The following is a 61845-nucleotide window of genomic DNA, read 5'->3' as shown; positions in this document are numbered from 1 at the left end:
AGGCAACAATGCTTGATAAGAAATGTACTCATTACCTTGCTCATGTAACTGTAACCCCTCTGTACAGTATTTTCATAATAAAAACTTATTTTAAAAAAACACTCTTTTTGCTGACTTTGATAAGACAACCTATGTAGCACATGATAAAAACCATTTTGCCATTCACTATCTACTTTGCTCAACATATAGATGAAAAACTCAGAGCTGTCTATCTAAAATAAAAAAGTTTAATTGCCTAAAAACGTAATATGATGTTCAAAATAGAGTTCCATAATGTTAGCCCATGAAAAATGCTCTGATAGTTTTCTATTTATTTAGCACAGTGTTAAGATAGTATCAAGTATGGAAATTCTTTCCATTCTCAACAGTCCACCTGGCTATTACATTGACCAAAATAATCAGCTTAATCATGGACCCTTAGAACCATCTAGGCAGTGCCATTTAATATTTCCATGTGGAACAGTAGGAAAAAAGATAACTGTATGATTATTATAAACCTATTATGAAGCCCGGCACTGGTGGCTCACACCTGTAATGTTACCTTATTCAGGAAACTGAGATCTAAGGATAGTGATTTGAAGCCAGCTCAGGCAGAAAAGTTTGTGAGACCCTTATCTCCAATTATCCACCAAAAAACTGGAATTGGAGCTGTGGCTTATATTGTAGAGTGCTACCCTTGAGCAAAAGCTCTCAGGAATGTGCCCTGGCCCTGAATTTCAACCCAGGACCAGTACTCACACACACACAAAAAACCCTACTTTCAGTACTCAAATCTACTTTATTTTCCAGACTGCCTTAAATGAAGTGAAATGTGAATATAACAACATTTATTTTTCTCCATTTATCCAATTACTTAACATATCACAAGTATGTACAAACACCTTATGAGACGTGGGTATAAAATATTTTGTACTACTGTATTGTTAAAGCACAATGATTCATATGTCTTGACATTTCAATTTGAATTTCCAGAGCTATCCAAATGAGTATCTATTTCCATTCCTACATTCCTACATGAAGAGTGGCCTTCAGCTTCTGGCTGTTCCAGGGATATTGACACTACAATGTCCTCTTTCTACATCAATCAACATCATAAAGTTTCCTTATTAAAAAATCTGAACAGTTTAGCATTCTTCCTTGAATTGTTCTAATGTTTTTCCAGGCCTTTTAACTATATCACAGAAGTTTTCCATGAATCTATCCCAACCAAATTCCTAAGATTTGTGTTTAGTGTTTGTACTGTATTGCTTCCCAAAGTCTACAAGAGTGATTTACTCTTGGGCTGAGAAGCACAAATGTCTTCTGGGGATTTATATGCATATATAAATCTTGCACATAAGAGAGTTAATATGGAATATATATGTATGTATGTATGTGTATATATGGTATATATGAGTATATAAATATGTACATATATATACATATATACATCCACTTAGCTTTGCCAATAATTATTAACTTTATCGGTAATTGCTAAATTTACTGATACATGTATGTATGTATATGCTCTACTAATAAATAGAAATATATACATATATGTAGGTTAGTGTATTTAGTATACATTATAGACTATTGTATTAGTATATATTCTACTAACAATTGACTTCTTTTTTATTTTTTTTATTGTGAACATACTGTACAGAGGGGTTTCAATTACATGTGCAAGATAATGAGTACATTTCTTATCAAGCATTGCAGCCTCCTCCTTTGTTTACCTTTCACATCCCTTCCCAGCCTCCCCCCGCCCCCCACTCAATCCTCCCCCCCCACCAAAGTTGTAAAGTTCATTTTCAACATGACAACTTGTACTTCTCATTGTTGCAACAGGTCCACCTGTATCCTTAAACGACTTGTTTTTCCCCTTCTCCTCCACAAATTATACCGACATCAAATATAGTGAAAGCAGGGGTTATACTGTGGGGGAGGGACGTACAAAGCAACAAAGAGATAATCTTATAAATGCGTTAGAAACAAATGCATGAAAGAAAAAAACATTTACATACATATCTAAGGGTTCATTTTCCTAACATCACATTATCTGACCTTTTCTGCTTGACTCATACATATACTAGATATACAAATAAGAGATTTAGAGTTTTTACGGGCTAAATATCATTTACAAATCAGAGAACCTGGTTCTCCTACAATCAAGAAGACATTGCTTTTTTTCTTTTATTTAGGGATTTTGAGTGGTTTGGCTTAATCTTGGTTTATTATATTTGTTTGTTTTTGTTATTTTGTTAGTGCTTGTTCATTTTGTTGTTTGTGTCTGTTGTCTCTGACATGATATCAAACTACATACCTCTGTCTGGTCTCAAATTTTTGATCCTCCTACCTTAGCCTTCTGAGCTCTAGATGATAGGACCCATTACATCCAGCCAGAATGTTGTCTGAGCATACAGCCAGACTTTGATGTCTTCCATGAGAGGGAGATGCTGCCAAACTTCTTCAACTGGTTGATCAGCAGCTTAGCTTTGCTATGGTTGGATATGTGATTCATGAATGCCAAAGGCCTCTGGCATGGCTCCATTGGCATACAAATGCCTTGCTCAGCAAACAAAGGATAATCCTACAACCCCGTCAGGGGCTGGCAAAGCATCTCAGTCATCTTTACTTCATCAGTTCCTAGCATACAACCTGTCACACACAAGTTTATGGCATTGTGACAGTGATAACAATGACAATGTTAGGAATGTTTTAAACCATTCTGCACGGTTATGTATTACTCTTCCACTATCCTAACAAGTTAAAACTTTCTTTTCTTTAATTCTGTTACTTCTCAATCTCTTACATGTAGATTATTTGTGAACATAGTTGGCCCTGTTGAGAGCATAAATGGTATATTTAAGTATAAATTTAGAGTATGATTTATAAGTCATTTAGAGTATAAATTGTAAGCTATCCCTTCTGATTTTTCAACCCCTCATAATCTAAGTCACAGCATAAATCTCACCTGGAAGGATTATAATAGTTCCAGTACAAGTTTCCTAGCTTCTACTTTTGTATATCTCCAAAGTTCCTTGTAACAAACAGAATGATTTATTTAAACACAAATCTTATTAATGTCATTGGCTCGTTAGTATGCATCAATGACATCCAATACTCTTCTAATGAAATCCAGCCCCTCTTTATGGTGATCATACTTCTGCATGATGTAGACTATAATATTAAAAGATTGAGAAAGGAATAAACCACTTAGGTACCAGGAAAAAAATAGTTCTGAGAAAAATAACGATAACTCAGGAATATCTGTCTCATCAAATTAAGACAAGCTGATAAATTTAAATATCTTAATAAGTTTGATTTATTAACGTGTAATATTTTGTATCTAACAAATGTCCATTCTTGGGGCTGGGAAGGTGGCTCAGTGGTAGAGCGCTTGCTTTGCATGCCTGAGGCCCTGGGTTCGATTCCCTGAGCACCACATAAACAAAAAGAAAAAAGCCAGAAGTGGCGCTGTGGCTCAAGTGGTAAAGTGCTGAGGGCCAGTGTCCAGGTCCAGAGTTCAGGCCCTATCACCAGACCCCTCCCAAAAAAAAGTCCATTCTTTTAAAGCACCATAGGATTTTTTTTTAAGTAAATGATATATGTCCTAGCAGAGGATCACAATAGTTCAATAGCTATGTACATATAACCATATAAAATGATCTTAATCAAAATGAAGTCCAAGATATGGAAACAAGAGGTGTTTTTGTTTTTGTTTATTTTTTAATGTACTGTGTGAAGTTATTTCTTTTTTCCTTCTTTTTTTTCTTTTTTTTTGTTTTGTTTATCCCCTGTGTCACTGTTTTTTTTTTTTTTTGGTACCCTGTATTTTGTATATATGGTTATCTGCTTTGGGGAAGGGAAGAGGAATAACAAAATGGTGAGACAAAGGACAAAGAGTGAACCAATGCAATGGCAATACTCACAAGGCACTATGTTGGAAATGAACTTTACAACTTGGGGGAGAGGAGAGTTGGGGGGTGAAGAGGGAAAGTGGGAGAAAACAAGGGAAAGGGAGAGGTAAAAATAATGTTTGACAAGAAATGTACTCATTACCTTACTTATGTAACTGTAACCCCTCTGACATCACCCTTACAATAAAATTAACTTTTTAAAAAACAAAAAAGTAAATGATATAATAAACTACAAAAGAAATAATAGTAGATTCACAAGAGTAAATATTGTAAACAATCTTCACTGAGCATACAAAAATAAAACCAGATCATAATAATATTCATCCTGGACATCCCACCGTCTATCTACCCACTTCCATCCTTAATCACCCTCTTCTAAATAATTTGGGAAATCAATGCCTAAAGTTGTATAATTTTAAAATGAAAGGCGATGATATTGTGAAAAGCAAGATAAAGTCAAGAGATATGCAATTTAAATGCTTAACCGAAAAGTAAGAAATGCCACACTTTGATTTGCTTAGTATTTTTCCAAAGGAGTTAATAAGATTCACTAAGTATAGAAATAAAAACAGAAAAACAATAAACAATAAAATCCTAAAAATATATTCTAGGACCAATAATACACACAAATTCAACTCTGAAGAAGAGGAAAAAGAAAAAGAAAATATAAAATGAATGATTCGGGTTAAAGAATGTTCTCTTAAAGAATATTCAGTTTCCTTTATTGGGCGCCTGCTACTCACCAAGCACTGCACTGACTTCTTTCTAAAACGCTGCCAGGTATTTACTTCCTCACTAATGACTACCTCACTCCATTTTATGAACAAGGAAACCAAGACAGGCAAAGTTACTTTGTCAACTTTCACCCAGCTAGCAAACGGCAAGCCAGTATTGGAATAGTCTATAAAGTAACCATAAAACTCATTTCTTAACCAGGAATGATCTATTATTGACAAAACATTATTTTCAAGAGGAAATCAAAAAAAGTTTTATGTTTACTCCACTAAATTGGAACTGACATCTGACAAAATTTAGTATCTATTTCTAAATTTAAAAAAGTACTCAGCTTCTTTACTTGACTGATTTAAGTGCTTCTCAAACGCCAGCAGCAAACATCTTGCTGAATGGTGAACACATGAGCAGGGTTTTTTTCTCTCTTGTATTAAGGAAAGAGCTGTCCTCAGGTATGTTTCAAAAATGTAAATTTTCCCCAAGAGCAAATAAATTGAATACCTAAATAAATTAATCAGAGTTCATTTGTGCTAGGGGATTTCTCTGAGTCTTTAGTATGCTAACATGTCTGTTCTCTGACTATCCTGGGGAAAAGTTACAGCCTCTCTCTCTACTGAATCCTTTGTCCTCTCTGGGAACAAGTGTTCACAGTTAAGTCTGGATAAGCTCACACCATAGTACAAAAGGCATCTGCACTACAGTTACTAACAAATAAGGGTTCCCACTAAATATCTACAAGTCAGCATTGTATTGCATTTATAGTCAATGCAATAAAAGTTAATATAAATATTGGAAAAGAAGAAATAATAATGTTTATAACCCTATAAACAAAATAAGTATATTGCTAAATAATATAAATAACACATTATTTATAAATGATATCCTTGTCTACATGGAAAACCTGAACTTAAAATAATCAATTAAACATCACAATAGCTTAGGTAGATTGTGAGATATAGAAGAGAATATATAAATTGGCATCTACCCTCAATGAGCTCATGGTTTCTTCAGACAGATTTATGTAGAGTGAATAAAGATGAGAGGAATGAAATCAATGAAAATATATAAATTATTTAATATTTCTTCTCATTTCATGATTTCAGGAAATGTACATTTCCTTTGTTACTGAATTCCCTATTATTATAAAGAATTGTATGAATCTAATGCCACTGAGTAATACATGAAGAAATAACTTGCCTCATAATTAGCTGCATGTTCTCCTACAAGATGTATTTGACTCAGGATTACAAGAAAAATATTGTCACCTAATATGGCTCAAAGAGCTTTATAATTATACCACAATTACTCATATCCATTTCAGAAAACTAAATTTGATTGTCCCTCTTGAATATAACTTCTGATTATTGCTATTACAAAATTCCTTTGGTATTTTCTTTTCTTAATAAACTGTACCAACTGTCAAAAAATATACACATAATCATGTTCATTTCACACTTTCAGATTAACATTAACAAGGTCATAAAAGATTAGTAAATCTTTTATGCATGCATCCACCTATTTATGGTGGTCTTAAAAACTATGAGACCATATAAGAAAGTATTTTCAAGGTGATAAAAGAAATATAGTTTACAAAACAGTGTGTGCTGTGTGATCTCTGCTTTGCACAAACAATTATTAGCTCTTTGTCACTAAACAAATACTTAGGATAAATCAACATGAGAAAAGTAAAGGTTATTTAAGATGTAGTCAACGTTTTCTTGGCGCCATTGCCTTGGATCCATAGTAAGAAGTGCAGACATAGTGGAAGCACATGACAATCCTGAGCACAACACTCAGCTCTCCACAGCCAGGAAACAAAAAGCAAGAGAGAGAAAGAGACTGACATTCTAACATCCATGCCTCCATGACCTATCTTTCTAACACTATGCCCTACCTCCTAAAGATCTCACCATCTCCTAATGTCACCAAGACTTCAAATTATGGGTGTTTGGAAGGCATTCAAAATCCAAATTTTAACATATATGCATACATATAGATGATGTACATATATGTATGTATATATTCCCTTTGTTGGTTACTTTTGAGCAAACTACAGCTTGATCATGTATATCAAAATATTATCAGTGTTTCTCCCTGCTTAGAAAGATGATGAGTGATTTGTACTTTTTTCTTAATCTTTTTTTTCTTTGTAAATCTACAACATTGGAGACAAGATTAAATAAATGGAACTGTAACTTACCTCATTCAGTCACAAATCCTACTTTTATCAATCACATTGAATAGTGAGTTTCCTAGTATGCTCTTCCATTCTGTACTGAGACGTTGCTGTGAAATGGTGTTAAGACCACCAGCAAGAGTTCCCGGTTGTTTGAAATTTTGTCCTCACACTTGGCTAGAATCTAATATCCTTACTACTTTCATTAAGTCAACATAAAAGATAAGTTCATTCCAAAATAAATAATAATTCTTCAAAAGTCTTCAAGATATTCCAGTCTGTTCTCTGCATTTTTCCCTTCATTTTCTCTCTGGCCTGTACATAATTTCATTGTGTGGTATAGATTTGTACTGGTTCCCTGAGTATGCAGAAAACTCGCTCATTTGTAGAAAGTGGTAGACACAGTTCTAACCACAGACTAGTTTCAAACTGAAAGAAATACAATAATAAAATCAAAAGGTAGATTATCAATTACAGTGTAGTATTCTTGCTCACAGAGGAAGCCTGTAGAGGCCCCCACGCTGAGCTTAGCTACATCCAGCTTGGAGCAATATGTGCAATGCAAAGGACCTGTTCTTTCTCTAATCAGCTTTCACACACAGACTTCACCCCACTAGCACTTCTTTGTCAGAATTAGAGTAATGATTTGACCATTGTCCTTGCATTATCTTAGAAAAAAAGCTCATCTCTTGTGTCATACGTCAGGTTAAACATAGAGATGGTACATGAGCTGCTGAAGGTTTTTTCTGAATGTTAATCCTGCTGCTAGAGCTCCAGGAAGCAAGCCACATGAACTGGTGAAATCACATTACTGACCTATAGACCACGTGGACTGACCAATAGGCAAAATAAATGAAATAACCATAGATTTCTGTAAAATTAATTTCAGTCTTTAAAGAATGTGATTACTATAAGTAGATTGCTTATCATCATGAGCAACCTTTCTCAAGAATATAATGTGATGTTACATGTTGCTTAGGATCCATGTCTCTGAGTTGTATAACAACTCAATTACCTAAATTCATTCGGAGACTGAGCCAGTATAATAATACTTGATCCAATAATGTGTCCAAGAAAGTATCTGTCCAATGCCATATATCTGGAGTGTAAGGGAAATAAACTTGTTTTTAATAACATTAAGTTGTGTGTGAGAAAATTGATGTAATCACCTGTGAATATTGACAGAATAAAAACATCATATCCATTTCAGCAGTTCATTATCATACTAGATATAGAATAATATTTGATATGGAAGATAGGATCTAAGTAGTGCTTTAAAGGAGTTGCACTTACAAAAAAAACACTGGTTCATCTATTTAATTATCAAACATTGTATTTTAGACACCAGCAGTGGAGAGACAGGTCTATAAAACACACATCCGTTGTTTCAAAGCCTTCATAGTCTAGTAGAGACATCTAAGAACAGTGACTATTTCATGTACATTAATGGACTGTGTATGTGCTTCAGAAATTTTTCTCTTTTTTTCATTTTTTTGTTGTGAAAATACCATACAGAGGAGTTACAATTACATGGGCAAGGTAATGAGTACATTTCTTATCAAGCATTGTAGCCTCCTCCTTTGTTTCCCCTTCCCATCCCTTCCCATCTCCCACCACTCTTGCATCCCCCACCTCCCCACCCTCCGCCAAAGTTGTAAAGTTTGTTTTTTCGACATACTGTCTTGTACATCTCATTGTTACAATGGGTCAACCTGTATCCCTATTTAAACAATTTGTTTTTCCCTTCCCCTCCACAAAGTATATCAACATCAAATACAGTGAAAACAGGGGTTATACCGCTGGGAGGAACATACAAAGCAACAAAGAAATCATCTTATAACTATGTTAGAAACAATTGCAAGAAAGAAAAAACATTTGAATCCTTATCTTGGGGTTCATTTAACCTAACATCAACTTATCTGACCATTTCTGCTTGTCTCAGACGTATACTAGTTATTGCAAATAAGGGAACTCATGGGACCTATATTTTGTTGGGCCTGGCTTACTCCACTTAATATAATTTTTCCAAGTCTTTTCATTTCCTAACAAATGGGGCAATGTCATTCTTCTGATGGAGGCATAAAATTCCATTGTGTATATATACCACATTTTCTTGATCCATTCATCTACTGAAGGGCATCTGGGTTGGTTCCAGCTATGGTAAATAAGCTGCAATAAGCACAGTTATGCTAGTAGCTTTAGTATCGTCTTGTTTGTGATCATTTGGATAAATGCCCAAAAGTGGGATTGCTGGGTCATAAGGGTATAGAATTGAAAACCCAGAAATGAATCCGCAGACCTATAGCCATCTAATCTTCCATATGGGAGCTAAAAAATAGAATTGAAGAAAGACAGCCTCTTCAGTAAATGGTGCTGGCAAAACTGGTTAATCACTTGTAGAAAAATAAAGCTAGATCCTTATATATCACCCTGCACCAGAATCAACTCCATGGATCAAAGACCTCAGAGTCAAAGCAGACACTCTGAAAACATTACAGGATGGAATAGGAGAAACCCTAGGTTTCCTTGGCACAGGCCAAATCACAACAAATCAAGGAAAAGTTGGACAAATGGGATTGCATGGAGCTGCAGAGCTTCTGCATGGAAAAGACATATCTAGCAAGATCAATAGAAAGCCCACGGATTGGAAAAAGATCTTCACTACCCATACAACAGACAAGGGTCTCATATCTAAAATATTCCTGGAACTCAAAAAATTAAATCCCCCAACAACAAATCCTCAAAAAACAACTGCCCAATAAATAAGTGGGCTAACGATTTAAAGAGAAACTTCTCTGAAGAGGAAAGAAAGATGACCAATAGACACATGAAGAAATGCTCAACCTCTCTAGCCATAAAAGAAATACAAATCAAAACAACATTGACAAAGACAGCATGGTACTGGCACAAAAACAGACACGAAGACCAATAGAATAGAATAGAAGATCCAGAAATAAATCCACAGGCCTACAACCAGCTAATATTCGACCAAGGAGCCAAAGACATACAATGGAAGAAACACAGCCTCTTCAACCACTGGTGCTGGGAAAACTGGGCGGCCACATGCAGAAAACTAAAAGTGAACTCCAGCCTATCACCATGCACCAACATCAACTCAAAATGGATTAAAGACCTTAACATCAAACCTGAATCTCTGAAACTACTGCAGGACAGAGTAGGAGAGACACTTGAACTCATAGGCACAGGAAGGAACTTCCTGAACAGAGTCCCAGGGTCACAACAAATTGGAGAGAGACTCGACAAATGGGACTACCTTAAAATAAAAAGCTTCTGCACAGCTAAATCTATTGCAACCAAGCTAGAAAGACAACCAACTAATTGGGAAAAAATATTTACCAGCAATATATCAGACAAAGGGTTAACATCCAGTATATACAGGCAACTCAAGAAACTAATCCCTCCCAAACCTAACAAACCAATTACTAAATGGGCAAGAGAATTAAAGAGGGACTTCTTAGATGAAGAAATAAAAAAATGGCAAAGAAACACATGAGGAAATGTTCATCATCCCTGGTGGTGAAGGAAATGCAAATAAAGACAACCCTAAGATACCACCTTACCCCAGTCAGAATGTCCCACATCCACAAATCAGCCAACGACAAATGCTGGAGGGGATGTGGAGAAAAAGGAACCCTATTACACTGCTGGTGGGAATGTACACTTATACAACCACTTTGGAAAGCAGTCTGTAGGGTCCTAAGAAAGCTAAAGATTGACCTCCCTTATGACCCAGTCATACCACTTCTAGGCATCTACCCTGAACAATAGGAACCAATATCCAAGGACACGTGCACCTCCATGTTTATTGCAACACTGTTCACAATAGCTAGGATATGGAGACAACCTAGATGCCCCACCACAGATGAATGGATCCAAAAATTGTGGTATCTATACACAATGGAATATTGTGCAGCCAATAGAAATGACAAAATAATGGCATTTGCAGGGAAATGGATGGAGCTAGAAGGAATTGTGTTGAGCGAGGTAAGCCAAGAGCAAAGAGACAAACAGTACATGGTCTCCCTGATAAGTGGATGTTAAATCCAAAATGTTAAGTGATATGACAAAACTAACAGGACTTAAGAAACAAAGAACTTCCACTCATCTGGTCGAACCACTACTAAATATACCCTTGCTGTTGATCACATGTATAGTGTATATGTGTACACCATTATATGTTATAGACTGTGATAGACAATTTGCTCCAGGAAAGTTAGAATGAACTTGTGACTTTAAATGAGCACCATTATTCCACAATACTGTGAAATTTGGGAAGTTATGTAATCATTTAATCACAAATAAAAAAAAAGAGAACCTTGGGGAAGGTAGGGAGGGAAGGGATAGTAGGGGGAAAACAATGGAGGTGGTAACAATGCTCAATAGGAAGTGTACTCACTACCTTACTCATGTAACTATAACCCTCTGTATAGTATCTTTACAATAAAAATTTGAAAAAATAAATAAATTTAAAAAAAACATTGAGATACCATTTCACCCCAGTTAGAATGGCTATAATCAAGAACTCCAATAACAACAGATGCTGGAGGGGATGTGGACAGAAGGGAACCTTCCTGCATTGTTGGTTGGAGTGTAAACTTGTTTAACGACTTTGGAAAGTCAAAAGACTGTACATAGAAATTTTTCTTTTACAGTACTTCATCAATTCAAGAGGAACCTACCAAAAATAAACCTAAATATAAAAGGAAACTTTACAATGATAATAAATTGATACTAATGAAGACAGAATGATTTAGAAAAACTAGTAACAAAAAAAGAAGCTCAATTTTAAAAACAGTTGAGTAACACTGAAGTTCAGCCATGTCAGAGTTAAGGAAATCCATTTATCCTTAAGAAAACAATGCAGAGTACACAAGAATATTGCCCATTGCAGAACAAGTTCAATACCTCACCACCTGAGAAAAAATTCTGAACAAAGATTTTCTAAAGATTCTTTATCAAAGAATGATAATACAACTCATAAACCAGGATGAAATAGGGGCTGGGAAGGTGGCTCAGTGGTAGAGTGCTTGCCTTGCATGCATGAGGCCCCGGGTTCTATTCCTCAGCACCACATAAACAGAAAAGGCCGGATATGGCATTATGTCTCAAGTGGTAGAGTGCTAGCCTTGAGCTGAAGAGCTGAAGGACAGCGCTCAGAACCAGAGACCAGGCCCCACAACCGACCAAAACACAAACAAAAAAAAATAGCATGGAAACTGACAGAGTTTCTCTAGATGCACAAGTACTAGATAGGGCAGATTACACTATCTATTTTGATATATGACTTGGATGGGCTACTAAACTTCTTGGTGTCTGTTTTCACTGGTTATAAATTAAAACAAGATCAGTAGTGGACTCTATATCACATCATTATTGTGAAGCTTCAATTAATCCATTTAAAGCACTCAGCACCTGGCATTACCTGTTTAGGTAAGTATATCCTGTTATTACTCACTTTATGGAGAATTCATACTTTTATTTTTCAAGTATTTACTGAGTACACTAAGATTATACTCAGCTTGAGCCATCACTGAGCATACATTAGGAGGACAAAGTTGACATAATCCTAATCTACAAAAGGCTTACAACTGGCAAGGGAGACAGAGAGAGAAATAATAGGCAATCACTATATAAATATTTAAAAACACCATATTTAATTCCCATAAAAATAATACAAACTAATCATTCTTTAACCAAATGGTACCTTAGTTGGCTTCTATTTACTAACACATTTTTCAGTTATCTGAATTAATGAACTGCTTACGATAATTATTTCAATCTTAAACTCCTCTACCTTTTCATGTTATTTTTAAGAGCATATATTAACTGCATAAAGAAGATTCCTTGCTATACATGTTTATACTGAATTCACCTCCTTTCTTGCTCTTTCTTGCCCCCTACTTTGTAAACCAATTTTAATGGGTTTCATTATTCCATTTTCATATACATATAAAATGCTTCAACAATCATGACCCACCACCTTCTTTTTTCACTTTTCCTCTTCTCACTGACTTCTCTCCCCCAAACAGCCCTGTTTTATATGCACGTATAAACTGAGTAGTCATTATTAGTCATTAGAGTAGAGTATCCACAACCAACTAGTCTAAAAGTGAATGCCTTCATAAACTTGGTATGAAGTTAGAACAAAACAAGAATTTAATCTCTTTTCTGGCAGCTGAACTTGTTATAAGAAAATTCAGAAAGTGTATTTAGCTATGTTCTTCCAAAAGCTAACATCAAGAAAGACAAATGACATGTTCTCCTACAGAGTAACTGAAATATAGAAAGAGCCTGATGGTACTGTAGACCTGGTTCTAAATCTAACTGCAAAAATATCATGTCCTTGGATACACTGAGATGTCCCTGCAATCTCTTTCTGCCTTAATTCAATTGAATTCTATCACCTGAACCAAAAAAGTCTTAGGATTTTTTTTTCTAACAACTCTCTAAAATCTAATTCCATTTTTCTCCAACAAAAAGGCAATACATGCAACTATATTTAAACAATTCAAGACATTTTCATTATTCCTCTCCCCCAACATCATACTGGATAGCCACAGGTAAACTTTGATGAGATGTTTTGAGGGTTTCACAGGCTGATTTAAAGAGATCTGTGGAAAGGCTGCAAAGAACAAGGGTAGCTACAGCACACTAGCTACCAAAAGAGAAGCTAAGGATGATCCAAAGAGGAAGGAGGAAATGGTGAGGAAATGCTGACATTTGCCTGATCATCAAGTCCAACAGGCAACCAAAATTCCATTATTGAGGTATGATCAAAGAAAAGAATGAAACCAGAAGATGGTAAGGAAAGAAGAGCAAGCGAAAGATGAGAAAGACCAAAAGGTAGAGAAGAGGAGATGAACTCTTCAATTCTCTTCAACCTTTCAGAGGTTGAAGAGGTTGAACTGTGAGTGAAGAATGGAGAGAGGCCAATTTCTGAACATCAGAACTCAACTGTAATTATAGTCCTGCTGTGGACATTTAAAAACAAGTAAACAACATGCCTGTTAAATTATTGGGTTTCCAAATTATAGTAATTCACTAGAAAAAGAAAATTTGATCTTCCTTGAAATTGCCATAAGTTGTATTTTCTTTAGTAAAAGAAAACAAGTGATCAATCATCAGCCATCATCAAAAAAAAAAAAGCTTCTTTGGAAAGAGCTAACTTAGGAACACATTGGCTGTGGTGACTATTGCAAAATATTCTTCAAGTATCTGTGGTGGTTCTACCAAATCCAAAACACGTTTTGTGTTTTATCCAAAGTTTTACGACGTACTATTTTAATTTAATGATTTTTCAAATTATGCATTTATATTTATATGAAATTTTGTTCATGTGTTTCTGATTTTTATACACAAATAATTAAAATTTTTGTTTTTATGACACACTTGATGGCCATAGAGACATTTTATAAACTATCACAAAGTACATTAATAATCTTTTAAATCCTTTTCCTAGAAACAAGAGATTATTTTTCCCTCTTGAACTCATTTAAGGCTCCTCTTTATTTCTCATCCTTATGCCATAAAAGAGGAAATGAGGGTGACTATAGTCATAATAGTCCGTGTACATATATGAAAACAGAACCAGGTAACTTGAGGGAATGAGTGGGTTTGAGAAAGATGATAGAGAATGATAGAATGGGTACAATAAATTGTACTCATAAACTGACATGATGAATTGAAATCCTTTTGTAGAACTACTTTAGGGTAATAAAAAAGTTAAAAGTTAAGTAAAATACATTAACATAAAAGTAATTAAAGTATAAATGCTAGCAAATTTTTATTTTGTTTTCATTTACAAATATAAGGCAGTGCCGTATATTTAGAATGTGAAAGTAGAAAACTGGGGAGATTAGTTGACTTATTACTCTTCCTTTCTTTACCCTTTTATGTCCTTTTCCTACATGTTTTTATTAACTATATCTGATATTATATTTTAAGGAAAAATGTAGTATAAGGAATTTAAGGTCCTATACAAAGAAGCAACTTTGGCAGAAGGTCTTAAGCATGGGCACAGGTGAGTGGTAAGCAAAGAAGTGATGGCAGCATTGTATTAATACTGGCACTGCCTAAACCAGAAGACTGATGGAGAGAAACTGTCTGATGGCTCACTCTCAAAAACAGGATGTTAATCCATTCTCTCCTCACCTGTCACACACATAAACATACTCTCTCTCTCTCCTTCTCTTTCACACACACACATACACATTTTTAAAAATTTGTTTTTAAAGTTTAGCATGATACTAACATGAGAGTTAAACACCCTAAGCATTGTTTCCTTCTGAATCACTGGAAGAATTATGCAGATTATCTTTGCTCAGTTTTAGAATTTCTTTCCTCTGGGTAGTATAAACACCAATAATAATTTTTTTCATTGAGAAGATTTAAGAAAATAGGATTGTTTCTATTCTGATGTGTATTTGTTGGCCCTTTAATATTCTGCTCCTCTGATAAAAATGCTTCCTATCACAACTTCACAAGAGTTTGACTCCTTTGCATTCTGCCATTTAGCCTATACATTCATTCTTAATCTCTTTATAATTTCTCCTCATATTTGTGCACAACCCTGTAATTAAAAGTACAATTAATACAGATTGGGGCAAAAACTCATAGCCTTGATGGATGCCGATGGCTCACACCCCTAATGAGGATTGAGGTTCAAAGCCAGCCTGGGCAGAAAAGCCTATGAGATTCTTATCTACAGTAAACCAGCAAAAGCAGAGATATGGCTGAAATGTAAGCGAGCCAGCATTGAGCAAAAAAAGTATGGAAACAACACTCCAGCCCTGAGTTTCAGTGCCAGTAATGGCACAAAATTTTTTAAATAAAAAAATACAAACCTGACATATTTATTAATACTATTCTATCACATTTCCACATGGGTAACATGCCATTGAGTCTCATCAACAGATTAGATAAAGGACTCCACCTGTGAAGCCTTAGAGGAATTAAATGATCAAGAAAGGATCATAAAAGTGTCCCACTTTGCCTTACTCCAAAGTGTGTGACATCAGTTTTCCTTGAATGTAGCTTTTATATATGACTTTGGAGAATATCTTGTCAGAGGGAAATAGCTGGCTGCAGCATTTGGCTTGGAAAGAGGAAATTAAGCAATGTGTACAGCATTGTACCTCAAGAATAGAAGTAATACATAAATGCAGTTCCTCTCAGTAACTAAATTGTTCTCAAAATACATTTTAACAATCATATACTTTTACTTAGAATGTCTGGTCTCTCCTGTCACCTATGTAGTGAGTAATTACCTATCACAGTCCCTCAGTGAGTGTGAGATGAAGGGCTTTGGAGCACTTCTGTCTACTTACTGTGTGACAGTGGCTGGATTGCTTTAACCTTGCCCAAACTTACAAGTTCATTGTAAGAATTCAATGTGCCAGATACTATTTCTCTTCCTAACCCTCACGACAATCCTGTAATGATTCAATCTATAACATTATAATAATTTAGCAGATACCTTACAACTGAAGGAATGATTGAAGCAAATTGTCTACCTGAGTACTTGGCACTAATAATCTAATGAATCTGTTTTTTGAGGCCTACACTATACAAGTATACTAATCTCTGCATATGCAAAACAAGAGTAAAGATGTATGCAATTGTTTTGCTCCCAATCACAGTATTGCTCTTGGTCTTAACAAATTTACAGTATCATCCATTTTCATCCAGATTTTGGATCACTGAGAGTAAGTAGAAAAGTGTATATCCCTGTCTACTGCTTGATACTAGCCTTTTCTTCCATGGCATAAATCAAAACCAGCAAGCCTTACTATAAAGACTAAAGACAGATCAACTACATTATTTTAATATATATTTTAATATATATTTTATTGTAAAGATACTGTACAGAGGAGTTACAGTTACATGAGTAAGGTAATGAGTATATTTCCTATAGAGCATTGTTACCCTTTCCTTTGTTTTTCCCTTACCATCCCTTTTCTCCCCACCTCCCCAACTCCTCCCTCCTACCACTCTGAACTGTGAAGTTCATTTTCAACATAGTGTCTTGTACATCTCATTGTTACAATGAGTCAACCTGTATCCTTATTTCAGCTTTTTGTTATTTCCCTTCCCCTCCCCAAATTAGAAAAATGTATATACTAGATGCAGGGGTTATACCGTGGGGGGGGGGGGACATACAAAGCAACAAAGAAATCATCTTATAAATATGTTAGAAACAATTGCATGAAAGAAAAAAACATTTGAATACTTACCTTGGGATTCATTTCCCTAACATCAACTTATCCTTCCTTTTCTGCTAGATTCAGACATATACTAGTTATTGCAAATAAGGGAAACTATGGGACCTATGTTTCTTTGGGCCTGGCTTACTTCACTTAATATAATTTTTTCCAAGTCTTTTCATTTCCTAACAAATGGGGCAATGTCATTCTTTCTGATGGAGGTATAGAATTCCATTGTGTATATATACCACATTTTCTTGAACCATTCATCTAGTGAGGGGCATCTGGGTTGGTTCCATATCTTAGGTATGGTAAATAATGCTGCAATAAATATAGTTGTGCTGGTATAATTTGTGGAAGGGAAGGGAAAAAAACAAATTGTTTAACTAGGGATACAGGTGGACCCATTGCAACAATGAGATGTACAAGTCGTTATGTCGAAAAACGAACTTTACAACTTTGGTAGCGGGGGAGGATTGGGTGGAGGGGGAATGGGAAGGGATGGGAAGGGAAAACAAAGGAGGAGGCAACAAGGCTTGATAAGAAATGTACTCATTATCTTGCCCATGTAATTGTAACCCCTCTGTAATGTATTTTCACAATAAAAAATAAAATAAAAATAAAAGATGCAGGGCACTGGAATCAAATAGATTCTGTGTGTGTGTGTGTGTGTGTGTGATCAGTTGAAAAGAGAGTCATATCCTTAAGAAATGTCATCTCCCATTGTTGGGTAAATTAAGTTGGCAGCTGAGGAAAGAGAGCAGCATGTGGTATTCAAGCAACAGAAAGATTTATTTGCAGGCTGTCTCTGGTCAAGCTGGAAGCCCACACAGCAGGAACAGAAAGGAAAGGATGGAACCACAGCCAGGCCTGACTTATCAAGGCCAGGGGCAGAGGAAGGTGTGGGCATACCGGATGCGGTGTGATCTCCAGGGAGAGGAGATGGCTGCTTCCAAGTGTGTCGGTTACCTAGGTGACACAGGTACTTGGCATGTGGGCTTAACCAAGAAGAAGGAGGAGTCTGCTCTGCCTTCCAGGGTGGACCTTATACCCATGAAGATGGGTGGGCTTGTCTTTCTTTAAGTCCTTCTTTTCTTCTTCCTATTTCAATAATGAGTTTATTATTCATTTCATTTAAGGCATTAAAGAAAGACAAATAACTGTCTACATTCCTTCCTCTCTTTTTCAAAGCCCAAATGAGATGCCCCTAACAGTCTGGTAGGTTAGAAATTGGAGAAAATACCCACAGAGGAAACAAAAGAATTCTCCTTGGCCAGCCAACAAACTGGAGCTTTCTTGCAAGAAAGGAACTGGTAAAAAAGTTAATGAAATGCCTTGTGTTGTTTAATTACTATTGTTCCTTTTGTTATCCTTTCATGCAACACTGAATTCTTAGTCACTAACTCACAACATAAACAAATGTGTCTCAGACAGCCCTGTAGAATCCCCGTGCTGGGACAGCCAGGCCACAATTCTTCCCATGCCTTCCTGGAGGTTCTGAACTTAAGTCTTGAGTGTGAACTTCTGACCTAACAAGGCCTAACAAGGTTTCTTTTTCATGTTCCTGCAGATTTTTTTAAGGGTGGCCCTGTATCATAACACTTACATGTTAGGTGAAATGATTATACTACAATATTGGTATTTTCAGTTTCAGCTTCTATTTGTCACCTTTTTTGTATGGCTAGGTGCCTTGCACCCCATTCCTGTGCCTGTGACCCCTTTCTTGTGACCCCTACATCCCACACACTTTTACATACTTTAATCTTTATAAGATGTTTTTTATTTGTGCAGAGCAGTGTTAACTTCTAATTCATGTTTGTAATAGGAGTCCTCCAACTTTGTACTTTAAAACACCGAGATTTCAGTGGTATTAATACCATTTTAAAAGTGGACCTCGTGGACAGTGAGTAAGTTTCTGCCTAAGGCATTATAATTTTCTACTATACACTCACACTGAATATACACACAGAACCATGCTAGATCCTACAATCTCACAATTGGAGATTTAAACCAAATACTTGCAGTAATGGCCACGTATTTTTAAAACAGAAAAAACAGAAACTGTAATTTACTTACGAATGTAGTTTCACATGGTGTTATCATACTTATTTTTTCCTACGTATGTGACAAACCTTTCATATCATCATCAGTTCTATATCCTAGCTATTTTTAAAGTTAAAATTGGTGTCTCATTATTTCAGTGCTGGATAATGATCTTTTGATATGTGTTGTTTAAGGATGTGCTGCTAAAGGAGCAGCAGGTACCCAGAATATAGTGACTGGCAGGTTGATGGCAGGCAATACTACGTGCATCATCTAAGTGACACATAATGAAGTACGGGTATTTTCATTTACAAGGTACAAAATCCCACAGTGTGAAAATAAAAATAAAATAATCAGTAGAGAATTTTCCTGTACAAATCAAACCCATTATTGATGAAAAATATAAGTCTCAAAGATTATGTAAATTCAGGCCACACCAAATAAGAATCTATGCCTGATAACTACACAAACCTATTTATACTTTTAAGTAAACTCAGAAAGTTCTGCTGTTCCAGCTGTGGCTCAAAGCTATAGTCAGGGCTGGTCAGTTCACAGAGAAAGGCTGTCATATTCAATATTAACTTGTTTTCTCCTCATAATTTGCAGCTCATCAACCCCTCTCTCTGGAAAACATATTCATTTTAAGTGTTATCTACTCCATTTGCTTTCTTTTAATCTTCTTTTTTTTTTGGCTCAAGTGGTAGAGCACTAGCTTTGAGCAAGAAAGCTTAGGGATAGCACCCAGGCCATGCATTCAAGCCCCAGGACACACACACACACACACACACACACACACACACACGATAGTAATCTGCTTTTTTCCAACATAGCTTATGCTAAGTTCTTATGCTAAGAAAAATTTCATATTCTAGTTGTATAATATTTTCCTGTGTAGAGGTATTTGTTTCAGAATCTGGTTGTAAAGTATCTTCTGCATAAATGTATCTTTTTTGTTGTAAAAATATCATACAGAGGGGTTCCAATTACATGGGCAAGGTAAGGAGTACATTGCTTATCAAGCATTGCTGCCTCCTCCTTTGTTTCCCCTTCCCATCCCCCATCCTCGGCCCCCCCACCCGATCCTTCCCCCTACCTCACCAAAGTTGTAGTTTGTTTTCGACATAACGACTTGTACATCTCATTGTTGCAATGGGTCCACCTGTATCCCTATTTAAGCGATTTGTTTTTTTCCCTTCCCCTCCACAAATTATACCAACATAAATTTATCTTTTTAAAAATCTTTTTTCATCCAGGTGCTGGTGACTCACACCTGTAACCCTAGCTACTCTGGAGGCTGAGATCTGAGGATTATCGTTTGAAATTAGCTCAGGCAAGAAAGTCCACCAGACTTATTAATCACAAAAAAAGCCACATGTGGAGCTGTGGCTCAAGTGACAGAGCATTGGCAAAGACTTAGGGACATTATTCAAGCCTCAGGTTCAAGCCCCAGGACTGGCACTCTTCTAAAAGCAAATCTATTTTCTTGTTAATTGGTATGAAGTGGACAGCTTTCATCTGCATCTCTGATTGTTTCCTTTGGCTAATTCTTTACAAGTGAAATCTCTGAGACAAAACCAAAAGGTTTTGATAGCACTGATAAATTGCTCTCCAGAAAGATGGAGCCAATGTCTTCTGTCCTCTTCTGTCCTTGCCGAGCCCTTTGCCAACATGATTGTCACATTTCAGAAAATTCAATTACTTGGTTCTTTTGCAAAATAATCAATTATATTTAATTGGGTACCCTATGGAAGTAGGGACTGCATTTAGTAAAAGTCACATCCTTTGAGCACCAGATCTTCGTCTTTTGGTTTTTCAGAGAACAGTATTGCCCTAAGGGCCGATTATCTACTTGTCTCAAACAGAATAATGTGAACAGTGCCATCTTTTACGCAGTTGTCGGGCTAAAGTAAAATGCCCACAAAATAAAGCAATCTATATTTCTGTGGAAGTCTATCAGAGCTCCACACCAGTCATCTCAAGTGTGTAACTCATTTCTTTTTTGTCAAAATCAGCTCATTCACCGGCTGTTTTTAATTAGCTATGGTTGTTGGCATTTGCATTTTGCTCACCCTCTAACCCATTTCAGAAACATAAATTTCCAAAACAATTATCTATTAGACTGGAAGTCTCATGATTTTGCAAAGCCTGAGGGTAAATTTGGATTGTGGTTGTTTTGGAAAATTTGAAAATTCACTTAGCCCTGTCACAGGATCAGATAGTCAAATAAACATAGGTGCCATTTTTGACAGGATAGTTTATAGAAAACTGTACATTTTTTGGTTATTCTATTGGGGTTTGATTTTATTTAATACTGCCATAGAAAACATGTAACAACATAGCTTCTATTCATCTTAACTTAGAGTGAGGTAGAAAGACACAATTGGGTTAGCTAACTGAATATACAAATGTCCCACTTATGCTTCAACTTTCAATTTTTCAACTTTACAGGTCTATGGCATATAGTGAAAGTTATCTGCGTTCAATAGAAATTGTACTTCAAATTTAACTGTTTCAAAACTGTGCTTTTTTTTCTTTCTTACGTTGCCAACTTATACAATTTCCGCCCCAAGCAATCCTATTTTTTAATTTAACATATGTTATAGTAAGGATATATTGTAATATTGAAGACATTGTAAATGCAAGACAGAGAGGATCCTATATCATTATTACTGTGTAGTCTATAGATTTTAATTTTTTTCTTTGACGTAATGACAATCTCAACCTAATTTTGCATAAAAATACATTTTTGCGTTTAAATATCCTTGCCTTTTACACACAGGTTTATTTGGAATGAGGAAAATAGAGTTGGAATTTTGCATTAACCCAGAATAACATGTTACGTGAATGTTTTTCAAGTACTATAATTTGCTCAAAACTATGTCTCTCCAGTAGTTTGGCCCGTTCATATAAGGAGAGAAGAAGCAAAATTGTACTCTTTTTTTTTTTGGGGGGGGGTCTGGTCGTGGGGCCTGAACTCTGGGCCCGGGCGCTGTCCCTCAGCTCTTCAGCTCAAGGCTAGTGCTCTACCACTTGAGCCACAGCGCCACTTCCGGCTTTTTTTTCTTTTTGTTTATGTGGTGCTGGGGAATCGAACCCAGGGCCTCATGCATGCAAGGCAAGCGCTCTACCACTGAGCCACCTTCCCAGCCCCTGTACATTTTTTTAATCACACCAAAAACTAAGCAGTACTATTAAAGCCGGAAACAAACTTCACAGTCTAAGAGACTACTCAGTCCACAGCTTAGTTCCTTTAATAGTTTGTTTTTCTAAAAACAAAACCATTTCCATTTCAAATAGACTTTTGTTATTATTTGACACACAGGGATTTTTGTTTGTTTTTCCTTTCTTTTTTGTTTAGCCTGGACATTTTGATTCTCTTGAGAAGGTATGTCTATTTATTTGGGCCAGTACAAATAATTTTTAGTAGTAGAGAAAGGAAGTTTTTATTTTATCAACAGAGTTCAATATATTGACCAAGAACTCTATCTCTGCACACTGTACCAAACAAGTCCTGCAGATGCTCTGCCTACCAAGATCAAGTGAAGCTTCAAGAATAAAAGACCTGCAGAACAGTGAAGTACAGTCAGAGATGTGTGTCCTCTTTCTACTGCTGCCACTTGGTGCCTTTGTGATGTTCAGTGAGTCTTCGACCTTCACGTCCCAGCTTTCTCCTCTGTGAAATAAACGGTAGCCATACTTAACCAGAATTACTGCAGAGATCATGAGCTATTATGTTTCCAAAGCACTCTGCAGAATTTAGAATATTATCAGTGTGGTATTATATAAGCCATTTCATTATCCTTGTTATTTTACCTTTTTTTACATTCCTGAAAATAGATATAGAAAAAAAATGAAAATGATTGCTTTCAAAATTAAGCAAACTGAGGCCAGGCACCTGTAATCCTATCTACTCAGGAGGCTGAGATCTGAGGATCACAATTCAAAGTCAGCCTAGGCAGAAAAGTCCATGAGACTCTTATCTCCAATTAACCACCAGAAAACCAGAAATGGCGCTATGGCTCGAGTGATAGAGCACTTTCCTTCAGCTGAAGAGCTCAGGGTCAGTGCCGAGTCCCAGAGTTCCAGCCCCACAACCAACAAAAATAAATAAATAAATAAACAAACTGAAAATATGTATATTTTCTTATTTTTCTTTCCTTGATTACTCATGACCTTACTAGTTTTATAAGTTATAGCATGTCATTTAATTGTATATAAAATATAAATTTAACATTTTCTTATGAGTATATTTGTTTACATTTAGGAAAACACTTTAATCGGAGTACAGGTGGTTCATGCCTGGAATCCTAACTACTCAGGAGGCTGAGATCTAAGGATCACTGTTCAAAGCCAGATTGCACAGGAAAGTCCATGAGATTCTCATCTTCAGTTAACCATCAAAAAGCCAAAAGTGGATCTGTGACTCAAGTGACAGGAACTAGACTTGTGGAAATAATCAGGAACAATGTGCAGGGTCTCAGTTCATACTCTAGGACCAACACACACACACACACACACACACACACACACACTTTAGTGAGGCCTAGGAGCTCACACCCACAATCTTAGAATCTTACTTATTTAGGCAAACAGAGTTCACGATACCTCATCTTAACCAATAAAAATTTAACTATGATGGTGCAAATGTGTCATAACAGCTGCATAGAAAATGTAGATAAGAGGACTGTGGTCTTGGCTGGTCTAGGCAAAAAGGAACAACCTTTTGAAAATAAATGCACAAAAAACTGGGATATAGCTCAAGTGGTAAAGCACCTGCCTAAGAAGCACATACCTGAGCACAAAAAACAATTTAAACAATGATAAAATCAAATGTTCATTTAGAGGGATTCAGAATAGCTTTGAAAAGTATTTTAAGCTTGAAGTCTAGTTATGCCTTGGAAACAAAATTATCAATGACAAAATTATTTTAAAGAGATTTTAAATGATACTTTTTTCCATCTTAAAAACTGACTTAGAAGAATGAAGGAAGGGGTGATACTGATCAAGACACACTGTGGAATGGCAACTCCTATGTACAACTAATAAAGATAATTTTTAACTAATTTATTTAATAAAAATCATTACGTACCTCTACTACTAACTACCTAATTTAAGCCATGTGTCGGCAATGAGTACGTGGAAACCACTCATAACTTCCTCACAGAGCTTGGGATTTTCACATCATTCAACGCGTACTACTCACTGTACTAAAAAACTTGACAAGCAATTCATAGGGTTTATCTCTTTTTTTTTTACAAAAATACTTGATCTTTTAATTGTTTGTGAGATTTCAGCATAGATAACATATAGTTTATGACATTAAGCTTACAGATCAAATCTGAGGTTTTACTGCATAGCCAAAGAAAATTACTTTTTACAAAACACATGATAAAATCTTCATCTCTTAATGAGGCAAGAGGAATGCAGATATACATAAGTCTCCATTCAAAGGGACAAGATTACATATGATTTCCACTTGTGAAATGACTCCATTAATTTAATTTCTTTTTTATTTTTATTTTTTATTGTGAAAATACTGTACAGAGGGGTTACAATTACATGGGCAAGATAATGAGTACATTTCTTATCAAGCATTGTTGCCTCCTCCTTTGTTTCTCCTTCGCATCCCTTCCATCCTTCCCCTGCCCCCTCACCCAATTCTCCCCCCACCCCGGCACCAAAGTTGTAAAGTTAGTTTTCAACATAACAACTTGTACATCTCATTGTTGCAATGGGTCCACCTGTATCTCATAGGGTTTATCTTTTCAAAGGACACATCTGTTTTAAATGTATGAACAGAACATTGAGATCCTATTTACAACTGTTTTCCTCGGGTTTTTCTTGCTTGATATCTAAATCTATAAGAAGTGTTGAATTTGTCCATTTGATAAAGTCCATTAGTTATGGCTATATAGTAACAAAATTAGTTACTTTTGAGATTAATTTTCAGAAAAGCTGATTATTTGGAACCATATAAAGCATCCCTTAGATAGTTTTGAATATTAAGTGGCATATCTGCATAATTCAAAGCATGATAATTATTAGCCTTATCACTCACAACTAATAATTCAATAATTCAAAGCATGATAGTTAATAGCCTTAGTACTCACAACTATGGCATCCACATTTTAGGCAATACAGTGTCAGCAATTCACCTTTTCTAGTACCTTCTTATACAGAATTAGTTCCCAATACCAGAAAAACTTAAAGATGCCACAGAAAGATAGGGAGAAAAATCTCAGATGCAGATTTGCTGTATGGAGAAAATCCAAACACACAAAAAGATCACTCTGTAAAACCTGCCCTCCTCCCTAATAGCTTAAAAGGGCTTTAGAAAGCAAACTAAAATTTGGTGACATATGAATATGTCTCTATGTGACGTACTTTACTAAAAATAGGGTTATGGGTGCTACCTATCTTATTAATACACGTCATCCTCTAGACTGGCAAAGTATTTCATCAAGGGAAGTGCTTTAAAGTGATGTATAATAATTATGCATATTTACAGGGAATAATGTAATACTTTCATCTGTGTATATTGTCTAATGATAAAACTAGCACAATGAGAACATTCATCTCTTCAAACATTCATTTATCTTTGCTTTATGATGAGAATGTTCAAAATTCTTCCACCTCTTTTGAGATATAGGATTCATTCCTGCTAAGTGCAATCACAGTATCATACTTTCTGACTTTAAAATGTAATAAAAATCTACCACATAGATCATTAGCCTTGAGCACAAAGAGGCTCAGGGACAGTGCCCAAGCCTTGAGTTCAAGCTCCAGGACAAGAAAGAAAGGAAGGAAGGAAGGAAGGAAGGAAGGAAGGAAGGAAGGAAGGAAGGAAGGAGAGAGAGAGGAAAAAAAGAAAGAAAGAGAGAGACAGAGAAGGAAGGAAGGAAGGAATGAACGAACAAATGAAGGAAGGAAGGTACCATAACCAAGAAAAAAGTATGGCATAAAAACAGACACAAGCATCACTGAAACAGAATAGAGACCCAGAACTAAAACCATATTTACAGTGAAATGATGATCAAAAAAATACACCAATAACAAATTGGTGCATTCACGAAATGTTCTTGGAAAATGTGGTATATATATATATATATATATATATATATATATAGTATATATATATATATTATATGTGTGTATTATATCATACACACACGCACACATACACATACAATGGAGTTTTATGCCTCCATCAGAAAGAATGACATCGCCCATTTGTTAGAAAATGGAAAGACTTGGGAAAACTTATATTAAATGAAGTAACCCAGGGCCAAAGAAACATAGGTCCTATGGTTTCCCTTATTTGCAATAACTAGTATATGTCTAGGACAAGCAGAAAAGGTCAAAAGCTATCTATATATATGACCATATAAGATGATGTTAAGCGAAATGAATCCCAAGATAGGGACACAAGTGGTTTTTTCTTTCTTGCTATTGTTTTTAACGTATTTATAGTGTACTATGTGATTTTTTTGTTTCTTCTGCATGTTCTTCCCCCACAGTATAACCCCTGTTTTCACTGTATTTGATTCCGGTGCCCTGCATCTTGTATATACATGTTTATAATTTGGGGAAGGGAAGGGAAATAAAATGATGAAACAAGGATACAGATTGACATCTCATGTACAAGATGTACAAGACCCCTTATTGCAAACGGACTTCACAACTTTAGGTGGGGGGGGAGGAGTTGGTAAGGTGGGGAGGGAAGGGATGGTAGTGGAAAAACAACGGAGGTAACAATACTCGATAGGAAATGTACTCATTACCTTACTCATGTAACTGTAGCTCCTCTGTACAGTATTTTTACAATAATATATATATAAAGAAATGTTCTTGGTAAAGTTGGATATATACATGCAGAAGAATGAAAGTAAATTCCTGTCTTGCATCAAATACAAAAATTAATTCAAAATGACTAAAAGACACACACCCCAAACTACAAAACTACTATCAGAAAATGTGAAAGTTTATGATCATGTGTAAGAAACAGTTTATATATTAGATGGGGCAGGATTTTTTGATGTGGCTTAATAGCACAGTTAACAAAAGCAAAAAATAAAAAAGTAAACATTTTCCACAAAGAGAAGGAAATTATCAACACAGTCAAAAGACAGCTGCAGAATGGGAAGAACATTTTCAGATTAAATACAAGTCCTAAAAAGGAGACATCTAAGTGGTCAGCAGGTATATAAGAAAATGACACTGATCAAAATGTACCGTACCCATAAACACATATTGAATTAAACCCCTTTGAGCAACTACTTAAATATAATTTTAAAAATAATTTCAAAGGACGTGCACATTAAAACTACAATATCACCTCACTCCTGTTAGAATGATTTTTATCAAAAGGACAAAAAATAATGTGTTTGCAATGAGATGGAAAAAGAGAATCCTTAAACACAATAGAAACAAAACTTTACAAGGGAAAATGAGTTCAAAGAGTTTGTTCCCAGGAGGAACTCCAAGAGAAATGGCAAGGAAACTGAGTAGATACTCTTGGTAAGTAAAAGTATATTCTCTCGGCAGAACAGGCATTTCCATGATGTACAGAAACTAACACGACCTTCGTGTGTGTGTGTGTGTGTGTGTGTGTGTGTGTGTGTGTGTGATTAGGAAGAAAATGAAGCTTAAAAAATGAATACAACTTAATAGCCACTCTATGATTTTCTTAAATTGCCCAATGCTCTTTAAAAAGCAACGAATCACTGACACATTTAGGATTTCTTTGCAATTTCTTCTTGCTTTTTGAATTAACCAGTTTCTTAATATATTCACAGATGGTGTCCATTCTGCAAAATCCCTTACCTAAATGCCAAACCAATTCTATCATTCATGAGTTCAATGCTTGGGAAACATAGTGGGATGGGAGGAATACCTCCAGAGTTCCTTTGCCTAGTCATTCTGATCCACCACACAAGCAAAGCTGACTGAGCCAAACACATATCAGTACAAATAAAACACTGCAAGAGACTTGGCAGGTTTTTTATGGTGTGTCTAAATATTTTCCACTAGGCAATGCCAGTGCCGCCACTGCTTAGCTACTCTTAGTTGCAATCAAAACTCCAACATCTGGAAAGAATAATTGTAATTTTAAACATGTTAGTCCTTAGAGGGCTCAAGAAAATAGAGAGAATAAGAAGCCCCTAAGGATGTCTAAGTCACTTAGAAAATTAAGTTGTAAAAAGTATTTTCTTTTCTCTACATTTGTCATTGAGAGGAAGAGCAAAACTTGAATATGCACAGAACTGCCTTTTATTGATGTATACCATAACTTACAAATTCTATAGATTTTTACTGGCACTGTGGCTTTAAGCAAGACAGGTCTCCCAGTGAACTATTAAGTGTTATTTGCAGTGTAATGCCACTGGTGCCTGTTGAACCCTCAAAAGCCCTGCTTTAAGATGCTAGTGACATCCGTACTGGGAAATAATGTAAAGCAAAGGAAAGACTCAGGCTCGGGGATTTACACTGGCCTGAATTGTTCCTCTGCCACTACGTAGTATGGTTACCTTGGGCAAGTTATTTCCTATATTCTCTCAGGTTCAACAGAGGGCTACTGAGGAGAATTCTGTCATTTTGAGATTATTAAATGGAACACTATACAATCTAGCCCAGCAGCTGAGACAGAATAGGAGCTACTAAGTATTGGCTTGAATAAAATCAAGTTAAAAATCTCAGGTTATCAGTCCCATAAAACTCCTTAGAAAAATAACGAGGAAGGCTGTTGGATATAACAGTCAAGATTAGTTTCATTAAGGATAATAGCAGTAGCCCTAGCTGAGGCAAGAAGTTCTCACCCAGAGGAAATTCATACTAAGGTAGGTCAATGACACCCAAAATTCATCATGGCCGGGGAGTGATGACTTTGAGTTCTGAAAAGATAAATGACTTTGAGTTCTGAAAAGATAAAAGCTCATCTTGTCCTCAGGTAACCTTGTGTGCGCTCAAAATCTCATGCCCAAAGGAAGATCATTTTCCCAGTGTTGAGAATGAGACCACCAACCCTGCTGCCAGAGCACTGGCAGAAATGGAGACACTGACACACAGGTCAAGGCAAGCGAAACAGGGCAGCAGCAACATTAGAAACCACAGTCCACATTCAGGAGCCCGCAGGACCTACGGACTAGAGCCAGAGAAACCAGTAATAATACCAGATAGGGCTCACTGCAGAATCCATTACTACAACTACCATGCTCTGGGCTCTGCAGAGGAATCCGATTTCATCCACTCAGTATTTATTCTACCTAGTGTAGAAGCCACAGCTTGATCCCTACTTCGAATCTAACTACAATTATGGGTAGGAAAATAATTTAGTAATTAGAGAAGTAGATACAAATGGGCAGAGAGGAGAATGGTAAAGTAATCCCAATCCCACACAAATTATTTTGAAACAAAAACCATGCAGATTTGAGCTTCCAATTTGGTGATAAGGAATCCTTCCCAAGAATTCTTCACAAGACAGTTTTAGGTTCGTGATGAAATCTTGTGCATAGGAACAGTGATTTGCTCTTGAGTCTTCATGGAGCAGGCAATATGCAAGTGGGTAGGAGTTTGACAAAAGGACAGTATGGAAGTAAAATACATCCACAGGAAGGGATAAGCCCTTCCTAAGAGAGGAAGCCATAGAGGATTGAAAGCACTGGATATCCGGGGGATCAAGTACTCTCCTTTGTCTATAACCTATGACACATAAGGAGTAGAAATTGGAAAATCAATCCAAAGTCAGAGTTCAAAGCTGAACTAAGGAATCTGGTCTTTTTTGTTGTTGTTGTTGTTAAGCAATGAGAACACTACTCCAGGTTTTTAAGCAAGAAAAGTGACATAATCTGATTCCTGTCTCACAGAGTTCAACTCAAAAGCAGCAAGCAAAACAAATTGTAGATTATTACAAAGGCATTGTATTTAATGCCAAATATGTGTCATTTGAGTGCTTTGTTTCAGGAAGCCAAGAATAATGCTGTTCACCATTGTACCTTATTGAAATCAGAACTTTGAACAGAGTGTCTGGCCGATGGCAAATCATCCTAAATCAATTCATTTTTATTGAAATGTATTGTTGAAGCATTTTGTATAGATGTACTTTAAGTTTATTAGTCCTTAGTGCTGCAATACCTGGCACTATTCTCACATACTCGTAGTCATCTTTGTATTCCAAAAGCCCAACTCATTCTCTCCATATAGTAGAAACTCAACAAACCCTTGTGAATTGGCCTGCACAAGAGCATTCACAAGAGAATGTGGAGTACTATTGATCTTTAGCAAAATGACAATGATGACAATGTCTGGATTATTCCTGATACATTTCATGGTTAGCATGAGTTTACAAAATAGGCAAGTCCACTCCTGGAAAGTAAAATAGTCTTCCTACAAAAGACAAATGCATTTTTTTACTGGCACATACATTGTAAAGTACAAAAATATGATCACTCAGCTAGCCAAACAATAATATCCAGAGCAGAAGCTCATAATTAAATATATTTCCAGGGATTACTCCTGTTTGGGTAAAGTTCTGTTGTCCATGGAGTTGTTTGATCCTGCAGAGCTGTTGGAGCCACTCTAGTTTTATTACTGAAGGCTCTTTCCTTATGCCCAGTACTATCGCTGGCTCAATAACCGCGGAGCCTAATCAACACAATACAGTGAAGCTGGGAGGCTTCCAAGCTCAAGAAAAAGAACTAGTGTTTGACATCGACATGACAGACTATGATGATGTTAGGAGATTCTGCAGTTCTGCAGATATATGTTCTAAGTGCTTGGCCCTCATGATAATGGCTATATGCATCATCAACTGAGCTGAAGGAGGACTTTGGATTTAAGCATCGTCTTTGAGTATATTCTGGAAGGAGAAGTGTTTATTGTTGGGTGTGTGATGAATCAGTTAGGAAATTATCCTCTGCAGTACGTTCTGGGATAGTTGAGTATTTGAGTGTGGTAAAGGGGAGACAAGATGTTAAAAAGAAAGTTCATCTAAGTGAAAAAATTCACCCTTTTGTCAGAAAATCTATAAATATAATTAAAAAATATTTTGAAGAATATGCCTTGGAGGATCAAAATATTCTTGAAAACAAAGAAAGCTGGTTTTTTTTGAAAAAAAAAAAAAACAATTCATGATGAACTTCAAAGAGAGTTCCAGAGGTCTCACAGTTCACTTCAGCGCTGGGAGCAGTTAAAGAAAATAGGTAGCAATTGTGGACTCTGGCTGGAGTGGGAAATTATGCTCCAATATTGTTTTCCACGGCTGGATATCAATGTTAGCAAAGGAATCAATCATTTACTGGAGTCCTTTTAGTGTTCATCCTAAAACAGGTCACATTTCTGTGCCTGTTGATTTACAGAAAGTAGATCAGTTTGAGCCATTTACTGTTCCAACTATAAGCTCTATCTGCCGTGAATTGGATATCATTTCCACTAATGAAAAGGAAAAAGCAGAAGGTGAAACTGAGTCTGGTACCAAACATAGAACCAGAAACCATAAGAAAACCAGTCTAGCACTGTATGTCAAAGTATTTGAACAATTTCTTGAAAACCTGGATAAATCCCGGAAAGGAGAACTTCTCAAGAAGAGTGATTTACAAAGAGATTTCTGAAGACAGCTCCCTTCAGACCAATGTGGACATCTTCTACCTTCAACCAAGGATCAGATATTTCAGGAGCCATTTAATAAATGTGTCAGAGCCATCCATGGGTCTTAAAGGCTGAAAGTAGAATTCTCTTTTCTTGAGAAATAATTTGTGCTCACAGGATTTTTTTTTCAGAATACTAGAGGGTGATAAAGTTCCTAAAAGTAAAAATAAAGAATAAGTAAGTTTCAGGTAATTTTGTAAAATTAGTTTTATACAAAGATGATTCTAAAACTTCTGGGGTAAATACTCAGTTCTACCAGTTGCCAAGGTAAGTGAGCAGTAATATGTCCAAAACTTCCATTTTAGCTCTCAACTACTTCAATTGTAGATAGGTCTTTTTTTCCCTCAGAGCAATTGGATTAGCTTTCATCAAGTAGCAGATTAGGAAAACTAACCAGTTTCACCAATATAAAACCTATTGTAGGGCTGGGAATGTGGCATAGTAGAGTGCTTACCTAGCATTCATGAAGCCCTGGGTTCAATTCCTCAGTACCACATAAACAGAAAAATTCAGAAGTGGCTCTGTGGCTCAAGTGATAGAGTGCTACTTGAGCTGAGAGACAGCACCAAGGCCCAGAGTTCAAGCCCAACCACCAACAAAAAAAAAAAAAAAAAACACCACCACCAACAACTTGGGACTTTCTACAGAGCTGTATAAATTTTTTAAGTTTGGTTTTTTCTCTTTGTTTAGGGGGTAATGGATTGTAAAGGGTCAAGATTTATCTTGGTTAGTTTTATAATCTAAACAAAACTACTCTACTTGACATGCTATCTTCTGGGAATTGAGAAGCAAGCTGTCAGGGTAGTGCTCTTTATGATGCCATGAAAATTTCCCTGTTTTGCCTTTAATATTTTCTCCATTGTCACCATCTTTTTTGTCTTTTGTTTTATATTAAACATATTACAAGGCAGTAACAGACTGAAATGTTTTATTCTTCCTCTCCTTTAAAAAAAATTAAAATCTATTTTGCAAAATTCCTCATTATTTGAAAAAATAAATAACTATACTTCCAGTGGCTAATAAACAGTTTTAATTTCTAAATAATAATAAAAATTAAATTTAGGGAGGGAAAGAAATTAAGAAATTAAAAAAATCATAAGTTATATGATAACCAGAAGATAGCCAATAATGTAGCTCTATTCTCTCTTCCATACCAGAAATCATTATGCGCCCTCTCATTTTATTGTAATCTGATTTGGGAGATTTGCTATCTACAATTTTTGAGAAATTACTAGAGTTGGAGCCATCTTTCTAGCTTATTCCACACAAAGTTACTAAGTGTTCTTAGTAATGCATTTTTGCCTGTTTTACAATGGGTAAATGGCTCAGAATTTAACCAAACTCAGAGTAGGCCCTGAACCATATTCTAGTTCAAATGAAAGGGAATTGAGTATAGATGGGACTGCTGCAGATATAATCACTTCTTTAGACACATGGCAGGCCACATAACAAGCACACTAGTAGAGCACACTAGTAAAGCAGTGGAAATAATTGTAAAGGTCTTCTTCACCCTCTATATTCAATCATCAGTGTAGCACTCCAAAATTCACAAACTACTATGGAGTGGTAACCTCTCCTTTTGCAATAACACTTAAATCAAAAACTTTGAAAGGGAAAGTAAAAACAATTTTCCTCTTTGGATGTGTCTGTGCCAGTATTAGGGTTTGAACTCAGGGTTTCAGTACTGTCCCTTACCTTTTATTCCCCAACCCTAGTGCTTTACCACTTGAACCATAGCATTACTACTGGATTTTTGGTGGTTCATTTGAGATAAAAAAAAGTCTCTCAGCCTTTCCTGTCTGGGTTGACTCTGAACTTGGATGCTCAGATCTAAGCTACTCAGCTAGAATTGCAGGCATGAGCTACTGACACCCAGTCTATCTTTTAATATTTATGTTTATTTTAAAGTATATATACACATTTTAAATATTTGTATAATCAGACCTGTAGAATTTCACGTTTTCTACCAGCATTTATTTTTTAAAAGAAACTTTACTCTTTCAGCTCATTTTAGGAAAGGAAACAATGCAATGTGAAATCTTGTTTTCTTTGACTTGAAGAAAGTAATGAATAGAGGCCAACATGACCTACTGCAGGATCAGGTTCAAATAGTAAAGTCCAAAGTATGAGATAGAATAACAACCATCTTCCCAAATCAGTCAGTTAGCTGAAAAGAATCACTTGGAACCAGCAAAAGATGCAAAAATGCATGGCTAGTATTTTCCAAATCTAAGAATCTCACCACTGCTTTTTTTTTCTGGGAAATTTTGCCCTCTTAAAAGACCACAAACCACTTCTGGGCCTTCATAATAGTAGGGAACTTATGCCAGCAAAGCTTTGAAATTCACAGTATATAAATTCAAGATAATAATCACAGTGTGGCAACCACATATTACCATCAACATGCTTACTCAATTGATTACCAAGAAACAAAGGGATTCTAGAGACAAGGCCATTCCATTCTTTCTATCTAAAATAATCATCCTACCTTCTCTTGTCACCTCTACCTGTCAAAATCACTCTAAGCCCAGGTCATTTTTCACTCTTCTGTGTACTCCATCAAGTACAATGTCTTCTTCTGAAAGTTGTTAGTGTATGTTCCACCTATGTGGCTGAGAGATCTTTGTTTTTACTTTTTATTTTGTATATTTTGTAATTGGTTCATACATCTTCACCCACAGCACAACCCTCACTAATTTCAGCAAAGATATTGTACATGTGTGAATATATGAATAAATGAGCTTTAATACACACACACACACACACACACACACACATACACACACACACACACTTTGGGCTAATTCTATAGAATCTCAACTAGAGAATCAAAAGTTACTGAATGACAAAGCAATTTCCTGTATTAGAATCCTCTGAGTAATTTTCCATTACCATTGTCAATATTAAGTCACCATTAATCATAAAGATATTTAGGATCTGATTTATCTTGCTGTAGTAAGTTACCTTATTGTAGTCCTAACTCTTATTATTGAAGTGGACACTAACTTTGTTGTGGTGAATGACTATAGCAGGTAAAACTTTTGTGTAGATGAGCTAAATAACAGACAGATGGAAATGAGTCACTTAAAGTTCTTGAAATGAAGGTTCATATCTTTTAGCCTCTCATCTTCTTTCCATCTTGCTAGATATTAGAAATTATTTAGAAAAATCAAAGCCAGAGGTCATTGTCCGCCCTCCTACTTCTCTCTCAGTCCATGTTCTGCTCACGTTTCATTCAGCTTTCTGCATCTTAGAGAAAAAAAAATTTATTTTCTAACTCTACTCAAAGTCTTTCTTCCCTATTTGTTGAAGTCACCAGAGCTTTAATTCTCTCAAACATTTCCTAAAAAGTGATTTTCTACCTTATGACTTTTGACCTCATTCAGTTGATCTGATTATTTATTCTTCATTAAACAAATATTAGTGTTGTATCTATTACATGTTCAGTACCAAAGATAAAAAAGTTTCTATCTTAGTTAACCTAATAGTATCAGGAAGAACACACAATTAAACAAGCTGAGATCATGAGAAATTGATATTCATTTATATTTATATAATACTCTTTATTTCTGTGGACTCACTGACAAAACTGATGTTTATCTTCCTTTTATAAGAGCCAACTCTGGGATCCTGAGTTCAAAGTGCTTTATCTCCTTGTCTAAGGAGCTTACTTTAGGTTTATGTGTTTTAAAGTGTAAGCCAAGTGAGAAGCCATGCCAGGTAAAGTAAGGGAGTGATAAATAGAAGTTGTTGCTTCCCAGAGAAGAAGAGTTATTCAAACCCAAAGTGTGGAGGGTTGAAATGGAGAGGAAGAAGGTATAAGAAAGGAAAATAAGAACCACTTCAAGCCCAATGCCCCAGATATAGCAGGATATTATGGGGATGGGTGTAAGGACTCTTTTTCAATATGTATTTTTATTGTAAAGATACTGTTCAGAGGGATTACAGTTGCATGAGTAATGTAATGAGTACATTTCCTATCTAGCATTGTTACCCCCCTCTTTGTTTTTCCCCTACCTCCCCTTCCCTCCAACTTCCCCAGCTTCTCCCCCCCTCCCTGAAGTTGTAAAGTTCATTTTCAACGTAGTGTCTTGTACATCTCATTGTTACAATGGGTCAACCTGTATAAGCTGAAAAGTTCAAAAGCTATGTACATATGACTATATAAGATGATGCTAAGTGAAATGAACCCCAAGATAGGGATGCATGAGGTTTTATCTTTCTTGCTGTTATATTAATGTACTAATAATGTACTATATGATTTTTTTGTTTCTTGCGTATGTTCTTCCCCATGCTATATATAACCCCTGTCCTCACTGTATTTGATTGTCGTGTCCTGCAACTTGTATGTACAATTTTCTAATTTGGGGAGGGGAAGGAGGTAAGGATTCTAAGATCTGGCACTATGTCATCTCCATTTCAAGAAAGCAGATGATCCAGCAGCTTCTTTGCCTTTGAAAAATAACTATGTCTTCAGCAGTGACCATCACAAAGTCCTGACCATTCTTCCATCAGTTTCTGCTACCCCTTAACTGTTTACCATACAGGCATATTGAAGTTTATAAAGTGCCTTTGTGAAGCTGTTGAAATGGTCATGTAGCTTCTGTGCATCTTTTTGTTGATGTGGTATCACATTTGTTGATCAGCATGTGTTTTGAACTAAAGAATTAACTTAAGAAGAAACCATCATTCCTCGTCTAAAACTGAAAAAAAAAATCAGACTTAAGGCTCTCTGGTAGATTGCTCAGCTAAAATTGAGAAGTAGAGTGTTAGTGTTTTTCCCTCCAATTTTCCTCCAATACTTATTCATCTGAATAGGTAATTGTAAGAGGGGTTTGAACCCTGGCTTGGCATTCAAAGCTTAAATCCTGTTATTCTGACAGCCCACAGAAATATTCCAAAACAACACAGAACCTTCTTTATTTTAACTGGATACTTCATTTGGAAATAAAATCTATCACTTTTCCTCATTTTTTTTGGTCAGTCATGGGGCTTGAACTCTGGGCCTGGGAATTGTCCCTGAGCTCTTCAGCTTAAGGTGAACACTCTACCACCTGAGCCACAGCACCACTTCCAGTTTTCTGATGGTTAATCAGAGCTAAGAGTCTCACAGACTTTCCTGCCCAGGCTGGCTTTGAACCATGATCCTCAGATCTCAGCCTCCTGAGTAGCTAGGATTACAGGTGTGAGCCACCAGGACCCAGCTTCATGTTTTATTTTTATTAGTATAAATAGTTGAACAAAGGAGTTTCATGGTGATATTTATGTATGTGGACGTAATGTACTTTGATCAAATCACTCCCTCTATATTTTCTTTCTCAACCTTCTTTCAATGGATTTCATTTGTTCCATTTTCAGGTATACATTAAAAGCACTTCTGTAATATTCAGCATCATCACCCTCTCTTTCTATCCTCCCTCCAACAATTCCCCTAGGAATTCTGCCATTATCTTATCTAGACGACCAAATCCTCTAGTATTACCTCCACAACGTTTCCTGCCCAATAGCAATATGCCTACCAAAAGAGCTTATTTTTTAGCATGCCCTCATAATAAAAAATACTGTATGCATCCTCCCTTTGTTGTTGGCAAATTCTCTGATACTTCAGCTAGAAATTATAAAGCAAGCAGATCCATGTGATGAAATGTCTCTTAGAACTATTTGTCAAAAAACAAGACCTCCATAAATAAATGGCTACAAAGCACCTTCCTATTATAGTATTGCATAAGTACTGACTGACAAAAACACAAAATCATGCCAAAGTGCAATAAACAGGGCATTGTGGATTATGTAAACAGAAACAGGAACAGGTGCAGGGAGCCACACTTTTCTATATCCTTCCCAAACTTTAAGAGGACTGGAGAAAGCAATTGAAGGGAGGAAAGGTTCGTTATGGTTCAGAGTTTCAGACATATCAGTGCATGCTGATTGGCTCCACTGATCTGGGCCCAGGGTAGGATGGAGTCTCATGCCAGGGAGCCTGGGGTGAAGCAAAGCTGCTCAGCTCATAGCAGATAGATGGCAGAGTAGGAGGGGTGACAGGATACCTCTTTCTAGGGCTCACCCCCAGGTCCTGTTTTCCCAACTACACCTCACTTCATACTTTTCACCACATCCCAATAGAATTGTATGATGATACAATGAACCCATCAAAGGGTTGGTCCATTGATTAGGACACAGGCTTCCCAAACAGCCCACCTCAAAACCCTGGCCTTCAGTGCCATGAGCCTTTTGGGGACTGACACATCTCATTCAAAGCAAAACAGACTATTAATAAGTTAAAGATCATTTTTAACCAATCCTCTTCCAGGACTGTCTGAACAAGGTTTTCTTTGGTTCTAGCAAAACAAACCCTACAAGAAGTGAGCTGAGAAAGGCCTACATTTTACTGGCTACATAGGAGAGCCTCCATCGGGAGGTAACATAGCCCCATCCAAGAAACAATATGTAGAAAGACAATCAAGATACACTGTGTGGCCCAGATGTGTAAAATGTTCCAAAGCTCTTCACATCTGCTCAACCATTTCGATTCTTCATAAGAGCGTAAGAGAGCAAGAATTTGAATGTTTTTCAGTTCTCCTAAGAGAAAGCAAAGGAAAAGGAAATTTAACAAAAGAATTCTTTTCCTTTTTTATGAGGCCTCACTGCCAGCCAAAAAAAAAAAAGCCAGGCCACAGACAGATAAGTCATGTGTCTCTGAATGTGACTGTTTCATTGAAAGAAGGACACTGAACTGTCCAAGTCTGGGAGTAAATCTGTAAAGCCAATTATGCTCCATTACTCTTCCTAAATACATTTTTTCACTCAAGGACAAATGGCTTAAACAATGCTCATGGGCCAGACTCTGTGTCAATTGCTAGAATAAAACTCCATCTATTGAGGTGGCACATATGTTATCATCACCATTTTCTGAAAAGAAGATGAAGGGTCAACACAGCTTGGTCCTCAGCCTGAAGTACATAAGAAGAGAGTCCCAGATCCCACCTGCCTCCTCACTAGGCATGTTCTACACACACTGCGTGCCTTGCAGCTCCCTTTATCTCCTGTGCCAGGTCCCTGGAGCACAATGAAAACTGAACTTTCCCTCTCCACCACTGGAGGACTTTTGGGTGAAGGAGGCAATGTCCTGAGCTACCTCACAAAAAAGAATTTTCAAATGACCTCTCCAGCAAAATACAGCAGTTCTGAGCTTGAATGACTCAAATATTCCAGCAACACAAAGAAGCACAACTTCACAGCTGAATTCTTCTGATTCTTATCCACATATCTATGGTGCTTTCTGCCCTGTGAGACTTTAGTTTGCCTCTTCCACATTCTCCAACACCACAATCCCACAATCCCATAATCTCATAATCTCCATAAGCCTACACCATTGTCACACAGGAGCTGACATTCCCCAGTCTTTACATAAAACATGCTTCCCTCCAATTTGTTTCTCTCACAGCATTTAATACAACGTGTAATTACATCTTTATCTATGGGTTTATTTAACATCTGTCTGCTTCATTAAAAGAAAGCTCTAAGCAACTAAGATCCACAATCCTTTTTCTCACCTCCTGACATACAACTACAGTACAGTAGGCACTCAATAAATATTTTTTAATTACTATGTGCAGAAGCGTATTGACTCTTATTCTGAAGGTATAACCAAATATCTGTATCAACCAGCTATTTAACATTGCAACTTATCCCTAAAGGTTAAAGTTACAATTTTGTCTATTTCTATTTTTTTATTTCACAATTATAAGTGTTTTTAACATAATTTATAACTGACATTTCTTTCTTACTTTTTATTGTTTGTGGGGATTTTTTTGCGTGTGGTTTTCTTCTTTTTTTTTTTTCTTTGCCAGTCCTGGGGCTTGAACTCAGGGTCTGGGCATGGCCCCTGAGCTTCTTTTGCTCAAGGATAGCACTCTACCACCTGAGCCATAGCACCATATCTGGCTTTTCCTGTTTATGTGGTACTGAGGAATCAAACCCAGGGCTTCATGCATACAGGGCAAGCACTCCACCATTCAGCTACATTCCCAGCCCTACTGTTTGTGTTTTTTGAGACAGATTCTTCCTATGGGGTCAAGGTTAGCTTCAGTGAGTCAAAGCTTGACTCCCTGAGAAACCCAGGCTGGCATAAGGCAATTTAGTCATTTACTGTATTATCATTTAGAGTCTGTTATCATCACTAATGTAAACTTCATGCAAGCAAGATTGTTAAAGGCCCAGACCTATGGCTAGCTCATAATAAGTGCTCAATAAATATTTGTTAAATAAATGAATGAGTTGATAACTTGTATTAGCATGAGTTTTCAGGAACTGGCTCTACTAAAGTACATTAAAAGTACATTAAAATGTTTCCTGGAGAGTTAAAATATCCACCATTTAAACACATGTTTTCTTAATTCCAATTTTAATTTCTAAAAGGATCTCAACTATTAAACTACCAAAGGAAAAATTTTATAGAATCCTGAGTGCCTCAAAACCTAATGTTTTTATTATTGCTAAAAATGCTTATCGCTCTTACAATCTGAGTTAGCTTCCAGACTTTTTTTCTAACTAAACGGCTTATATATGGCTATTCATTAATTAAATAGGCAGAATTTGGGGTTTTTTTGTTTTGAGACAAAGGATTTCTTTGTAGCACAATCTTGGCCTTACATTCTATATCTTTTTGCCTCTGCCTCCTGATGCTTGGATTACATGCATGGGCTACCATCCCTGGCTTATTAGTACCTCTGTATTTATCAGAGTTTTAGATGTCTCCATGTCAGTTTCCAACCAATGGTACTAAAAGTTCAGAGAATTCAAAGTAAAGAGTACACTAACACTTTGACAGGGTATCAGTACTGGACTTTGAGGCCAATCTTTCTCTAAATTTCCCCTTATGATATACATTTTCAGTGTACATCTCAGGTATTTGAAACTATATACAATGATATTTCTTTCTCACAAGGTTTTTCTTAAGAGTTAAATTTGGAGTTTTTCAGGTCTTCTTAAACATCATTATTCTTAAAAAATTAGCAGAATTATTTAAATTAGGGTTTTTTCTTTCATGAGTAAGTCTGCTTAACTAATGCATCAATTATACCTGAAGCTGAATTACCTAGATTTTTTTAGTTACCTAGCTTTTTACAAACTATTTTGCCTCTGTGATTAATAGGTGAAAATTTTGTGATAAGGAATATCAAAACTGCAAATTTCTAGAGTTTTATAACCTACTGTAGTACACAGTAGCTCATCGATTAGACTGTAGTATGTAAAGGCATTTGTTCACCTTGAATGTTAACATTCAACCAATATAAATAGGGCTAGGGATGTAGCTCCATGGTAGAGTGCTTGCATATGATGCACAAGGCCCTGGATTCCATCGTAAGATAATATATTTTAATAGCATTATTACAACTTGCATTGATATTAGCTATAATAAGCTCTTCCTTGCTTGGATTGCTGTTACTTCAGTTATCTAGAACACTATCATATTACACTATTCTCACATATTCCTGTTCACATTAATATACTTTCATGAATTATAATTCATATGCAATAAAGCTCATCATTTTCAAGGGTATAATTCTGTGGTTTTCCATGTACTCATAGAGTTTTGTAACAACTGACACTAATTACAGGACATTTACATTATCCAAGAACAAATGACATCTCATTCTCCTGGCAAGAACTCTTTCCTAAATAAAATGCATTTTTATTTTCCCAAATGTTTTCTTAAGTTAGATAAAACATATATATTCCCTACCAAGACTGTGTCTTTGTCTCATAGTTGATCTTTAATATACTTGCTTCAAAATCTTCCAATAAGTTCAACCAAGCTTCTGGAATCTCTGGTCAAATAAAGACTGCCAAAGCATATTTTAGAAAATAAATATAGAGAAATGTTCTATCTTCCCCAATTTACTACCAATTGTTACTAATTTCGACTTATTATATCCAAATAAATTATCCTCTGATAGTCATCCAGTAAATTAAATCTCATTGAATCCCTATCATGTGTTAACTGTCAGAGTAACCAAAGTAGAAAAGTCAATATGGACAGAACATGTCATATAGCAAATGTTAAATTAACATTAGAGAATAAAGGAAATAACAATTAACATAAAACTCTGGTATAATCTAACTATTATCTAAATCTTTACAATCCAAGTGGTCTGTTGCTTATTGACTCAGTTCTTACCATGGAACTGTAGGATAATAATATAGTTTTTAAATTACAGTATAAATAGAATAATCTTAGGCCCAAAGATGTCTACATGTAATAGAACACAATGTGAATATTAAATAAAGTGATGAACACCATTGCTGATGCTTTAATATTGCTTTCTAAGGACAAAAGTTATGATTTTTGACACTACTGAAATATATATCTTACTTTTTTCCCTATCACCCATCCTCTATATTAGTATAAAATTACATGTAGAATCCCATTAAGTAGGACGCAAAAATATAATTTCTTCAACTAGCAACCTTCATTGAATACTACAGAGACCTGTGTTTATCATCTCTTCTTTGGGGCAACCATTCCTATCCATTCCATGAAAATTGTGTTCTGTCTATATTTCCAGTAGAACTAGCCTCATCCCAGGCCCAGACATAGATACAAACTTCCTATGTGGACTTGCCTTGTCTTGAAATTTTCCACCATCTTGAGTAATTGGGTGGGCTAAGAATTCCTTGATCTTTTGATGTGTTCCAGATTTCTAAAAAAGTTACTCTAAGGCACTCCTACTAGATCATGGACAGGCCAATGGCAATAAAATTGTGTACATCTGTCAAAAGAGGTTTCTATTTAATGAGAACTCCAAACTGCTTCACTATCATGGAATCCAAATACTTCAGGGAAATCAGAATGGGAAGTTGAGCCAAACTGCTCCAATGCTTGAGAGAGCAAAGGGCATGTTCAATTGACTCACCTCTTACCACTTGATAAGCATACACAAACAACTAGACTTCACACAGCTAAGCAAGAGACAACAGAGAGGTCATTTCTGTCTTAGAAATAGGGCCACATTAATAAGTTGCATCATAAAACACAATACAGTAGCAGGTCTAGAGCTCTGAGATGTTTTAGCATTTCAGAGAGCTTGTTTATCTTAGTTTCAGTCAACCCTACCACTTTCAGCAAAAGAAATCAATGTTGGTAAATAGGAGTATCTGTCCTCAACTTCTTTTATTCAGTGAATAGTTTATTTGGTATACTCCCCATATAATGGGAAGAATTTTTTTTTACTATTTTTCTCATTGCATTTCAATTTAAGTATATTTCAGAACTACAATTAAGTCTGTTTCATTCCTCACCACCAGTGAATTCCCAGAAATATGTCTTTGAGCACAGGAACACCTCGGAGTAACCCCCAAATCTTCTCTGAAAAATTATACCTTAAATTGCGTAGTGAGAGATTTCATCATGACCTTCTCTTATACATTTATTGTATATTTTGATTATATTCATTCTTCTCTGTTCTCTCTCTAACCAACCCCCTATTTTTCCTCTCTCGTTCCTTTTCCTTTTCCACCTCCCTAGTAATATTTTTATAGGGATAGGCAGTGGTTTTCTGAATAGGACTCCAATAACTCAGGAAATGAGAGCAAGATTCAACAACAAATGAGATTAAACCAAATTAAAAAGATTCTACATATAAAAAGAAACAATTACCAGTGACAAGAGACAGCCTATAGAACAGAAGGAAATCTTTGCTAACCATTCATCAGACAAGGGATTTGTATACAGTATATGTAAAGAGCTTAAGACATTAAACACCAAAAGATCAAATAATCCTACCAATATATGAGGAGATGAACTTTACCTTATTACAAGAAGGAGCACAAATGGACAATAAACACATGAAGATAATATGTTAAACATCCTTAGTCATCTTGGAAGTTCAAATCAAAACAAAATTAGATTTCAAATTATCTTGTCAGAATGGCTATCATTAAGAAAGCAAACAACAAATGCTGACAAGAATATGGTTTTAAAAAAATTCGAGTAGTTATGGTACAATGTAAATTATGTTAGCATTACCAAATCATTTTTATGTTATGGAGGTGGCAAAATAAATTAAAAATAGAACTACCATATGATCTTACCATACCACTCCAGGTGTATGTCTTGAAGAATTAAAGTCAGAATACAATAGAGACACCTGCACTATTGACCATACCTAAGTTATTGGATTAACCTAGCTTCCCAACAACCTATGAATGAATAAAGAAATTGCAGTATTTATGCATAATGGAATACTATTTGGCCAGAAAGAAAAATGAAATTAGGACACTTGCAGAAAAATGAATGGAACTTGAAATCATCATGTTAAGTGAAATAAGCTGAACTCAGAATGCCAAATGTTGCGTATTTTTTCTCACATCTGCAAGCTATATCTGAAAACATACAAAAACTCATGAAAATAAAAGGGGAACTCTTGTGGGAGGGAAACAAACAGGAGGAAGGAGAAAGACAAAAGAGGGTGATGGGTTGAATATTATTGAAGTAAAATGAGGACATGTATGGAAAGTCACACTGAAAACCTTTACTGTGTGCAATTAAAAACTAAAAAGAGTGGAGGAGATGGGGAAAAACCAGTTGTTTAAGGATACAGGTGGACCTGTTGCAACAATGAGAAGTACAAGTTGTCATGTCCAAAACTAGCTTTACAACGTCGGTGCGGGGGGGGGGGGGGGGGGGGGAAGGGGGGAGAAAGAGAAGGATTGGGATTGGGGGGAGGCTGGGAAGGGATGTGAAGGGTAAACAAAGCAATGCTTGGTAAGAAATGTACGCATTATCCTGCCCATGTAATTGTAACCCCTCTGTACAGTATGTTCACAAATAAAATAAAATTAAATTTAAAAAAAAACTAAAAAGAAATAAATTAAAAAGTGGTCATTCCAAAAGCTGTAATTGACCTCTGTTTGGGAAGAGAAACATTTCAAGAAATAAGGCCACACTAACATTGTGAAGTTGGCCACTTAGGTGTTTAGCATATTTGCTGAGTCAGAGGGAATATAGGAAACAACCATAACCCTCTAAACCAGGAGGAGGATGGACATACACGTTGACATTATGCCAAGCCAAGTGCAAACATTATCAGAAATAACAGGTGGTATGGAAGAAAGTCGATTGACCATGTCTAGAATATCAATTCTTTCTCTTCTCTCTCTTCTCTCTCTCTGTTCCCCCCTCTCTCCTCTCTCTCCCCTCTCTCTCTCTCTCTCTCCCATTTCCTCTTCCTCCTGCTCACTTCTCCTCATCCCTTCCCTCCCTCTCCCCTCCCCCTTACCCTGCCCAGTAATCAGATTTGACTTGAGGAATACTCCCAGTCATTTTTCAGATAGATCTTGTATCTTTGCTCAGGCTGGCCTCAGATTGTGATTCTCTTTCCTGCACTAGCATACTCAGCTTGGTTTTTAAAACGAGCACTCTCTAATATTTTGTTCAAGTTAGCTTCAAACTACTGTCCTCCTGATCACTGCTTTCTGAGTAGCTAGAATTACACCTTTGAACCACCATGCCCAGACCAGTCCTGGAACATAAGAGTCCTTACAGGCTTTCCCACTGCAGACAGGGGGACAAGTTCTTGTTTTCTATGAGCTTCATGCCTGCCAACTTGTGGCTGGAGTAATGCTAAACAGCCTTAAACTTCCCTTATAGACCTTAAATGCTCTGGTTTTCTGGCCCAAGTGTGGGCATAAGCATGAGTTTATGTGTGACTTCAGAAATGATTTATGAAGTAAAACACTACCTTACAGGATTGACCACTATATTGTGCTGGCAATGTTTATTCATCATTCAGCGACTTTGTATTCTCCACATAAAATCTATTAAGACATCATTGCTGGCACAGCTCTCAGTTTTGCATATATTTTCAACCCCCCCAAAATAAAGACGGTGACAATAAGCTAGAATTTCTATCACGTTTTTAAGAATATATGTCCTATGATTCTGCCATCATTCTTCAAGAAACCTACCTTCATGAAATAGCAGCATGGCTTCACAAATATACATGAACAAAAACGTGTGATGTACTGTATATGGAGACATAAAATTCCGACTGGATCTGAGTTCAATCTAAAAATTTAGGGCATGGAGCTCTGCCAGTGATATCAGAAATGCTTTCTTTCCTCTCTCCGCAGCCACCTTATGACTCCTCACAGACAACTGTGGATGTTTATGTGATCTCACCACATAGAATATAAGAACAAAATTGCATTGTGAAGAAAGGCTAGTTTACTAAGTAAAAGAAAAATAATGCAAAGGCAGTATCAGCTTCCAACTTAAACACTGCTGGATAACCCCTGTTTTCACTGTATTTGATGTTAGTATAATTTGGGGAGGGGAAGGGAAAAAAAAGTTGTTTAAATAGGGATACAGGTAGACCCATTACAACAATGAGATGTACAAGTCCTTATGTCGAAAAAACGAACTTTACAACTTTGGTATGAGGGGGGGCGGGAAGATGGGAAGGGATGGTAAAGGGAACAAAGGAGGAGGTAACAATGCTTGATAAGAAATGTACTCATTATCTTGCTCATGTAATTGTAACCCCTCTATACAGTATTTTCACAATAAAAAATAATAAAAAAAGAAAAATGAACTTTACAGCTTTGGCGGGGGAGGAGGGTAGTCATGGAGATGGAAGAGCAGGGATGGTAGGGGAAAACAAAGGAGGAGGTAACAATGCTTGATAAGAAATGTACTTATTACCTTGCTCATGTAATTATAACCTCTTTGTATGGTATTTTCACAATAAAAAATTTATTAAATAATTTTTTAAAAACTGCTACAAAGCCACAAGAATAAAAAAAAACTAGTATTGCCAGCATAAGAATATACACATAGATCAATTAAACAAATTGTACAGCCAGACATAAGTGCTTGACAAGATCATTCAATAAGAAAAGAATGATCAACTAGATGCAAAAGAATGAAGTTGCACTTTATAAACAAAAAATAGCCCAAACTGAATCAAAGATCTAAATTATGCAACTTGTAGTCAGGAAAAGGAGGGTAAACTAGGGGAAAATGAAGGAATAAGTGACAATGTCCAAAAAGAACTGTACTCATTACCTGGCTTGTGAAATGGTAACTCCTCAGTACAACAATTTAAAAATACAATCATATTTTTAAAAATTAAAATAAGCCAGTGCTGGAGGCTTATACTAGTTACTCAGGAGGCTGTGATCTGAGGACTGCAGTTCAAAGTCAGTCTTGGCAGGAAAGTCTGTGAGACTCTTATCTCCAATTAACCACTATCTTATTACTGTGCTGACTAAACACAGTCTTACTCTATGAGCATATCTTATTGTCATAAAGTATATTTACTGCCCAGGACCTGTGGTTCACATATATAATCTTAGCAACACAAGAGGTTGAAATCTCAAGACCATGGTTTGAAGCCAGCCCTGTCAGGAGAGTTCATGAAACTCTAATCTCCAATAAATCATCAAAAACCTAGAAGTAGAGCTGGGGTCAAAGTGGTAGAGCACTAGCTTTGAGCAAAAAAGCTCAGGGACAGCACCCAGGCTCTGAGTTCAAGGCTCAAGACCAAAAATTAAAATAAAATAAATATTCCTTTCAACCGATCACTCAAGAAGTTCAGGGTATGAGCAGCTCTATGCTCAGAACCCAGCTCAGAAACATTCCATGTAATGTGCCATATCCTTTACCTGATCCCAATAAAGATGAGAACTTCTTGATTTAAAAAAAAAAAAGTTAAGGGCTGGGAAGGTGGCTCAGTGGTAGAGCACTTGCCTTGCATGCATGAGGCCCTGGGTTCAATTCCTCAACACCACATAAGCAGAAAAAGCCAGAAGTGTGCTGTGGCTCAAGTGGTAGAGTGCTAGCCTTGAGCTGAAGAACTAAGGGACAGCACCCAGGCCCAGGGGTTCAGGCCCCATGACCAGAAAAAAAAACAGTTAAAACTTTAAACTGAATCTAAATCTTCATTTAAAAATTAAATGAAGCCAGGTTATGCTATAAGCTACTCAGGAGGATAAGATCTGAGGATCAAGCCTCAGATAAGAAAATTCTTGACCGAAAAGTCTGTGAGACTCTTATCTCCAATTAACCACACAAAAAAAACTGGAAGTGGAGCTGTTGTTCAAATAGTAGTGTCAGCCTTGACTGAAAAAACTAAGGAACAGTGCCCAGGCCCAGAGTTTAAGCACAAAAAAAAAGTTTAATTAGTTAATCATTAAAATATGGGAGCAGAAATTCACTACTTTGAATTTGGCAATAATTTCCTAGATATGATATCAAAAGTACAAAGAAAGAAGCAATAGGAACATTAAACTTCAGCAAAATTGAAACTTTTGTTTATAAAAGGGTACCCTCAAGAGAGTGAAAAAAACTTACAGAATGTGACAAGTTTTATGTAAATCATTTTTATGTAGTAAGGGCCCACTACTTGGGATATTTTTAACGAACTCTAATGTATCAACCACAAACAAAATATAACCCAATTTTTAAAAAGGATAAAGTACTTGGAGGCACATTTTCCCAAAGAGCCATAAAAATAGCCAACAAGCACAGTGAAAGATGATCAATATCATTAGTCATTAGGAAAATTCAATCAAAACCATACAAGATACCATTTCACATGCATTAGGATAGATGCAACCACATAACTAGAAAATAACAAACGTTGGGAAAAAAAGAAGAAATTGGAACCCTCATACATCTATTGGCTTTTCCATCTTCTATGGAGAGAAATTTATGGTTCCTCAATAAGTTAAACATGGAATTACTATATGACCCAGCAATTCAATCATGTGTTTGTGTGTGTGTGTGTGTGTTTGTGTGTATTTCCATAGGAATTGAAAATGAAAATATGCACATGAATATTCACAATGACAAAAGGTGAAAATAATCTAAATGTCCATTAATAATCTAAATGTCAATTAATAAATACATTAAAAGGTGATTATACATATACAATATATACAGAATAGACAGAACCACAAGCAGCAGAGCTTATGGTTTTCAAGGGCTAAGAGAACGGGGCTGACTCCTGCTCAGTGAATATGATAAAATAACATACCAGTAATGGTTTCACAACATTGTGAACTGTATGCTTTAAAATGGCTACATGATAAATTGCATGTATTTTTATCACAGTATAAAAGTAAAGCTAAATATTTGTCAGCAATTTCTTGCTGGTCATAGAAAATACATTGCATGTCTCCTCTTCCCATCACTATCATGAAATACTTAAAACCATTAAATTATAAAGAGAAGTTTGTTTGGGCTCATAATTCTCTCTGTCTTGACAGAGAGGTCAAGATAGAGGCAAGTTCAGCACATCATATTGAAGTCACAGTTTTTGGACCTTACTCAGGAAACATCAATATATTAACTATAGGAGGAAAATAGTCCATTTGCTAGACTTAGACACCTCCCATCAAGGGCAAAAGAGGAGACAACTGAACGACTTCTGGAAGCATGTAACAGATAGTAAGTTCTACACATTTTGGGAGACTTTTCCTGGCCTGGTTATTCAAAGAATCGATGCAATCACTGAAGAATTAAAGAAATATGATACATTAATTCAGGAATACTTTACTAGTTAGAGAGAAATTTACAAATAGAAAATGGGAGGGGGATATGTTTGCATTTCCCATGATATCCTTTGTGATGGACCAAGTCATATTCCCCTAAATTTATATGTTGAAATCTTAATATATTATTTTAGAAATTCCCTAACATGTACCAAGGATGGAGACTCTGGGGGCCATATAGGTTAGTATGACCTCAAAAGGGTGGGACTGTTATGATGAGATAATAAAATACAAAATATACATGCTGGGCATGGTGGTATACACCTGCAATCCCAGCACTCTAGAGGTAAAGACTGGAATAATTTATATTCAAGGCCAAGTTCAAGGCCAGAAAGACTTGTCTCAAACACACCAAACCAAACAAGTTATTTTAAAAGATACCAAAAGACGGGTGACAGTTACTCATGTCTATAATCTTAGCTACTCTGAGCCTGAGATCTGAAGATCAAAGGCTCAGAGCCAGCCCAACAGACAAATCTTCAAGACTCTTATCTCCAATTAACCATCAAAAAGTCAGAAGAGGAGGCATGGCTCATGTGGTAGAGCACCAACCCTGACCAAGAACTTGAGGCCCTGAGTTCAAGCCACAGTACTACCCACCCTCCAAAAAAGACACCAAAATATCTCTCTTCTGTCTCAGTCTTCTTCCTACCATCTATCTACATGGTAAAAAAAAAAAAAAAAAAAGGACCCTCATAAGAATCCAAATCTGCTGGCACCCCAATCTTTGACTTAATGAACTATGAAGAAGTTTCTGACACCTGGTTTGTGGTATTTTGTGGTGACAACCTAAATTGACTCAGACATCCAACGCTTTTCCAAAGCACAATCTTAGCTTTCCGTTCCTTTCACCACAAACACATGTTGGCTCCACCGATTGTGTTCACAACCAGAAGCCTGGACCCACTTCCTTCTCCTAACTACCCTAAGATGCCTTTGCCTACTGTTCTTTCTTACCTTTTGGGTCCTGATTTCTATTTCTCATAATAGTAACAACTTACTCAATAATGACATCGCTTCAAAGGATATCATTATCATAACCTATTTCTAAGGACATGTTTTTACCAGGAACCATCACATTGACTTTCTCCAGGAAGACTCCCTAAGGATCACTATTTGGGGAACTGTGACAACTTATCTGGGAAAATATGCTTGAATAAAACTACCTGTGGATTTCTTAATTATAATGATACTCCCAGATAAAGCATTTATTCTTAGGCTCACACAGAGTCTGACTGCTTATTTGCTTTACTCATGTATCTAACTTTTTTTGGGGGGGGGTCCAGTTGTGGGGCCTGAACTCTGGGCCTGGGCGCTGTCCCTCAGCTCTTCAGCTCAAGGCTAGCGCTCTACCACTTGAGCCACAGCACCACTTCCGGTTTTTTTCTTTTTTGCTTATGTGGTGCTGAGGAATCAAACCCAGGGCCTCAGGCATGCGAGGCAAGCACTCTACCACTGAGCCACCTTCCCAGCCCTGTATCTAACATTTTTAAATATTATCTATACCATAATAAAAGTAATGCCATTGTTGTAATTAAAGAGAGCCTTCAATGTTTTTGACCCTTCTAGGCCCACAAACATTGAAGCTCCATAGCATAAGTGATGCCATAAGCAACATGAACCTCAGGTAAGAGGATTAAACAAGAAAATAAAATGAGTTGGAGCTGAATAGAATATGGTTCTGACGCACGCAAACACACAAAAATATGAATTAAGGTTCTTAAACCCTGTGGGAACTAAAAGCAATGCAGAAGTTTGAGGAAGGACAGAAACTAGGAGAAGCATGAGCACCTAATACCTCAACGTCTGCGCAGAGGATACAAGAAAGAGCAAGCACACACTGGTCCTGGAGAGAAGGGATTGACCACAACTAGGTCACAGAAGTCACCAGTCAGACTGTAGTCACAGCAAGTGACCAAGAGTAAAACTGACTTAAGGTAGAAGGCCATCTGAAGTTTGACATCCCATGGTAAAGGTGAGGAAGGAAGTCTGAAGTCTGAAGCTCACCTAAGTGTGCTGTACCAGGATTTCCCCAACCAAGCACTCTTAACAACTAAGGAGCTGCCTAGTTTTGGGGGAAAGTGAGTGAATAGATAGTAAGTTACAAGAGGCAGCTGGGCCAAGCCAGAGGTAGGTAGTACAGATTGATGAATGGGTCTTTGTCCTCATCTGTCAAAGACAGAGCTAGAGCTTAGTAGTATTCATTGACTTACATAATAGCACCCAGTCATGAAGTGGCAGGTCAAAACTGCAGCTTGGAAGTGTAATATTCAAGTCATAAGAAGATATGTTTAGCACCATGGAACCTCCTAGCTGCTTGTAGCTAACCTTCCACAAGCTTAGGCAATAACTACTCCTTTTGTTCATAGGCCTCATTCCAAATGTTATACATGATTTGTTAGTCATGGTGTGGTCCGTAGGCCAGCGGGACAAATAAACCGTATTTTTTTTAGGAATGCAGAAATGTCAGCCTCTGCTCAGACCTACTGAATCAGAATCTGGTTTTCACAAGATTCCAGGTGATTTGTATGCATCTTACACTTTGAGAAGCTGTTTTTAAATTACTACTCATCCAGCAGTTCCTTTCTTCTTTTTCCTTTCTTCCTTTTTCTTCTTCTTTTTTTTCCTTCCTTCCTTTTTTCCCCTATTTCCTTCCTTACCTTTATTTTCCTTAAAGAATAACACATACCTTATTGAGAAAAAGACTTTGTACCATAGGAGAGAAAAAAATACTTTAGAGCAAGAAGAGGTCAGAAGAGGCAAAGAACCTCCAGCTAAAGAGACTTGAAGACGGTGCATTTGACCTGACTTTTGGAGAAAGGGTGAGCTCTTCACAGGCAATATTAAGAGGAAAAGTCCATGTGGATAGTTCTTGCAATGAAAACAGGACAAGTGAAAACACCTAAGCCAGGAGAGCGCAGAAAAGGAGGAAAATGAGAGTGGTCTTGTTGGTTCTTCCAGGAAATGGAATGTTTGACAGACCAATGAGGAAAAGACCAAGAGATTACTGGGTAACTAAAATTAGGGTTTTATTAGGTTAGCAGTGCTGACATCGAAAGGCTTTGAGCAAAGGGCTGACAAATTCAAAATTAAGCTGTATAAAAAGGTTAATTTCTATCAAGTTGTAAAAATAGAGATAGAAGATTCAAGAAAGCTAGAGCTATACTGGTAGGAAAAAAAAACTTGTTGAAAAGGCAATGGGAATAAAGAAAAGAGAGAAGATTCGAGAGCCCCAGTGTGTTCGTCTCCGAGCTAATGTAGGAAGGAGGGGGAAGTAGCTCTTCAGATCACTCACCACTCTTTTATTTTTTTTTTGCTAGTCCTGGGGCTTGAACTTAAAACCTGGCACTGTCCCCAAGCCTTAAGACTAGCTCAAGTGCTCAAGACTAGCACTCTACCACTTGAGCCACAGTGCCACTTCCAGCTTTTTTTTTTTTTGAGTAGTATATTGGAGATAAGAGTCTCATGGGGACTTTTCTGCCTGGGCTAACTTCGAACTGTGATCCTCAGATGTCAGCCACCTAGGTAGGTAGGATTACAGGTGTGAGTCACCAGCACCCAGCCACTCACCACTTTTAATGTTTACTTATTCATGTCACAGTGCCACAGATAAATAGACACATACATCATAGGTAGGTAGGTATATAGTTACAACCAAGCATTTAAAATCCAAGAAAGTCCTGCAGTTTCTGGCTCATTATAAATGCCTCACAATTGACATTTGATGCTACTGAGTAAATGCTGGACATTTGATCAAAGGGCATGTGTCTAGGCAACCAGTAACATGCAGCCTGAAAGCTATACTTGTTATCAAGTTGGTAATGGCTGCCCTTGCAAATCCCTACTATTCATGGACTACAAGAGATTTCATTTAACTCAGAGGAAAAACATAGAAATATATATTTATATTTAAAATTGTTTAGGAAAGTGGAGTATGACAGACCCAAAGAAACATAGGTTGCATGGTTTCCCTCATTTGTAGTAATTAGAATGTGCCTATAAATCTACAAGTAAACACGATGGATGATAAAAGGCCAAAAAAAATCACACATGCTGAAACAAGGATACAGGTTGGCCTATAATACTGACATGTACAAGACACTGTGTTGAAAACAAACTTTACAACTTGGTAGGGGAGGGAGGGGGTTAGGGAGGTGGGAGGGAAGGAAGGGAAGGTAGAGGAAAAACAAAAGAGGAGGTAACAATGCTCGATAGGAAATGTACTCATTTCCTTACTCATGTAACTGTAACCCCTCTTTTTACTATTTCTTACAATAAAAAACATTTTTAAAAAAAATCACACATGGACATGATAAATTATACAGGATTCTAAACATTCACACAGTGAGACCAAAGGAGAATATTCTTAGGAGAGGATCACAAAGGCTCAATAGATATATGCACCTGATCATATAAAATGATATTTATCAAAATGAACTCCAAGAAATGGAAATAAAAGGTTTTTGGTCATTTTATTTTTTGTTTTGGTTTGGGGTTTTTTTGGTTGTTGTTTTTCCCTCTGTTGCTGTTTTTTATTTTTGTAACTTTGTCTTATATGTAAGTTTATCTGTTTGGGGGAGGGTGAGGAGGAGCACAGAAATGGTGGGACAAAGGGTGAACTACTTCAGCAATGACACTAGACATGAGAGGAAAAAAACTGGAAGAAAACAAGGGAAGAGGTGACACTTCAAAAAGAAATGAACTTGACCTATGTAACTTTATCCCCTCTGTATGTCACCTTTACAATAAAACATAAATAAGTAAAACTGCTTAATTAGAATGATTGCTTCAGAAAGTCTCCCTCTCCTATGGGGGAATAAAATACCTAAGAGCAACAGTCAGGGTTACTAATTAGTTATCTCTTATCCACGGTCTCTCAATGGGGAGCTATTGACTTTGGGGAACAGGGCATTCTTCCTTTGGGAATAGACTGCCGTGTATACTGCAGGACATTTAGCCATTTCCCAGGCTCTACCCACTAGTTGCCTCTATCACTGTCGGTACCAATCCATCCTATATCCCCCTCAGTGGTGACAACCAAAAACATCCCCAGTGATTCTTTAGTCTCTAATCAAGAACCACCACACTCCTGAAAACACCAAATTGTAAACATGTTGTTATTAAATTAAGTGATGTTAAAAATGTCAGCTGCCTGGAGCTAATTTGGAAGCCAAAGGGTCTTGATTTATATTTCTTCATGTTTATTATTTGGAGCAGTCTAATTAAGGCAGTCAAACCATAGATACTTTAAATTTTGCTATTTTTTTTGTCAGTCGTGGAGCCTAAACTCTGGGCCTGGGTGCTGTCCCTCCATTCTTCATCTCAAGGCCAGTGCTCTACCACTTGAGCCACAGCACACTTCTGGCCTTTTCTATTTATGTGGTGCTGAGAAATCAAACCCAGGGCCTCATGCATACAAGGCAAGCACTCTACCACTGAGCCACCTTCCCAGCCCCAAATTTCACTATTTCATAGCAACCATACTAACCTTCCCTAAGTATTTCACAATATCTTTCAGGATTCCGAATTATCTTGGAAAAAAATGTTCACTTTGCTTTATAAAATAAGATTTGTGAAGCTGAGCACTGGTGGCTAACACCTGTAATCCTAGCTACTCAGAAAGCTGAGATCTTATGGTCACAGTTCAAAGCCAGCCCAAGCAGGAAAGTCTGTGAGACCCTTATCTCCAATAAACTATTCAGAAAAAGCCAGAAGTGGCTCAAGTGGTAGCCTTGAGCACAAAGAGGCTCAAGGACAGCACCCAGGCCTTAAGGCCCAGCCCTAAGACTTGGGGAAAAAATGATTTGTGTACCATTTACTCAGGACATCAAATATTTCACAAAAGCATCCATCTAAGAGACAGTATACATACAAGAAATTAAAAAATCTCTTCAACAACAACTCTAGAGCAGTGAGTAAAAGCAAGAATAGAAAAGTACACCCAGAATACCAGTAATGAACTGTCCCACAAAGCTTTGGAACTTGAGGAGAAATAAATATCTCATCAATAGCCTTTTCACCAGATTCAATTCATATAACCTCAAACTTAAGAGTTTGATCCAAAGCTTTCAATGCAGTTCATCGGGAGCCAAACCACACAACTGAGACATTAACCATCGTGTAAAGAGAAACCAGGACAAGTTTTGCCAGCTCAGACCAGAGCCACACTTGCAAAGGTAGCCAAATCAGTCAGGAAGTTAGCGTGGAAATGGAGTTTTCACCATAGCTGCATTTGCCGACACTGGTAATCAGTCTTGCCAAGTCTTCAGTCACACATTTAAGCTCTTGAAAACTTAGATGCCTTTGGGATTCTAAAATACCATTCATATATTGTCTGCCTGTTATTTGGGACCACTAAGTAGATGCTACAGCAAATATTTCACAATTATCTTAATGGTGATAGACTTTAGAATTTGGAAGGAATAGCTACAGATAATTTTCTCTGAAAGACTTAGTTGGACTATTTTAATCTGTTTCTGGTTACAATTGTGTTAGTCAAACATGCATAGCTTATAAAATCTCAGAAAGAGCCACAAATAAAATAACAAGAGTGGGGAAAAAAACATAATAGAGTTCTTTATTCCCAAATTTTTTCATCGAAAGCAGCTGCAAAAACATAACAGCTCTTATTATTGGTCTCTCTTGGGATAAAAGTCTATGTAATTATTCTGTTAGAAATGCCTTTCCATTCTACAAGAAGAGCCACTAATAACAAATAATCAGAAAACATACCAATGATATGAGTGCCTATCTGGACATTCAGAGGTCTGGGCAAATCAGATAACTGACCAGGATAACTTTCCCAGTCTTTCCTAGCAAGGTGGGTTGCTTAAAAGTTCCTGCTTTGGCCTAGTGGCTTGATTTTGTTGATCAATCTGTTAAGAAACTATCAGCAAGTAAAGAAAGGGAAAGGGAAAATGCTTTGGGATAAAGGAAGGATTTTTGAAATGTAAGATTTTATCTTAACTGGTTGTTCCAAAATTAGATTAAGACACATTTTAGTTTGTTCAAGAAAGTAACCGACAGTATGAGTAATTAAGACTGCTAATCTTTTTTCAATGTCTCTTAATAGTCACTTTATGTAAATACATCTTACATTCTTCAAACTAGATTATGAACCCGAGTTCAGCTAATTGGAGCAGAGCGACAGGGCTTGCTTCATTAGGGATAAATGGGGGAGCAGCCTGCCTACTCTGGGTGCTTGCTTGCACGATTTTTGGCTGATGGGGCTCCCTTCTGCAGAAGTGAACTTTGTCTTGTTCAGACAATTATTTTTGTGATTTCTATTGTAACTAGTGGTTCATGGAGAACCTATTTATAAAAGATCACATGCAAGGTGAGCTGTGGAGATGTCCCTTCCACAAGTTCCACTATGATAGAAAAGAGAAAGGTCTGGCAGCCACTTTAAGAGATACATGCATTTATTTACCATAGCTAAGATATGGAACCAACCCAGATGCCCCTCAGTAGATGAATGGATCAAGAAAATGTGGTATATATAAACAATGGAATTCTATGCCTCCATCAGAAAGAATGACATTGACACATTTGTTAAGAAATGGAAAGACTTGGAAAAATTATATTAAGTGAAGTAAGCCAGGCCCAAAGAAACATAGGTCCCATGGTTTCCCTTATTTGCAATATCTAGTATATGTATGAATCAAGCAGAAAAGGTCAGATAAGTTGAGGTTAGGGAAATGAACCTCAAGATAAGTATTCAATATTTTTTTCTTTCATGCAATTGTTTCTAACATATTTATAAGATGATTTCTTTGTTGCTTTGTATGTCCCTCCCCCACGGTATAACCCCTGCTTTCACTGTATTTGATGTTGCTATAATTTGTGGAGGGGAAGGGAAAAAACAAATTGTTTAACTAGGGATACAGGTGGACCAATTGCAACAATGAGATGTACAAATCGTTATGTCGAAAAACAAACTTTACAACTTTGGTGGGAGGGTGGGAGGATCAGGTGTGGGGGAGGCATGGGAAGGAATGGGAAGGGGAAACAAAGGAGGAGGCAACAATGCTTGATAAGAAATGTACTCATTATCTTGCCCATGTAATTGTAACCCCTCTGTACAGTATTTTCACAATTAAAAAAAAGAGAGATACATGCATTAGATACAGCTTTGCCGTTGAGAAACATTTCTTGAATATCTACTGCATGAGACGTGCCTCCCAGATTTAATGGATTGTGGCATAAAGGAGAAGTAAATAGATTAATTACAATGATCTATAATTATCTCTAAACCAAGGTTTCTCAATGGGGAAGTGTTGATTTGGGGAACCAGGCATAAGAATAGAAAACCCAATACAATATGTTCAGTAAGTTAACATAGGAATCTAGAGGAAAAGGAGATTGATTTCTGCTATGAGAATAAAAGGAGACACTATAGAAAAGATAATATTTGCTCTGAAACATCCAGGCCTAACTCAAATATACTCCTATGGAAGCCCTCACAATCCTTACTGGGAAATATTTCCCAGAGTCATTCTTTCCAACTCTAGGCAGCTTTGTCATTGATAAATAGCTACCTGTGTTTTGTGATAGGTAAAAGTTCCTTGAGAACCGGAGTGTGTCATTGTGCTATTTGCATCCCTCACCCCATTGATACCCAGCACAACTTATCATCACAGTACATCTAATAGCTGCTGAGGAAGCATTTCAGTTTTAATCCAACCTGCCAAAAAAGTGAAACTGTTGACCTAAATATTGGTATTACTATGGAATTCTGTAGGGCAGCCCTTGTATCTAGCCCTCAATAGCTTATACTCTATATGTGAAAGTAAGAGCACAATCTCCAGGAATTATAATTGAGAAGCAAACAGTTGTCATGCCCTTTAATACTCCAGAAAGTTCCCCCTGCTTCTCTTCTTTTTTTTCAAATTGTTTAACTTGGGGTAACATAGCATGGACAGGTGGGAGTATAAAACAACAAATGAGAGTTGGTAGTTACATTCACAAAGATTTAAGACAAACTACTTTTAGATTTAACAAAGATGCAAAGAAAAGCACTTTTGTATACTGCTGACAACACTGAGAAAGGCATGTGAATGAGAAAACATACACTTTGGGAAAACTATCACATCAAGAAAACAATGGTATAAAGTGATCTTTAACTAGTATTGTATGGGCAATGAACAAATGTATTCTGAATGTCAACAGGGCAATAGCTATGTACATTACATACCATATACCCAAAGCATGTGATGTATAAACACAGAAAGGCCTACACGTTGGAAGGAATATTGCTGTGTACTGAATGGACCCATTGAAAATTCTCCACAGCAACTCATATATATGGATGTTTATAGAGGGCAGGGGAGCTAGATGCATCTAATCTGTCAATATCTTTTAAGCAGATGAGGTTCAGAAAGGTTGGGCAAATTAATTTTTTTTGAACATCCTGTTTTATTTTCCTAACCAATGAACAAAAACAAGTACATAAAATGAAAACTGGACTTTTAAAATGAAAAAGTAAAGAAAAAGATAAATTGATAGCTCCAGAAAGTGGTAAAAACAGAAGCAGAGCAGCAAGCACCTGAAGAAACTACACGAGAAAGCTAGGTCACGAGATGGCGCAGGCTTTGACTGAAAAACAGAACTAGGTAAGAAGTTCTGTAAAATAACTTAGCTCCCAGGAAGTTATGTCCTATGGGACTATCCATTTTATGTATTTTACCATATCAAAAGGAAAATCCAGGTACATTAAAAACAGTCAAGTATATAAGCATGTAAGTGACAATTATCTACATCAGTTGGAGTCCCTGGTAACCTGAAAGCAGCTTAAAAACAAAAAAGATTTTTAAAAAAGACATTTTAGTATGACTTATGGGTTACTCCAGAATAGGAAGTAATGACCTTTAGATGAGTTAAAGTATTAAAAGCAAAAATAGCCACAACCTTCATTAAACACCAAGTAAATGTAGTATAATATATACAAGTGACATATGATGCCAATTTTATTTGCAGCTATTGTTATAGTACTCATCTCAAGTGTACAAGTTATACCTTTGTCACAGCCTTGGCTAAGTCTTGAACTAGTGCAGAATTCAGCTGTGGTAGAATGCTGATGTTAGCATGCCTAGATGTAGCATACTTGTTCTTGACAGTCATGTGCTCTGTAAGCCCCCAATTCACCATGACTCCATTCTTTGCCAGGTGCTGCATAACAGGAAGAAGAGATTCCTCAATGGAAGACAGGTAATGCTGTAGAGTTGGTGTCCATTCACCATTATCAAGAATTTTCAGTGCTAAGCAAAAAGCTCCTGCTGCAATTTGAGAAGGAGGAATGTGCACCATTGCGTAGTCCAGCATAGTTCCATCAGGTATTTGGCCAGCGTATGCTGTTCAACAGCAACCTCTCCAATTTTTGATGTTCTACCAAGGAAGTGCAGGGGTAGAGGGTGGCCCAGACCAAAGTTCAAAGCTCTTAGAATCCTTATTTCCACCTGTCTGATTTGGTGCTTAGTATAAGTATTGTTAGTCACAAAAGCAAATCACCAATTTCTGGAGGATACATTTCTTCATATTTGCTTGCAATAAACATGGCAGTGACACCAACCAGCTGCAGCATTTTCTTGGGCACACAATTCTTCTACATGAATCTACCAATAACGGAAACAGTCATGTACATGGTCTCTTGCAGCAATCGGAATTTCATCTGAACCTGCACAAGCCAGTCAATGAGGATGGCTCTCATGAGTTCCCGACATAGCAGGTATTTTGCTCTGACAGACTGCTCTTCCTCAAGTTGTCTCAGATAAGCATAAATATCTTTCACATATTCACTACAAAGATTTGGATCAGCTCCATCTTCTGCATCCACATCAGTCACTGCAAGTGTTACATCAGAGAAAGCCTGGCACAAATACTCTTCAGCAGGGGCACATCCAGATGTTTCCATTGGGCTTGGAGAGGGAGTATCAACCGGGGAAACTTTCCGGGGAAAGTTTTTCTTCCTTTATAGGCTCAGGTTCAGGTTCAGGTTCAGGCTCAGGTTCAGGCTCTGGCTCTGGCTCAGACTCCTGCTCTATCTCGCCCACACTCACAGGGGCCTTTACCAGATTTTGGTAGCTTTTTAGCATCTTTTCCAGTAGCCAAAGCTTTTGCTTCCTTTTTCAGAGGCACTCTGGCCTGTAGCTGTTCACTTTTTATTACCAATATCTCCAAGAGCAGTTCTTGGTCTCAGCCCAGGTTTAGAAGCTGCTGCAGTGGGCACAGGCACACGTTTTGCATCTGCCATGGTGATCTTAACCTTATTTTCAGCATTAATTTTCATGTTCCTGGTGACCCGGAACGCCATGGTTCCTCTTCACCAAGGAGTTGCTCAGTGGGCAGGAGCAGAACATGGAGCCTCACAGACCAACAGCCATTCCTTGCCAGCTCCGGTTTCTTTTTCTTTTTATCTTGTACTCCAGAAGAGAAGTAACGGTGTGTCTGACTGGGAAATGTTGGTCATTCTACCCATTTTCTTCCTCTTGAGAGCAAGGCTTGTCTAAGCCAGCATTACCAGGGAATGGCTAGGAATCCTCACTAACTTCAATTCAATTTCTAGAGAATGTGAGTCACACCCTAATCTACTTCTTCCACTAATCTTTGTTAAATAAGGACAGTCCTTTTCATTCTATCTCCTCTTAGAATGTCAATACAGCAGAAACAGGAACTTGTGCTCTAGAACAATCCCTGCTAGGCATTACGCAGCCAACGAATGTTTAATGATTTCTTGAAGTAATTTGTTCAGACTCAGATCAAGAAAAAGTATGTCTCTCATTAGTCCCCATGAGAGATCCTCAAACTATCTCAAATAGCTATTAGATAAATGTTTGCTAAGTAAGTGAATGAATGACTCTCTCACAACTTAGTGTATTTTCAAAAATCTCAACCATGCATAGTGGCGTATGCCTGTAATCCCACATACTCTGGAGTCAGAAATCAGGAATATCCTAGTCTGAGGACAATCTGAAGCAAAAATGTGGACTTCATTTTTACAAACAAAGCCAAGATGGAAGTCCAACTCTGTTATCTCAGCTACTTGGAAGGCAAGGTAAGTAGGTCTAAAGCCAGACTCCTGAACAAAAGCATGAGACTCTACCCAAAAAATGACTAAAGAAAAAGGAGATAAGAAATGTGGTTTGAGTGGTAAAACATCTGCCTAAAAGGTTTTAGGCTCTGAGTTTAAACCCCAGTATAACAAAAATATAAATCTTTATAGTGATATTTACTTTTGTGTGTTTGTGTGCTGGTCCTGAGGCTTGAACTTGGGGCCTGGGCACTTGAACCATAGCTCCACTTCTGGCTTTTTTGGTGCATAATTAGAGATGAGTCCCATGGATATTCCTACCTGGGCTGACTTTGAAATGAGGTCCTCAGGTCTCAGCTTCCTAAGTATCTAAGATCATAGTCATGAGCCACCCTCATCTGACTGTTCATGACATTTAAAAAGATATATGGGGCTGGGAAGGGATGTGAAGAGTAAACAAAGGAGGAGGCTGCAATGCTTGGTAAGAAATGTACGCATTATCCTGCCCATGTAATTGTAACCCCTCTGTACAGTATGTTCACAAATAAA

The 61845-nt window shown here is 36.8% G+C and overlaps 2 pseudogenes; one reads left to right on the top strand and one right to left on the bottom strand.

The window, feature by feature from the left end:
• Positions 1-30769: 30769 nt before the first annotated feature.
• On the top strand, positions 30770-31678 carry LOC105987105 (annotated as a pseudogene).
• Positions 31679-59279: 27601 nt separating this feature from the next.
• LOC105987104 lies at positions 59280-60579 on the bottom strand (annotated as a pseudogene).
• Positions 60580-61845: the final 1266 nt, after the last annotated feature.

The sequence above is a fragment of the Dipodomys ordii genome, unplaced genomic scaffold, assembly GCF_000151885.1.
Source record: "Dipodomys ordii isolate 6190 unplaced genomic scaffold, Dord_2.0 Scaffold39, whole genome shotgun sequence".
In the NCBI taxonomy this organism is placed as follows: Eukaryota; Metazoa; Chordata; class Mammalia; order Rodentia; family Heteromyidae; genus Dipodomys; species Dipodomys ordii.
This window is presented reverse-complemented; position numbering and strand designations above follow the sequence as displayed.